Here is a 68,972-nt window from a genome sequence, read left to right as displayed (position 1 = left end):
CCCCACCAGGAGCCGGATGTGTCTGCAGAGGCTTAATAAACCCATTAGGGCTGTTTGCACCACCCGGACACACACCTGGGCACCCAGCCAGCGCCCTCTTCCCTGCCCGGTGCCCCGTAGCAAGGGGCGTCTCCTGGCCTCCTCGCTGTCCCTCACCCCACCCTCCAGCTGTCCCCACCCTGCCCACCCAGCAGTCACTGTGGCTTCCAGGCCTTTGTACGCTCGGTTGCTCCTGCCTGGGTCCCTTTCTTGGGGTCACCTGGCACAGTGTGGCCCCTTCTCCAGGAAGCCCTCTCCTCTGGCTCCCAGACCTCTGCGTTCCCTCCACCTCTTGTGCTGGCTGGTTGCCCTCTCCTGTTGAAGGAGGAAACAGACAGAACAGGCTCCATCTTGAAAGCAGGACTCCATCTTGGGCCGGACTGTGGACTTTGAGCTCTACGCCCAGTATCTATGGAAATGACATACCAACTGGAAAACCAGGCCCCCTGGATGGAAGAGCCCCAGGGCTTGTACCTAGACTCTCTGTTGCCTAAAAGAATACCCTAATTATCTGTGTAACTGAATAGAATCATAAATTCTATTATGCTTACTGGGGTATGCTGCTGCTGCTGCTGCTGCTAAGTCGAGTCAGTTGTGTCCGACTCTGTGCAACCCCATAGACAACAGCCCACCAGGCTCCCCCGTCCCTGGGATTCTCCAGGCAAGAACACTGGAGTAGGTTGCCATTTCCTTCTCCAATGCATGAAAGTGGAAAGTGAAAGTGAAGTTGCTCAGTTGTGTCCGACTCTTAGCGACCCCATGGACTGCAGCCTACCAGGCTCCTCCATCCATGGGATTTCCCAGGCAAGAGTACTGGAGTTGGGTGCCATTGCCTCTCCAACTGGGGTATGACCACAGGCCTATTGATAATTGTCCCCTGTTAACTACCTAGGCTTAAGGCATATGAATCAGGGTTAACTTTGATTGTATCTTTCTTTTCCTTTGTTCAGACTAGTTTCAGGGAATTTGGGGAGGTGGGTTTGGGCACGTACACTTAGGGTATATAAAGTTTTCACAAAAACTGGTTGGGGTCCTTGGCTAAGAGGAGACTTTGCCTTGGGCCCACCGGTGTAATAACCTGCACTCCACTATCTGCATTGTCCTTCTGAGTGAGTTTGTTTCCCAGAAAGCATGGCTACAGCATTTGGTGCATGGGCTGGGAAACTCCTCACTTTGAGAAGACAAGTCCCATTTGGGACTACTCCGAGGCCTTGCGGCTCGAATCTTCTAGAGGGGGGAAGGTGCCTCACCCTTCTGGAAGGATTCTGCTTCTCAACTCCTGGACCTTTCATGTTAGCAGGTAGTGGATGGCAGCAGGGGAACTGAGCGCTCAGGTGAGGAGGAACCCACTCGGTAGGGTGGAAGAGGGGGCCTGACCACCCCCCTGGGAGGGATTAGAAGGGGCACAGACCCACAGGAGCCTGGAATAGGCAGGTGGCAGCGATTGCTTGGTACACAGGTTGATGAGCGTGTTAGGGCTTAGGAAGGAAATTTGTGAAGGTCATTTAGGAGGTGGTGTCTGCGCCGTCTTGGGGAAAATTATTACCAAGCAATTGCCAGGGCATTTTTAGGAGAAGAAACTTGGTTTTTGTGTGCTCGTATTCTGCCCTCCCCAAGGAGGTGTCCCATCTGCTATGAAATTCTCGACCCCCTCGGAATTGTCAGGCTAGAAGGAGGGGGATATATAAGTGAGTACGAATTGGCTTTTCCAGAGACGGCCTCGGACATGGGATATTTAACCCATCTGTATTTTCATCCACACCTGATCAAGCCCACCAAGGCAGAATGGACTTTAAAAGTTAAGGGAGAAACAATCTTGGATCACGTGGTGCTCTGGTTTAGCTGTGCTGACCAGCAGGTGAAGACACGCCGATCCCCCTTCTCCCTCTGGAATCTGGCAGGTAAGGCTCTTCTCACCCCAGTTAGGAAGGAGGCAGAATGGCAATTTAAGTGTCACTGAGTGGAAATATCAGAAGTACATAGGGTACCGAGAACTTTGTAGACAGAACAAAAAGGAAAAGTAGAAGATCTGAGAAGGTAAGCAAGATGAGGGGAAGTGATTCTAAGGCAAGCGTATTGGAGTGCATGATTAAACATTTTAACAAGGGATTAGGAGGAGACTCTGGGGTGAAGATGAAGCCTAACTGCCTCCACATACTCTGTGAGGTCGAATGGCCCCCTATGGGAGTAGGATGGCCACCAGAGAACACCATGAACTCAAAAATAGTGGAAGCAGTCTATACAGTAGTCACAGGAGAGCCAGGACACCCGGATCAACATCCATATACTGACTCATGGCTAGGGTTAGCTCAACACCCTCCTATTTGGACAAGGTTCTGTATCCAGAAGGGAAAGGGAAAAATATTAATGGCACAAAAATTGACTGATGATAAAAAAGGAAATTCTACAGGATTTGGACGGGGATGACCTGACCCCTCCCCCATACTGGATAATGACGCGCCTGCCTCCCAGTGCTCTGCCAGGACCTGAGGCTGCCTTGATGCCCAATCCAGGACCAGGGGAAGTTCCTGCCCTGCTCTTCCACCAGCTCTCCCGGAGTTCGTAGAGCTGCCACCTTGGCAGGCTCCGATCCCATCGATGGAGACCTCTGGTCAGTGCCCCCAGAATTCTACCTCAGCTGGACCTCCTAGACTGTATCCACCTCTCCCAGTGAGTACTGATGGGAAGGGGGAAGAAAACACAGCCATTAGACAGAGGCTGCACTCCGCCAAGGAACAAGGGGAAAGAACCCCACTACAGATGCCCCTCAGAGAGTACAACAGCCTCCAGTTCAGGACGCATGGGGCACTACCGTCCACCCCCTGTAGCCTATTATTATCAACCATTTTCCTCTACGGATATATTAAACTGACAGAGACACGCTCCACCATACTCGGGGGAGCCACAAGCCACGATTAGGCTAATGGAGACTATTTTTCAAACCCACCGCCCTACATAGGATGACATAATCCAACTACTAGGCTCCCTTTTCAGCACTGAGGACAGACACAGGATCCTAACTGAGGCCAGAAAATGGTTAAGAGAAGTGGCACCTGAGGGTACTGCAAGCCCGCAGCGGTGGGCAGAACGAGCCACCCTGAGGAGAGGCCCGACTGGGACTGTAACACAGAGGAGGGAGGGCCACCTGGGAGATAGCAGGTGGCCATTTTACAAGGTCTCAAATCAGGGGCCCGAAAAGCTATGAGTATCACAAAACCCTCCGAAGTGATTCAAAGGGAAAGCAAATCACCCTCTGAGTTCTGCGAAGGACTGTGCGAGGCCTATAGACTTTATACGCCAATAGACCCAGCCCCCGGAGAAGGTAATGGCACCCCACTCCAGTACTCTTGCCTGGAAAATCCCATGGATGGAGGAGCCTGGTGGGCTGCAGTCCATGAGGTCACTAAGAGTTGGACACGACTGAGCGACTTCATTTTCACTTTTCACTTTCATGCATTGGAGAAGGAAATGGCAACCCACTCCAGTGTTCTTGCCTGGAGAATCCCAGGGATGGGGGGGCCTGGTGGGCTGCCGTCTATGGGGTCGCACAGAGTCAGACACGACTGAAGTGACCTAGCAGCAGCAGCAGCAGCAGACCCAGCCAGAGGCTGCTGGGTCTGCAGCCTTTGTGTCTCTAGCCTACCCTGAAAATGTCAGATGGGGGGACACCAAGTGACTCATGAGTTTTTATACATCCCCGAATGCCTAGTAGCTTTGTTAGGAAGAGACTTGCTGTCTAAATTGGGGGCACAAGCGGCCTTTCCCCCAACGAAAGACCCCACTGTTCGAGTGGGCTCAACCACCTCTTTACTCTTCCTCTCAATAACCCCTCAAGATGAATGGAGGTTGCCAGATCTCCGGGAAGGGAAACCAGACGGGCTAAACAGTCAAGAGAGAGAGTTAACTCAAATTCCCTGAGGTCTGGATGGAAAACAACCCCCCACCCCCACCCCGCCCAGGCTTGCAAAACAAGTCCCCCAGGTAATAGAACTCAGACCCGGAACAATTATGTCAGCATCCGCCTTGGGCCTGCAAGACCTTGCTAAGCCGTTGACCTTGCTAAGAGTAACCTTGTAGTCACTCTTTACGTGACTGAAAAGGGCAAGGTGGCTACGGGAGTGTTGTCCCAGACTATGGGGACATGGGACAGACCAGTGACTTATCTCTAATCAGCTGGACAGTGTTGCCACTGGGTGGCTGGGAGGCTTACGGGCAGTTGCTACAGTTGCCTTACTGGTCCGGGGGGCAGCCAAGCTGACTTTGGGCCAAGATTCCTTCGTAAAAGTCCCGCAAGAGGTCAACACTCTCCTGTGAGGGGACCCCCATAAATGGCTGTCGACATCCCGGATTACCCAATACCAGGGACTGTCATGTGAGAACCCCCGTGTTACTACTGAGCCTTGTCAGGCCCTGAATCCGGCCACTCACCTTCCTGTGGGAGAAGGTGGGCCCTCACACGATTGCAAGGAAATACGCCGGCAGGCCTGACTTGAGAGACCAGCCAATCCCGCACCCAGACTGGGTCCTGTACACCAAGGGCACCAGCCTGGTGAGACAAGGACTGACTGTCGGGATTTGCAGTCGTCATGGAAGAAACCATCGTTGAGGCTCGCTCTCTGCCATCACACTGGTCCGCTCAATGGGCCGAACTACATGCTCTAATCCAGGCCCTCCAGCTGTCAAAAGGTAAGAAGACAAACATTTACACAGACTCCAGGCATGCTTTTGCCACACTACAGGGCTCTGTATAAGGAGAGAGGCCTTTGACAGTGCATGAAAAAGATATTAAAAATAAGGAAGAAATTAAGACCCTATTAGATGCTGCCTGGGAACCAGAAAGGGTTGCAGTCATACACTGCTGAGGATGTCAAAAAGAGGATACCCCCCGGGCTCAGGGAACAGACTGGCAGATAAGACCGCTAAACGAGCAGCCGAGGGCTTGGGGGTGACGAGTGAAGCCCCTATTAAAGCTCTCATACGGCAGAGCTACCTGAGCTAACGCTAGACTCTCCAAATACACTGAAGCCCAAAACCAACTAGCCAAAGCAGAAGGGGCCATCCAGACTGAAAAGGGATGGTGGGAATTGCCAAGTGGCAAATTATGGGTACCGGAGGAGCTGGCACCCACTCTGGTAAGCCAAACACACCAAGCGACCCACCTAGGGAGGGTGGAAGAGCTAATTTGAAAATATTTCTCGGTTCCCCACCTCTCTTCCCTATGCAGGACAAAATCTCAGAACTGCACTGCCTGCTCACAGGTCAATGCTGCCTCTCGGCACAGACAGAAACCTCCAGGGATTCAGCTAAAAGGCATGCTGCCCTTTGAACACCTGGAAGTGGACTTCCCTGAAATGAAACCTCACCGACACCACCATTACCTGCTGGTCATATGTACGTTCTCAGGATGGGTAGAAGCTTTTCCTACCCCGACTGAAAGAGCATCAAAAGGAGCCCAGTGCCTGCTTAGGGAGATAGTTCCCAGATTTGGATTTCCTACCAGCATTGGATCAGACAATGGCCCGGCTTTCGTAGCTGATTTAGTATAACAAGTAAGCAAAACTTTAAACATCAAGTGGAAATTACATACAGCATATAGGCCCCAGAGTTCTGGGATGGTGGACGGAACCAGCCGGACACTTAAAGAGACACTCTCCAAGTGGATCTTAGAGACTGACGGTTCCTGGGTGGACTTGTTTCCAACGGCTCTGCTCAGACTCAGGATGACCCCACAGTCCCATGGCTCTTCTCCATACAAAATTGTGTATGGGAGGCCCCCTCCCATAATAAAACAGGTGTCAACAAATTTGCCTCAGGTAAGGGGAGATGAGATTTCACAGCAGATGGAACAACTGGGTAAGGTAATAAATCAGGTAACTAAGTTTGTACAAGTAAGGGTGCATTCCCCCTTGGGGAACAGATTCACGAATTTGTGCCTGGTGATCAGGTGTGGGTCAAGGACTGGAAACACGACTCCTTGGCCCTGCACTGGAAGGGTCCATATACTGTCGTTCTAAGCAGCCCTACTGCAGTTAAAGCTGCAGGCGTCACTCCCTGGATCCTCCACATGAGGGTGAAGAGAGCATACCACGAGACCCAGAGGACACCGAGCGGACTACACAACAGGACCCCACTGATCCCCGTGAAACCAAGATCATCTCAAAGAAGAAACAGAGGTGAACTCTACAATCAACTGCTGCTACAAGGATTTGCCAGTATCATCTTGAGACTATCTTGAGACTAACCCTTTCAGTACAGAGAGGGACCTGAGCTATAATTAACGTTGAATGTTGTGTATATATTCCTGATTTATCTGGCTATATGTCAGCCACCCTAGATGACATGAAAGGTCAGGTAAAAGTTATGTCTGATGACAATCTTCCTTTTTGGACTTCGGTCCTATCTTGGGTGAAGAGTGATGGGTGGAAAACTATATTTACCATTGTTATAGTTGCCTTGATAGTTCTGCTTTGTGGACCCTTTATTTTACAATGTATTATGAACTTTGTAACTCAAAGATTGATGTCGTTCTCCCAGATTGGAGGTCGGAGAGTCAGGGTGCAATATATCCCTATGAATGATGCTCATACTATGAGTTAAGAGCATCAAGAGAGGGGAATGAAGGAGGAAACAGACAGAACAGGCTCCACCTTGAAAGCAGGAGTCCATCTTGGGCCGGACTGTGGACTTTGAGCTCTATGCCCAGTATCTATGGAAACGACAAACCAACAGGAAAACCAGGCCCCCCGACCCCCGGATGAAAGAGCCCCAGGGCTCATACCTAGACTCTCTGTTGCCTAAAAGAACACCCTAATTATCTGTGTAACCAAATAGAATAAATTCTATCATGCTTATTGGGGTATGACCACAGGCCTATTGATAATTGTCCCCTGTTAACTACCTAGGCTTAAGGCATATGAATCAGGGTTAACTTTGATTATACTTTCTTTTCCTTTGTTCAGACTAGTTTCAGGGAATTTGGGGAGGTGGGTTTGGGCACATACACCTAGGGTATATAAGGTTTTCAGAAAAACTGGTCAGGGTCCTTGGCTAAGAGGAGACTCTGCCCTGGGCCCGCAGGTGTAATAAACTGCACTCCACTATCTGCATTGTCCTTCTGAGTGAGTTTGTTTCCCGGAACACGTGGCTACAGCACTGTCCCCCACGGCGCTGAGCGACGTGAGGACAGAGCCCCGCCTGGGTCATCTCGGCCCAGAGTGGAGTGGATGACGACAGACGCTCGGTGTCCTGCATGGGGTTTGGGCCCCCAGTCTGAACCCAGGCATCTCCAAGGAGTTACAGCTTCTCACACACTTCCGCGCCCCCACCCAGAGTGAGCACAGGAGTGGGGGTGAAGCCTAGAAGCTCTAAGTCCTCCAGCCAGGAGGAGAGGCCACAGAGAGGAGGCTGGTGGGGAGGGATGGCATGTGCCCACAGGGCAGGTGGGCCTCACTAGACCTAACGGGGTCACTGGATTCATCCTCGCTGCCCGGATGGCTCGGCTGGCCTAGAACCCCTGGGTTGCCCCCCTGATGCTGTGTCCTCCTGAGAGGGGCTGGGACAGGCACGCAGGGAGACCAACAGATGTTCATGACCCAGCCATTCAGGGAGCTGTTGGGGACATTTATTCCTCAAAGGGGCAGGCCCAAGCTTTGGGCTAAGGATACCCTCCCCTCCCCCTTAGTTAGAAACACTCTCTCCTCGGGCTCTGAAGCAGCAGAGTGGGCCCCCAGCCTGCACCAGGGGCCCCCTGGAGGCCCTCAGGAGCCCCCCACAGTTGAAGGCCTGGACATGTGGTGGGTGTCATATTTTCTCACGAACACCAGCTCCCCTGGGCCAGAGATGGGCGTGCTCCCGCAGGTGTCGTACCTGGGTGGGTGTGGAGGGGAGGGGAGAGACAGAGAGGATGGTGAATGGACAGCCCAATTGAAATCTGATGGCCATGGCTTAGAGCCTGGAGTGCTGTGTCCCTAAATCTGAGAAAACGCAGCTCTGTCTCCCCCCTCTTTGTCACGACCCCGCCCCCATGGTCTCCTCCACTCCCCACACCCAGGACGCCTCCACAACAGCATCTGCGTTTCCCCTGATCAAAACCGGCCACTGGCTCTCTCTGGCCTTCAGGATACAGCTCAGCCTTGAATCAAGGCCCAGGCCTTGGTGGCAACTCTTCTGCCCCCAGACCCTCCCCACTTGCTTCCCTCCCCCTCCTCTCCAAATTCTCTTTAGGGATCAGATGTCTCTTTCCTCTAGGAAGCCTTGTGGACATCGCTTTCCCCACCAGGCCCCCGCATCTGAGTTCTAAATGAAGCCTTGAGCACTCAAGTCAAAGCTCAGCGCTTAGAGGAAAAACAATTCACCTCCATCCGCCTGGACCGTCTGCTCTGTGCCCCCACGTGCAATTCTAGCTCTTGCCACCAGGGGGCAGATGGTGTCCGCTCAGAAAATGTGGCCCCACCCACCGGCTCCACCCATCAGCGGGTGTCAGGCAGGCAGAGGGACGAGGGAAACAGGGGTCAATGAGCCCACAAGCACACATACTGGCTCTAGAACGCTGGGGATCCCTTGATCAATAACTGTTACCCCTGTTTGGCCTTCAGGGAAAACCTCTCCTGCAGAGCTAGCAATGGGGAGCAGGGTTGGAGGCCTGGATCGAGGGGAAGGGAAGAGGCGGCCCAGGTCAGGGACCCCACCCTCCCAGGGGAGCCTCGACCCTGTCCACGTACCAGGTGAAGATGAGCAGGGCGAGGAGGGCAGCGAGGAGGACGGCCAGCAGGACGGACAGGATGGCAATGATGACCACAGTGCCTGCGGTCTGGGGCCCTGGGGCAGCCTGGAGCACCTCGGCTGAGGACGCCAGGGGGTGCCACAGGTGGGTAGGGCAGGAAGGGAGGAAAGAGATCCGACCTGAGAAGAGGGACCTGGAACAGCCCCCAGACCAACAGCCTCCCAGCCCAGCCGGGAAAGAATGGGGCGGGGGCACAGGCTGGGAGAGGGGCTCTGACGGACTAGGGGCTGGCCCGTTCCTCCCAGCCCACCCCCAGGCCTCCTGTTGGCCCTGCACACCTGGCCGCATACCTTGCTGCAGGCGGGTCTCACTGGACCACTCTGTCTCAGCCATGGGTCCCCTGTCACTCATCACCAGGAACTTCACTCTGAACAGGAGATCCAGCATTGGGGGTGCGAGTCCCGGGGACCTGAAACCCTCCCACCCTGGTGCCTGTCAGTCTGTCTCCCTGACTCCCAGGACCTGGGAGGAACAGCCTGGAGCTGAAAGCGCAGCCTTAGAGTCCACCGGAAGGGGCTCTGATCCCAGTCGTGACTGTCTCCGCTGTGCGGCCTTGGGTGCATGGCCTGCCCTTTCTGGGACCCTCAGTGTTCTCACCTGGGACAGTGAGTGGAATGGGCTAGGTCCCCCAGCACAGAACATCAGTGAATCAAGTCCTGAGTGAGATGAGATGGGGCCCACTCTGACTGGATGGGGAGACCCCGCCCATGTGGTCCAGGTGGCCCATGGGGTGGGGGCTCGAGCTGGGGGCGGGGCCTCTGCTCAAGAAGACTAGACAATTCACCGCGGCCTCCCTGGTCCCCTCCTGCCATTGGCAGAACTGGAGCCACGCTCCCAGGCACCCGGGCTCAGGCCTGGACACAGGCAGGAGCCTTCCACCCCCGCCCCAGCCCAGCGCTCACCGGTAGGGGCCGGGGCCCGGAAGTGGGCGGTTGCAGCCTCTTGTCCTCGGGGAGCAGCGGGTATCGTTGCCGACGCGCAGGACCCGGAGCTGGTTGCTGGGCGGGCCGCCGGGGTAGAGAGCCCGGCTGGCCCTCAGTGTGAGGTAGTAGCCCCGCTGGGGGAAGTCGGCAGGGACCGGGGTGTCCTCCACCTTCTGTGGGGCCGTGAACTTCTGCGTGGCTGAAGGTGGCACCGAGGGTCAGACGGTGGGGGTGGCCACATCCACCTACCGCCTGCTCCCCCCAGGCTCACTTCACAGAGGGAAAAGCAAGGCCCCGGCAGCACCCACCGTTGCTGTGGGCCACCACTAGCCAGATGGCGTCAGAGTCGGAGATGCTGGGGTGGCTGAACTGGCCCCGCGGCTGCTCCAGTGTGAAGGTGGACTGGGTGAGCCTCCCTGCCAGGGTGGCACTCGAGAGCTGGGGCACGTAGCTGATGCGCTCTGGGCCGGGTGGGGGCAGAGAAAAGAGACTCAACACGATGACCAACTCCTCATAGTCTAGTCTGGAGGCTCACAGTCCGGGAAGCCCCATTCTGAGGGGGGAGTTAGGGCTTTTCCTGGGGGTTCTAATCAGGCATTAATCAGGAGGGCTTCTTGGCATCCAGCCCCTGGCCCCTGCCTTGGGAGCCTATTAGGGGTGGGCACCATTGGCGGTCAGGGGGAAGCCTTGCCCCCTGGAGTCACCAGGGTCTCAGTGAAGTACAGGGCAGATGGAGGTTCCAGAGGCCCCTCCCCAAGCTGCATAGTCAGTTGTGAGAGAGGCATCTTAGGTCTTGCTGGGGTGAGACTCAGATTTGGGGAAGCCTAAAGAAGCACAAGCTGGAATCAAGATTGCCGGGAGAAATATCAATAACCTCAGATATGGAGAGGATACCACCCTTATGACAGAAAGTGAAGAGGAACTAAAAAGCCTCTTGATGAAAGTGAAAGAGGAGAGTGAAAAAGTTGGCTTAAAACTCAACATTCAGAAAACTAAGATCATGGCATCTGGTCCCATCACTTAATGGGAAATAGATGGGGAAACAGTGTCAGACTTTATTTTTTTGGGCTCCAAAATCTCTGCAGATGGTGACTGCAGCCATGAAATGAAAAGACACTCCTTGGAAGGAAAGTTATGACCACCCTAGATAGCATATTGAAAAGCAGAGACATTGCTTTGCCAAGAAAGGTCTGTCTAGTCAAGGCTATGGTTTTTCCAGTAGTCATGTATGGTTGTGAGAGTTGGATTGTGAAGAAAGCTGAGCGCCGAAGAATCGATGCTTTTGAACTGTGGTGTTGGAGAAGACTCTTGAGAGTCCCTTGGACTGCAAGGACATCCAACCAGTCCATTCTAAAGGAGATCAGTCCCTGGGTGTTCTTTGGAAGGAATGATGCTAAAGCTGAAACTCCAGTTCTTTGGCCACCTCATGCGAAGAGTTGACTCATTGGAAAAGACTGTGATGCTGGGAGGGATTGGGGGCAGGAGGAGAAGGGGACGACAGAGGATGAGATGGCTGGATGGCATCACTGACTTGATGGACGTGAGTTTGAGTGAACTCCGGGAGTTGGTGATGGACAGGGAGGCCTGGCGTGCATTCATGGAGTCGCAAAGAGTCAGACACGACTGAGCAACTGAACTGAACTGAGCCCAAGCCTGAACCCTAGGCTGGACTCTGGCAGAGCCCAGTGACCTTGAGCTCTGACACTCTCCGGGCCTCAGTTTACCCACCTCTCGAGTCTCCCCAGCTCCACACACATGGTCCAGGTTGGTTGGTTTGATGGGAGGCGTGAATGGCTTGGTGGGGGGGGGGGGTGGTGACACAGGAAGACCCCAGGCCCAGACGTGGGGATGGGTCCTGGCTCAGAGCGCGGGGTGACCTCTCCTCACCTAGAGCTCTGCACCTCCCGCCCACCTCAGACTCCCTCCCCTTTGGGAACCTGTCCCCTTCTCAGCCTCCCACAGCCCTGTCCAGCCTTCAGGCTCTGCTCAGAGAGCTCAGAACCCCTACTTCCTCTCCGGGCCCCCTGAGGTCAGAGCTCCCCCTCCCTCCAGCCCCAATTGCTGGAGAGCTGCAGAAAGATGAGATGGGCTAGGGAAGTTTCCAGAACCCTCTTCCTCTTTTGGTTCAGTTCAGTTCAATATGATTCATTTCTATTAAATTCAGCTAAGCGCCAAAGGTTCAGGGTTAGAACCTCCCCTCTCAGAGCTCCCGGCTCTGAGGCCCAGGGCACCCTGCATACAGCAGGTACTTAATGTTCGTGCTTAACAGAGGAGAAAGGCGCAGAGCAGCAGCAATGGGGGTTGGGGGGTGTGTGTCTAAGTTCTTCCAGTTGAAGAGCCTGACAGTGAACTATGCCTGTCGCTCCCTTGCAGAGCTTCCTTTTGGAGTGTTATCCTTAAAGACTTCTTTAATTTTTTTTAATTAAAAAAAAAATGTTGGGGGGCCACGCTTGCAGGATCTTAGTTCCCCACCCACCCCCTGCAGTGGAGGCACATATTCTTAACCACTGGACCGGCAGGGAAGTGCCCTGAAGTCCTCTTTAAACCTTTCCTGGGGACATGGAGGAGGGGAAGGAGGGAAGCCACTTGGTGACAACTGGGCTCGGGAGACAGGGGACGAGAAGCCCAGAGAGGCAGGAAGCGCTCCTTGCTCCCCTGTCTTGGGGGGCGGGGGCACAGGTGTCTGCCTTGTGCCCTCTTCTGGTGGGCTGTCTCCCCTGACCCATCTGGGACCCAGCCCCAGACTCAGGACTCAGACGCAGGAGGCAGCTGGGGAAGGTGGGCTCTGTCTTCCGGAAGCCTGAAGCGTGGTGGGCACCACCCCCTCCTCACCCCACCCACGCTGCCCCGACCCTCACTCACCCAGGCTCATCCCCATCTGGAGGCAGGCCAGCAGCAGCAACAGTGCCATCAGCAGCGGAGACTGTCCCCTGCCAAGCCCCATGGCCAGAACAAGCGTCCAACCGTCTGTCTGTCCAAGGGTCTGTCCGCAGCATCCAGAGCCCCAGAGGCTCCGCTCCCTGTGCTGGGATGGGGCAGCCGCTTCTGGCACCTCCTGCTGCCCCTCCCAGGTGCCCCCTTCTCTCAGACAACTGGTCGGACAGGTTTAGGGGCTGAATCTGTTGGCCCTAAGGATTTGGCATCGCGAGGGAGGGGTCTGAACAGAATAATTAGCTGTGCTGCCAGACCAGCCCGGGCACCCACCCCCAACTCCAAGAGGGCCTGGCCAGGGAGGGGCCCCGGGAGGGGTCGGCAGCCCTGGGTCCAGGCAGCCCCAGTGGCAGTTCTGCCAGGCCCTGTGGAATCTCCTCATCCAAACAGTTCTCCAACCTGGCACCCAGGGCTCCCCATGGGCACCCTGTGCGGAAGGGAGTAATCCTCATTTCCTGGATGAGGCACAGAAAGCGGAAAGGGGGGCTTGTCTAAGATCACCCAGCCAGCTGGGGCAGACCCCAGAATTGGAGGATCACCCCCAAGGCAAGCCTGGGGGCATTCAGGGCACTCCCTGCTGCCTGGCCCCGGGAGGGGGCTCCCCACGGCCCCCCTGTGCGGAAGGCAGTAATCTTCATTTCCTGGATGAGGTACAGAAAGAGGAAGGGGGCTTGTCTAAGATTGCTGGGGCAGACCCCAGAACTGGAAGATCTCCCCCGCAAGGCAAGCCTAGGGTGACTCCCTGCTGCCCTCCTGCAGCCTCACCCAGGGAGGGGCTCCCCCACATCACCCTCCCTCCTCTCCTTATCCAGGTGACCTCCTCTCTCCTTCCTCCATCTCTGGCCACTGCCAGAGCAGGACAATCCCCCCTCCAGACAGAAGGTTCTTGGCTGGGGCCCAGGGCTGGTGGGTGGAGCATGAACCGACCACCTCTCACCTGGACTGGAGTAGCCCCCCTCATGGGGTTCTCTGCTCCAAGCACAGGGACCCCACTCGGCCTAGCTCCACAGCTGACCAGAGCCACCCTCTTAAAACTCAAACTCCTTTGGGGGACACTTGAATTTTAAAAAAACAATTAATTATATTCCTTAGTCATTATAATGCATTTGATTTATATCTCTATATAATCAAATATATAATCTAGTTGATTGCCAGCCCACCTGAACTATCTTTCTTTCCCAAAATACTTAAAATGTGCAAATTGTTTATTGCAGTGAACTTGAAAAAAGGAAAATATTCCTACTGACACTATGTTATTACCTAGTAGACTTTTTTCGACCAACTGTTTACTTGGACTCGCTAGCAAATGGTCGCAGACTTTGCAGGATATGAACATTACTGCCTTTCACCAGTGACTGACTCAGCCTCAAGGGAGTGTTAGTTGCTCAGTCGTGTCTGACTCTTTGCGACTCCATGGACCGTAGCCCACCAGGTGCCTCTGTCCATGGGATTCTCCAGGCAAGAATACTGGAGTGGGTTGCCATTTCCTCCTCCAGGAATCTTCCTGGCCCAGGGATCGAACCTGGGTCTCCTGCATTAGCAGGCAGATTCTTTACCATCTCAACCACCAGGGAAGCCCAGCCCCCAGGGAACTGGGGGCCAAAACCAGAGGGGAAAACTCAGGGAACAGGATTTCCCGGGTGGTCCAGTGGCTAGGACTCTGTGCTCCCAATGCAGGGGCCTGGATTCTATCTCTGGTCAGGGAGCTAGGTCCCATAAGCGGCAACTAAAGATCCCGAATGCTACAAGTAAGACCTGGCACAGCCAAATAAATGAATAAATATATTTTTTTAAGTATCTAAAGGGGGAGAGGAGGCAGACAAAGTTGGGGTAGTCCAGGTGTTCATGGGGAGCCTCAACCAAAAGGCGCTGAGACACCCTCTCCCAAGGCCTCTCGCCTCTGTGTCTTGGCTCAGGCCAGGCTCTCCCTGGAGGGTCCTCACTGCCTTGCGTACCCAGCGAGCTCTTGTCCTTTGGCCCTACCTACCCCAGGGTCCGGTGTCACCAAATTGGCCTTGGTGCCTCCTCTTAAGGCCCTCCACAGCACCCGACGTGCACCTCCATCCTCTTATACACTTGTTGCAATAAAATGTATTGTTTCATCAAGTGCAGCTCTGGCCACACCTGGCCCTCCTCCTGCTGGAAGCTCCTGGAGGCAGGAATCCCCCTCCTTTCCCCACAGGATGGCCGGGTGGAGGGGGAGGGCCCCCGGGTCTGGCATGGGGTGTGGGGGAGGCCTCCACAAAGCAGCCACTTCGGCGTGCTGCCGGTTACACGGATGGGCTTCAGATGCAGGTCATCCTGTGCTTGACGTTTAGCCATGAGACACGGAGGTCGTGCTTAGACTTTGAAGCAGAGGTGTGGGCCTCTCAGAGGACATGACCTGCTGCTGGGCCTGGAGGCAGAAGAGAGGGGGACATGAGCCGGCAAGTCCCGGGCAGACCCAACCCCGGAAAAGCTTCTTTATCTCGCCAGCCTGTTATTACAGAAATGGTCACACCTGGGAAAGTTGGAAGTCTATAGAACAAAGAATGCCCTTATATACAGTCCCTACCCAGATTCAACAACTGTTAACATTTTGCTATACTTGCTCTCAAGCCTCTCCCGTGTGTGTGTGTATGTGTGTGTGTGTGTGTGTGTATGTATACACACTATGGGAGAGTATAGTATATACGTGTGTATAGTATACACAATATGCTTCCCCGGTGGCTCAGCGGTAAAGAATCCACCTGCAATGCAGGAGGTGCAGGAGATTTGGGTTTGATCCCTGGGTTGGGAAGATCCCCTGGAGGAGGAACTGGCAACCCACTCCAGCATTCTTGCCTGGAGAATCCCCGTAGATAGAGGATTGTATCTGTAGCCTGGCGGGCTACAGTCCATGGGGTCACAAAAGAGTCGGACACGACTAAAGCGACTAAGCACAGTATATACATATGTGTGTGTATAATATATACACACACACTAAGTTACTCTCTATACATCAATATATACCTGCTACTGCTGCTAAGTCGCTTTAGTCGTGTCTGACTCTGTGCAACCCCAGAGATGGCAGCCCACCAGGCTCCCCTGTCTCTGAGATTCTCCAGGCAAGAACACTGGAGTGGGTTGCCATTTCCTTCTCCAATGCATGAAAGTGAAAAGTGAAAGTGAAGTCGCTCAGTCGTGTCCGACTCTTAGTGACCTCATGGACTGGAGCCTACCAGGCTCCTCCATCCATGGGATTTTCCAGGCAAAAGTACTGGAGTGGGCTGCCGTACTTACATGTATATAAAACATATATATGTATACTTACAAAAAGTATGTATAAATATATATGTATACTGTATATATTACACTTACATATATTTTAATATAATGTACAGTAATAAAAGTATATAGATTTACTTTTTTCTTCTTTTTTTACTCTTCTGAAAGGCAGCTGAAAGCAGCCATCTGAACATGGGAGGAGCCGGCTTTAACCTTTCGAAAGTACATTCTTGCCCATCGACTCATCTCAGATCCCAGAAGCAGGCAGGCAGGCCTGACTATTAATCTCATCATACAGATGAGAACAACGGGCCCCCCAGGGAGAGGAGCTTTCTCGGCCCTGTGGACGGTCAGTGGTGGGGTTGGAAACCGGCCCCCTTTTCATCTGTTTAACCTAGGGGCCGTAGGAGCAAAGGACCATGCATCTCTCTCAGTCTGTGGGCCCCTCATTACTGCTCTGCACAAGGTCTTGCTTTTTTTTTTTTTCTAATCTCTTCCGGCCTTCTCTATCCTATTTCTGTGCTCCCCGAGGCATCGACTCTCCTCAGTTCGGTGTGTGTCTTTGCATCAGTTACCTATGGCTGCAGTGACGTGCATTAAGGTCTTTGTCTGTGGTCCCCAGCACGCAGCTCACAAAGGAACATCCTTGGTTCCCTGAAATAGCCCCGGAGTGATAAAGGTGAAATGGCTGTTTTGTTTTGTTTTCTGTAACAAGCCCCTTTCAACCACACCTGAGTTTATGTTGCTATGATTTTGGAAAGCCCCTAGATAATCACAGGAGGGGGGCTGGTTGCCAAGGGAACCAGCCACGTGATCAAGAATTTGCAGCTTCATCCCCCGACCTCTGGAGAGGGGGGAGGGGCTGGAGGTTAGATTTATCATCAGCTGCCGAAGGTTTAATCAATCATGCCTATGTAATGAAACCTAAAAAAAAAAAACCTCAAATATTGAAAAAAAAACTAAAATACTGAAAAATCAGCTCTATTTCTACTGATTTGAAATGCTATTTTCAAAAAATTTTCTCTGTTTAGTTGTGTCAGGTCTTCATTGACTCATGCGGGATCTTCCATTGCATCCCAGAGACTCTCTAGCTGCGGCTCGTGGGCTCAGTAGCTGAGACACACGGGCCTTAGTTGCAGCAAGCGGGCTTAGCTGCTCCACAGCATGTGGGACTTTAGTTTTCCAACCAGGGATCAAACCCACGGCTCCTGTATTGCAAGGCAGATTCTTCACCCCTGGCCCACCAGGGAAGTCCCTGAAATGTTCTATTTTTAATCACAAGTCACAGGCGGGGGCAACCCTCGATGCCCTTTTCACTTGATCCAGGTCAAGGTCCCATATGTCCGCAGGGCGATCCTCCCCACGGCCCACCCTGGGGCGCCAGCCGGCTCCGTCTCTCCCCCCAGGCCCAGTGCTCCTTCCCAGACCCACAGGGCCTGAGGAGTCCCCCTGGTCCTGCATTCAAACTGGGGCTTCTGCAGGGGAGCCAGTGTGAAGGGGCTAGAATGCCTGGGGGAGCCAGGGAGGGCTGCAGGGACAGGTGGGACACACCGAGCCCTGGGGAATAGTCTATTCCCAGGGACCTACCTGGCTCTGTACCTGGGGTCACTTATGGGACAGGGTAGGGCCTGACCCGAGCCCACTCTCAGCCCATTCCCCACCCCCTGCCCCGAGGGCTCTCCCACTGCCCTAGGCGCCTAGATTCAGGGCTCAGACAAGGCACAGGGACTGGAGGGCGAAGCTGAGCCTGACGGTTCCATGCAGCAACATCTCCACTGGGGAGCGGAGGAAGGGGGGCTGAGGACTTGGAGGGAGAGGCCAAGATGATTAATGGGGCATTCCTGTCTGTCCCTCAGCGGGGAGAGGTCGGAAGTCAGGGAGAAGAATAGTTGTCAAGGGCGACGCATTCTTCCTGGGAATAACTCCAGCCTGCGTCACCCCACAGGCAGTGGGGTTTCGGGGAGGTGGGGACTCGAGTGTCTGTGCTGAAGGAGCTTAGAGATGGTCACTCATCTGACGGGGGAGGGGAGACTGAGGCCAGCAGAAGGGGGCAGGGCTGCCTGCCGGGCTCACCTAGAGGAGGAGGAATCAAGGGTGACCCCTGGGCTCCTGGGGTCAGGCTGGGAGTAGTGGTGGTCGGTGGGGAGGGGGCCAGGACACGGCTGCAGTGGGCCCTGGGGAGGAGAGGAGGCAGGGAAAGCTGGGCCAAGGGGCCAGCGTGAGACCGGCCCTTCCTGCCTCCAAGCCTCTGCACACACTGTTCCGGCAGCTCTCACCATGGCCCCCTGCCCTGCGTACTCTACCCCATCCCTGCTCATGTCCCCAACACTGTGAGGGTGGGTGGATCAGTCTGCTCCACCCGCCAGGGCAGAACGCCCCAGACCAGACTGCTTAACAGCAGACCTTTACATTCTCCCAGTTCTGGAGGCTGGAAGGCCAAGATCACGTGGGCAGGAGTGGTGTCTTCTGGACCTGTCTCCTTGGATCGTCCCCTTCCTGCCTCTTCACCTGGTCTGTCCCCTGCAGCACCCCGGTGTCTCTGTGTCCTAATCTCTTCTTATAAGGGCACCAGTCTGATGGGGTCACATCCTCACCCTCAAGGACTTAATTACCTCTTAACTTCATTATCTCTTTAAAGACCCTCTCTCCAAATACGGCCACACTCTGGAAGGCCCCTGAAGGCCCAGCGCTGAGGACTGGGCACTTTCACTGCAGGGGGCACAGGTTCCATGCCAGTCGAGGGAACTAACTAAACAGTCATGCGCTGAGGCTTCAACATAGGAATTTGGAGGAACACGGTTCCGTCTGTAGCGGTCGGCTCCCCGGCCCCCTCCGTGAGTGGGACTGGATCTGACCCTCCCTCTGAGAGGCCTGCAGGGTCTCTGGGCTGGGTCCCTTGACCTGTTGTCCTGCCCAGCAGCTGCCCCTCCCCCTTCTGAGGGGACAGGTGGGGGTGGGTGGGGTGGCCAGGCTGCAGAGTGAGCAGCGGGGTGTGGCTCTGTCCATCTGCTCCTGTTTCACGTCGGCCCCTCCCGAGAAGGTAGTGCCCGCCCCACCCTCTGCCAGGGGCCTGGCAGCTCCCCAGGCTGCTGTGGGCAGGACGGGAGGGGCCCCAGGGAACCCAGGAAGCAGCGGGCTGGGGGGGCCAGGAGCTGGACTGGCCCTCCCTGCCTTCCAGCTTCCTGCTAAGGACAGCAGGGCGGGGCAGCGCTCTGCAGAAAGTGCTTGAGTCGCCATCCTGCGGAGGCACCAATGAACTGCCCCTCAGGCTGGGACACCGGCCCTGGGGCCCTTCCTAGGAGGCAGAGAGTCACAAACCCCAACAAGGCTCTGAGGAACTCCAACATGAAAGGAAATTCTTTCCGTGAGCACAAAGCCAAACAGGAACGGGCTTCCCCAGTGGCTCAGTGGTAAAGAATCCACCTGCAATGCAGGAGCTGCTGGAGACACGGGTTCGATCCCTGGGTTGGGAAGATCCCCTGGAGGAGGGCATGGTAACCGACTCCAGCATTCTTGCCTGGAGAATCCCCATGGACAGAGGAGCCTGGCGGGCTACAGTCCATGAGGTCACAAAGAGTCAGAGAGAAGTGAAGCGACTTAGCACACACGCACCACAAAGCCATCAGGAGCTCCTCGTGTTCCCCCAGCACCTGGGGCCTGGCCACCTTCCCGGGCATGACGGATGGTTGCTATTCTGACTGCCTCCTGCAACGCCCTTCTTATGTCCGGGACACAGCCCCCACCAGCCAGCACTACCCAAATGATGTCTCTGCTCGGACTGGGTCCCCTCACCCCCACCCAGGACCCCCCGACCATGGTGGGGGGTGCGGAGCCTGTATCTGCACCTCCCCCTGCATCACCCAGAGGGTGGAACGTGCCAGGCTCCTAGGGCACCCACATCAGCCCATTCTGGCCGGTGTGAGGGGGTTTTTTATAAAACAGGCAACAAATATGTATTAAACACCTACTGGGAGCTGGGCACTGTGCTAGCTCTAGGGGGCGCTCTGGTGAGCAAAGCACATGTGGTCCCTGCCCCGCTGGAGTTGAGAGTTTAGCAGAGGAGATGCAAAAGCTGGTTGTTTTAAATGTCTGATTACAACAAGGAAACAAAAGGTGCCGAGGAGGAAAACAACAGGGCTCTAGGAGAGCTGAGGGGTCAGGAAGGGCTTCTGAAGAAGCGTGAGTGGAGCTGAGGAACGACCTAGAGGAAGGGGCGTGGAATGGAGGCATGGTCTCTATCGAGGGAAAAGCAGGTGCAAAGGCCCAGTGGCGGGATGGGGTGGAGGGGCTAACAGAGGCACGAATTCAGGGAGCAAGGGATGGATCCTGGCGCCTCGCAAATGAGAAGACCTGCTCTCACGGGGAGGAAACCTCTGAGGGGGGGCAAAGGTGAGACACATTAGGTGTATCATCGAGTTCCTCTGGATGCCACGGGAAGAATGGGGGTGGGGAGCAGGGATGCAGACGTGCGGAGACCAGCAAAGGGGCGACTGCTGACACCCCATCGAGAAACCAGGGTGGCGGGCCTGGGGGACTGCAGGGAAGATGGAGAGAAACGGACGCTTCAGAGATGAGAGGAATAAAGTGAACCCCGAGGGTGAGAGAGAGGGAGGGGTGCTGGCCGGTTTCTACCTGCTGTCATTCTGCTGCCTTTGATTTTTGGCCCAATGAGTCATCTGTGAGTCATCGCCCCCACAATCACTGCTGTTTTTTCCTTCTTCACAGTGAACTTGTTTTTAAACACTGAGCCATGATGTGATGGGCCAATGGGTTTGGAGGTACTTCCCCAAGGACAGCCCTGGAGAACATGGAAAACATTTAATAAAGAGGTTCTCCGCAATGCAGTTCTCACTAGGCGCCCTGCTCCAGGCTGTCACGAGCTGGCCCTCGCGGAGCTTGGGTCTAGCTGGTGACCCTCTCGAGCGTGACTCTGAGGCGGAAGGCCCCAGCACAGCTCCCCAGGGCCCAGCGTGGCGGTGCCTGGGCTGGTGATGACCGGGCCTGCCACCCCAACTCCGTGTGGACTCTGTGGCGCCCGGGGAACGCCTGCTCTGGGGCAGCACGCCCGCAGCCCAGCAGGCTCACTGGGCAGCCTTCCGCTGACCAGGACTGGCTTCCATCTTTGTAAAATACTAACAATTTGTTAGCGTTCGTGTGGATTCACTCACCTACGATGACGTTCCCAGAACCCCCTTTTCCTGGGGATCGGCTCTAAGGCTGGGGTGATAGGACCACTTTCAGAACATAAGGGCCCCATTTTGCATTCATATCCATCCCCACATCAGAAACCTGGGCACAGGAGGGACCTCCCTGGTGGTCCAGTGGTTAAGAATCCACCTTCTTGTATAAATCTTAATAATGTCTAATTGGTTCACAGTGATTTTCAGGTCTACTGTATGCTTCTGCTTCTCTGTACATCCATTCTATTAATTTCTGAGAGTTTGATATTGAAATTCCAACTAAATATCTTATCTACCTAAAACAACTGTAATTAATTGGAACTACATGTAACTTTGTTCTGTACTTTCCATGCCTCCCGTAAAAGTGTTACTATGTTTTCATAATTTAAAAATTAAAAAAACGAATCTGCCTTCTAATGCAGGGGACATGGGTTTGAACCCTAGTTGAGGAACTAAGATTCCACATGCCATAGGGCAACTAAGCCCCAGCTAAGATCTGACACAGCCAAATAAATAAATAATTTTTTTTTTTAATGAAGGAAAGATACCCAAGCACAGCCTCTCCCTTTTGGCTTGTCTCCCATGTCTAAGAAGTGCCAGATTCCTCCAATCACCTCCCAAATATTTCTAGAATCCACCTCTTCCTCCCCAACCTGCCTCGTCTGCCCTGGCTCAGGGCTGATTCCACGTGCCTGGAAGACCAGGTCACCCTTGCTCTTACCTGGTTCCCGGCCCCCCATCCCTGCTGCTGTGGTCCCAGGAACCACCTGTGTCACCATAAGGCAAGACTATTTAAGTCTGATCTCCCCGAGTTCCACTCTTTCTCTGTCCCTCCTTCTTTCCTCTGACTTGACTTACATTTGCCGCCTGAGACACCTCTCACCCCTAGTTAGTCCCCTTGACCATCAGGTGGGGTCACTTGCCTCCCCTGCCCAGGCTTCACTCACCATGTTGCAATGTCTGTTTAGAGCTCGTCTCCACGGTCAAGCCTCAGGTGGCCACGATGAGAGCAGCTCCTCAGAGGGGCTTGAAGATGTTTGGGAGGGGCAGCCCCAGGACGCACATCACAGGACTCAGAATGCACAAAGATTCTGGCACTAACAAGCCACCAAAGGACCCCGGGACACGCCAGAGCCAGGGGCAATTCCTGCTCCTGGCTGATCCTCCATCTTTGGGCAGGTTTGTTCATCTTTTCACTCAGCAAACACCAGTAGATCCCTATTTCTCACTATCACTTCCTTCCTGGGCAGGCCCCAAGCCAGGCATCCTGGGTCTTAAGGGCCTTGTTGTCTGGTACTGGGGCCAGGCCTGGGAGGGACAGCATGGGCCAGGCTCCGCTGGTGGTAGCTGGCATAGCGCAGGGCCAACTTTTAACCCTCCTCCAATTCTAAGAATGAGACTCTCAGATGGCTCGGAGGTGAAGAATCGACTGCCAAAGCAGGAGACACAGGTTCAATTCCTGGATCAGGAAGATCCCCTGGAGAAGAAAATGGCAACCCACTCCAGTATTCTTGCCTGGAGAATCCCATGGACCGAGGAGCCTGGCGGGCTATAGTCCATAGAGTCGCAAAGAGTCAGACACAACTGAGCGACTAAACAACAACAATTCCAAGAATCCAAGAGGATCCTGGGCTCTACGGCAGCGGAATTCCAAAAGTGGCAGTCTGACAGGCCTGGTTCTCGTGGCCAGGTGTCACCCAGGACACCAGGGTGTGAGCTCCCAACTGCACCGAGAGCAGCTCTTGTGGCTGGTGAGGGTGCAGGCAGGGTGGGAGGGAGACCACGGAGGCCAGGGGTGCATGGGTTTTGAAAGCAGACTCCCGTGAAGCGTGTACCTGGAAGGAGCACTGCTAAATCCACCTGCATTAGTGGTGGGTTTCCTGGCCCTGCCTCCCACCCCATTGGGGGTGGGTTTCCCTGGGGCCATCAGGAGATGGGGATACCCCAATGCATAGCTAGGGCTAGCAATCTAGACGACAGGCTCGGGGCAGCGCCCGGGCTGGTGTCAGGGGCAGGCTGCACAGGGCGGAGCCAGGCTGGGCAACGCGTGTAACTGCCCCTCTTGCAGATCCAGCGCGGGCACCACGGGGATGGAGGAGCCAGATTGCATTTATTCATCTCCAAAGTCAGGGAAGGGGGGTAGATTTCCCCGCTTGGCGCCCTCCTCGGGGCGGCCTGTATGCTGGGAGCCGCAGTCAGGCTTAGAAGGGCCTGGGAGCGGCCGGGGGACACGGGGTTGGGGACAGTGGATCGTGGGCAGATCACTGAGCATGTTTTTCCATCCAGAAAACGGTGACAGCTGTGCAGTGGGACGACACACCGTTGATCCTCAAACGAGAGTGTGACTGCTCATCCTCTGGCTTGGCCGAGGTGGAAACTGGAGCCGTGACCTCCAGAGACCCAGCTGCGTGGCTGCCGCTGTGAGACATCAGGTCCAGCGGCGGGACGCTCGGCTGTGCACAGACGTGCGCATGCGCGGGACTCGGCAACCGCGGCGCCACGGCGCCCTCTTGTGTCCACGGTGGGAATCACCGGTCTTGCAGGGAGACGGACTCTGGAGAGTCAAGTGGCTCCTGCTGGGTGATGCGGGCGCTGGCTACTGGACAGCAGAGTCCATCGGGGGCAGATCGTCTCAGAAGTGTGAGCTCGAGGGTGCGTGACAGTCCGAGGGGGTGATAGCCCCCCCAACAGTAACAGGTCACATCAGGACACGTGGTCATCTGAGGCCCAGAGCAGTGAGTGAGCGCCCGAAGAACAGCAGCGAGCCCTGCGTGAGGCCATGCCTAACACTGTGTGTGTGGCATGCAGCAGGCGCTCAACAAATGCTTGTGGAATGGGAGTGAGTGCATGAGTGTGTGTGCCATCTGCATGTGCAAGGAGGTTAGATGTGGTAGCCGGATCGTCACAGAGATCTACACGGTCTGACCTTCCAGCCAGTGAGGGCCACCCTCAGAAAGGACCCACGTCCAGGGAAGATGGAGGCACCTTTGAAGGCCTCACTGCAGCTCCGGCCGCCAGTGAGGGACAGACGGAGGGACAGACAGGGGCCTCATGTACCCCAATATGGCCCAGCCCAGCCCAGCCCGCTGCAGGCCTCCTCCTGGGGCCTGGAAGCCTCCTTTCGGGCAGTGTGTCTACATGACCTCCAGCCTCGCTTGAAGCAGGCAGATCAGAGGCAGATGGCTTTGGGGGCTGGATGCCTGGTCTGACTGAGGCCCTCCCCCAACTGCCTGGAGACGGGGGAAATGAGAAAGCCCAAGGCAGGGCTGCTAGCAGTGGGATTTCACACAGGGCAGGAGGTGCGATGCGGGACACACACCCACACACACACACGTGCACTGTGCACTCACCCCCCAGGTCCCCACTGCCCCAGCCCCAGCCAGGTGGGCCAAGCTAGGGGCTGAGGCTGGGGAAGCGTTCCAGGCCAGGCTCGCAGCCCACCGGCAGGGTAGCTGCCTCGCTGGGCGGGATGTGGTGGGTCATGTAGCGCTTTCCCATGAAGGAGCCGATCCGCAGCTGCTCCGGGGCCTCCTCCGGCCACCACAGGCTGGAGCTGGATTGGGGACAGGGAGACGGGCTGTGGGTGGAGTGTCTCCCTGCTGGGTGGAGCGGGCTGCCGAGCTCCCATAGCCCTCCTCCTGCAGCCTCTGATGTCCCTTTCCTCCCTGGGAAGACCAGCTGGAGGCCTACCTCCTCCAGGTGGCCACCCTGGCTCCCTGGGTATCAGTTCATTGAAACAACTGAGGGCTCACTGTCAGGGAGAAGGGCCCAGGCAGAGCAAGGTGGCCCCGTCTATGAACCCATCATCAGAGGACCTGCTGGACTGCCTCCCTGAGCTCCTAGATGAGAGACACTCAGGGTGGAAATTCCCTGCACATTGCTGGAAGGGGAACCACCCAACTCAAAACTACAAGGCTTCCAGAAGGTGCTGGGCCAGAGAGAGAGCAGGGGCTATGGGGGGGCAAGGGGCCCTCCGGGGGTCGCCACTCACAAGCGCACGCTGGAGGCTGCCAGGAAGGCCAGGAGCAAGAGGCCGGCCAGAGAAGACAGGATGGAGGTGATGATGATCATGTCTCCACTCCGCCGCCCGGGCCACGTGTCGATGGAGCCTGGGGACTTCCCTGCACACACAGCGGCTTTCAGAGGCTGCCCTCGGACCGCAGGGCAGTCACCTCCCCGCCATGCTGACTGCCTCACGTCCCCAGCCGGCACCCTGAGCCCGCTCATCTGCCCCTCTCTGCCGCGGCACTTGCGCTCTGCCAGCCTCCGCCGTGGTCTCACCGGCCGGACTGTTCCCACCACCCGTGGCAGGCAGAGGGGCAGCGGAGCTCAGGGCCGACCGGGTGCTGCCCTGTTCCCTGGAGCCTGGCATTCAAGGCCTTCACGTAACGAGACCCACGCCCCCTCCCCTCCTGACCCGTCTCTGCAGCCTGTCTCCCAGGCCTTCCATGGGACACTCGGCCTTTGACGTGCAGTTTTCTTGGTCTGCTGAACCGCTGGTCCTTGGCGCTCTGCTGAGAGCAGAATTCCCAGGACCACGGCTCCAGCCTCTTTCTTGCCCTGGCCCCTCTTTTCTACCCAGCAGTGCCCAGCACAGGGCTGGCTCCCTGAAGGAAGGGCAGACTATTTCTGTCCAAGATGGGGCTTCAGCCTAGGGCACCCAAGGGTTGGCAAACATTTTGGGGTGGACAGAGCTGGTGTCTCTGCCCAGGGGGCTGACCCAGTATCTCACCCTCTAGTGGGAGGTTCTATTTAGGGGGTGGCCAGGACTTGGATTCTGACTCGGGGGCCCCAGTCCCATGGTAGCCAGGGGAGGGGCCGGCTGAGCACGACCAGGGTGCCAAAGTTGGCTGGCCCACAGGGCACACTGGAGTTGGAGCGCCCAGCCCTCCACGCTACCTTGGCGGAGAGCAATGAGGTCGGACCACCTCGTCTCGGCCTGGGGTGAGCCCCTGGAGTTCGTCAGCAGGAACTTCACCCTGGGGGAGAGGACCAGGGGTGAGGCTCTGAGCCTCGACTGCTCTGGGCAAGGCCCCCACCTCAGCCAGGCCCCAGGCAGCCCATGACGGCCAGGCTGTGGGCCTGTCATGTTCAGGGGAGGGGGGCGCCCTGTGCTAAGCACCCCGAGACCTCTCTGGCCACAGCAGCCTCTGCCACCAGCACTCAGCCATCTGAACCGTCACTCTTCAGACACCCTCTCTGGTTCAGGGGTCCCCGTGACTAAATGCCACATACGGGGGCTTCAGGGTGGCTCACAAGGGTGTGTGAGGCCCCAGCCCCTCTTCTCCGGAGGAAAACTGCTGGCTGTGTGGAGTCTGCAAGGCTTTGGAAGGCCCCCCAATAGGAGGGGGCACCCCTCCTGGCAAAGGCCAGGAGGGAGAGGTGTGCTCAGGGCGTGCTCAGAGACCAGGATCAGGGGAGTGGGCAGGCTGAGCTCCGAGGGCACCGCCCAGAACTTGAGTTGCATCTCTGTTCGGGGTGGGCGCTCTGGGATCCAGGCAGGCTGGCACCTGCTACTGACGGGAGCCGGCTCTCGTGGTCTCTAGGGACAGGGCGGGAGGCTGAGTCAGTGAGTGGCCACTGGGTCAGAGGGTGAGGGGCGTGGGCGTGGAAGGCGGCTACACTCTGCCCCGCCGTCCCTGTGGCACCTGCCGGTTCCCCCAGCCGCACTTGGTCACCCTGAGGATGTCTGGCCTTGTCCCCTTGCTCGCTGGACCCCTGCTCTCCCACCCGGGTTCCACCCTCAGCCCCAGGCTGACTTTCCTGCCAGACCCACCTGTGGTTGGGGGGGAGCGGTCTCCAGCATTCCCCTCCCCACATGCTGGGCCCATCCCCTACCGGCTCTGTGATGCCCACCTCCTCGTGGAGGCCACCTGCCCCTCCAGGAGATCCAACCGCACACAGGAAGATACCAAAGCTGGAGAAGGGGAGGGGCTGGCTCGGCCTGCAGCCGGGAAGGGGCGGGGCCAGGACAGAGGCCTGGGCGGAGACTGGGGCGGGGGTAGGGTGGGGGGCAGCCCTGGTCTCAGAACCCAACCCCCACCCTCCCTTTCCCAGTGCAGCTCCCTTCCAGGTTTCAGGTCAGGCGACTCACCTGTAAGGCCCCGGGCCCGGGAGGGGGGCATTGCAGTAGCGAGGCTGATGGAGGTCAGCAAGGCAGCCGGCGTCATTGCCCACCCTAAGCACGGGGGCGCGCCCACTGCCGTCCGCAGGGTCCTCACAGGGCAGCTGGTCCATGGTCAGGGGCAGTGTCATGTAGTGGCCATCGGTCAGCAGCCGTGGGGAGGCTGGGATTTCAGCCAGTGTCTGGGGGTTCTGGAAGACCCTAGAGGCTGCAGGAGGGAGGCACAGGCAGCTGGGGCCAGAGGGCAGAAGACAGGTGGTCCACTCCCATAGCCCTGCGCCCTCCATGCCTGAGAGCCCAGAGTGCCCCTCCAGACACAAATCAGACGCCACCACTCAGATCCACCACAGGATAAAGCCCGAACTCCCCATTCACACCGAGTTGAGCGGGGCTGCCAGGGCCCTGGAGCTGTCCTCAGACCCACCCGTCACCCCAGGCCCCAGACCTGCACCATGACCTACCGTTGCTGAAGGCCACCACCAGCCAGACAGTGTCGGCAGCGCTGGAGTGCCTGTCCAGGACACAGCGTGGCTGCTCCAGGGAGAACGTGGTGGCCGTGACCTTCCCTTCCAGGTCCCAGGAGGTTATCCGCGGCGTGTAGGGGATGAGGTCTGGGGCCGTGGAGATAGGTGTGAGGGTCCAGGGCCCACTGCCCTTGGGGCTGCCTCTCCTGGTTGGTGGGGGGTGGGGGGTCCCAGGGTCTAATCACTCCAACAGGTGCCCCAGCCCCTAGGGTCTGGCCAGGTGCACCCCTCCCGGGACCCCTACTTACCCAGGGTGAGGCAGGGCTGGGGCCAGCCCAGCACCACCAAGAGCAGCAGCCAGAGGCGAGGCTGCCTGGAGGGGAGCCCCATAATGGCCTGCAGCGCACCCACCAGCCTGCTTCCACACCCACAGCCTGGGGCTGGTCTGGCCAGCCCGGGCTGCGCCTCTCCCCCGCACACCGTGGGCCTGGAGGAGCTGGTTAGTCAGGCTGCCCTGCTGGCCAAGGGCTGGAAAGACCTGAAAATGTAAAAGCACCCCACTCCGCCTCCCAGCCCAGCCCACCCCAGGGAGGGGGCTGGGCAGGGCTCTGGGCAGGGGCAGGCCAGGGCTGAGAGAGGCCCCTGGACCCCCGGGTGCTGGCCAGGTCACCCCAGAGGCCCACGTCTGAGTTTGGGTCCCACCCAGACCCCCAGCCTTGGGGAGGAGGGCCACATGCCAGGGATTCCTGCACCCCGAGTACCAGGAGCCTCCCTCTGGCCTTCCATCCCCACCCAGAGGAGGAAGGGGCCAGCTCTAGCTCCCTCAGGGCCCAGTGGTCCTGCCCTCCCTTCACAAGGCCACATCCTCCCTTAGTTCCTGTGATCATAGAGCCCAGACAGCTGGCAAGTGCCCTGCTGACATCACTCCCTTGGGTTCTCACTATATATGTTTTTTTTTTTTTACTTTTTAGAATTCTTTTAAATTTTCATTAATTTTTTTGGCCACACTACTCAGCTTGAGGAATTTTAGTTCCCTGACCAGGGATTGAACCCAGGCCCTGGCAGTGAAAGCACCAAGTCCTAACCACTGGACCACCAGGGAATTCCCTATAGTGGGTTAGTCGCTCAGTCTTGTCCAACTCTTTGCGACCTCACGGACCACAGTCCACCAGGCTCCTCCATCCATGGAATTCTCTGGGCAAGAACACTGGAGTGGGTTGCCATTTCCTTCTCCAGGTAATTCCCTATATGTATTTTTAAAATTAAGATATTATTCACATAACCTAAGATGTCCCTTTAAAATGTACAGTTTAGAGGGTTTTGTTTTGGTGGGGTTGTTTTTTGGGGAGGCTGTTTTTGTTTTAAACAAGAAGGGATTTTTATTTACAGGAATTCTGGAGAAAGATGGCTGCTGGTATGGGTTTGGTCAAATGACATTAGGGTCCATGCCTCTAAGATTCTCTCGACCTTTTTTTTTGCCATACCTTACAGCTTGCAGGATTCTTGTTCCCAACCAGGGACTGAACCCAGGCCAGGTCAGTGAAAGCAGAGTCCTAACCACTAGACAACCAGGGAACTCCCTCTCTTGGCATTTTTTTCTCATTGCAGCAAGGTGGCTGCTGTGGCTTCAGGCATCGTGTTCTCACTCAAGGTAGGAAGAAGGGAGGAGCAGGGAGGTGTTGCTCAAACTCTTTTATCAGAAAACCTTACACTTTCCATATAACATAAGCCCTGTAGACTTACTTTTAAACTTCATTGCCATAAATCACCAGATTCTAGAACCTTATCACCCCAAAAAGAAACACTGTACCCATTAAAACGGTCACTTCCCATCCCCCTTCCCCCCTGACAACCACTGATGTACTTTCTGTCTCAGTGGACTTGCCTCTGCGGGATATTTCATATAGACAGAATCACACAATGTGTCATTTTCTGCCTGGCTTCTTTCATTTGATATAATGTTAAGGCTCATCCATGTTGTATGTGTTAGCATTTCGTTCTTTTTTCTAGCTGGATAGCATCCCATTGCACGGACAGATCGTATTTTGTTCATCCATTCATCGGCTGATGGCTCTTTGGGTCGTCCCACTTCTTGGCTATTATGAACGCTACCGTGGCCATGTTTCCAGTTCTTGGATATTTATCTAGCAGTTTACTGCTGAGTCATATGGTAACTGCTTCTTGTGGCACTGGTCGCCAGCTTTCCAAAGCAGCTGCATCTTACATTCCCACAAGCGCTGGACAACGGTTCCACTCTCTCCACATCCTCACCAGTATTTATTTCCTATATATTTTATAATAACCACCCTAGTGGGTATTGAGTGGCAGCACTTTGTGGTTTTGATCTGCACTCCCCTAATGATGTTGCTTGTCCACCATCTGTGTAGCTTTTTCAGAGAAATGTGTGTTCAAGTCCTTTGCCCGTTAAAATTGAAAATTTTTTTTATCATTGTGACAGTTCTTGATATACTGTGAATACAAGACTCTGATCAGGCAAAAGATGTGCAAACATTTTGTTCCTGCTCTCTGACTGCGCTGTGGGGGTGGGAGCCGAGGGTGAGGGTGTGGCACTCAGGTACCCATACCACCCCTCTGCCCTGTGAGCCCTGGAGCGAGTCTCGCTGTGGAACCTAACAGCGTTGGGCTCCAGCTTCTCTATCGGGGCCTCCTGGCCCTCCCCAAACCAACTTCTCCACAGGGCAGGGGGCACGATGCCAGGGGCTCACCAAGCTGCCTTACTTTCTTTTCACAATCAGAAGAGGAAAGAAAGTAACTTCTAGGTGAAAGTAAATACTCTAACATACGCTGATCTTTGTAACAACAAATCATAAAACAGAATTTAAGTTTCTTTCTTAGGGAGAAAAGGGCTTGTGAAGGCCACAAGCACACCCCCCCACCCCCACCCCCGCTCACCTTCAGGAGGCCTAGGAGTATTGGATCCTCTTTCTAAGAAGACTGGGAAGAACTGGAACCTTGAGGGCGGGGATCAGACCAGATTTGGCTGGGATTCAGTCCCAGCTCTACTACTGTGCCCTTAAACCTCCGTTTCCTCATCTGTAAAGTGGACACAGCAGTACACGCCCCCACATGAGCAGCACTTAGAAAGTCAGAACCCGCTTAGAAAGTCAGAACCCCTGAGGAAGTAAATGGGAGGAGCTGTGGGGTCTCCCTGGCAGAGCTGCTGAAGGCCCACTGCAAGGAGAGCTGGGTGGGGCCAGAGGAGCTGCTCGGGTCAGCGCCCGGCTCCTGGCCTCCCCGCAGCCTGTGTCTCATTTAGGAAGAAACAAAGGTTGGACAGGAAGCCTGGCAGGTCCATTCCTTCTCTGATGCAGCAAGACGTGTGTGGGCTGGCCTTCACACATACACACCCGTGTACACACGCAGTCTCTCCAACGGCAAACCCACAGGGCCCACGGTCTTTGGCTTTAGGGCATTTATTGCAAACAGAACATCTGAGGTATGAAAAGCTGACCCAGACTCAGGCCTGCCCCGGCGGCGCACACGGCAGGCAGCCTCTCCTCACCCCGGACACTGGGGGCCCCACGCAGCCTACGGAGGACGGAGGGGCCCACACACTGAGGTAGCGGCATCCGAAGCCTCCACATGTACGACTCCCAGCCGCTCGCCCGGTTTCCACATATAACCAGGCCTGGCAGGCACAGGGAAGGGGACGGGTGGGCATGGGGAGCCTGCACTCCACATGGAGCCTGCCGTTGTGGTGGACGAATGGGGCCAGCCAGGCCGCAGGTCACTGCTGCTCCAGGCAGTCCTCGGTCACCCCCTGGGCGGCCAGCTCAGCCAGCACATTCTGAAGGTAGTTGGGGTCGGGGTAGCCGTGGCCTGTCACGTTACGGTCCATCTCGGTCTTGTGGTGGATCTCGTTCCACACCACTGTGTCGGTCTCCCCGGTGGTGCTGGATGTCCCTACTGTGAAGATAAGGCGCCTCTTCCAGGCCACCTTCAGCAGCTCCAGGACCTGCCCGAGGGGAGGGGATGGGGCGGGGAGGGGAGGGGATGGAGGAGGGGAAAGGGATGATGTGTAGGGGGGGTTGGGGGTAGGGGGGAAGGGGCAGTGGGGAAGGAGCAGGAGAAGGCTGCTCAGAACAAACCCTGGCTGCAGGGGCTGGCCTGGAGGGCAGACACTCCTGACAACCCCCTCACCTCCCTCAGCCTCTCCGCGCCCTTGGGGCTGTCCCCACCCAAAGCCACCACCCTGGCTGTTCTGTCTGCCTGGAATGCTCTTCCCCAGCCTTCTCATAGCTGTTTAGTTGTGTCCAACTCTTTGCGAACTCATAGATTGTAGCCCCCAGGTTCCTCTGTCCATGAGATCTAGGCAAGAATACTGGAGTGGGACGCCACTTCCTTTTCCAGGAGATCTTCCTGACCCAGGGATCGAACTCACGTCTCCTGCCTTAGCAGGGAGGTTCTCTACTGCTGAGCCACCTGGGAAGCCCCTCCTCTGAGCTGGGAAGCCCCAAATCAGGACTCAGTGCAGAGGCGGCTCCACAGGCCACCCCCATCACCCAGGGTGAAGAGGCCCCGGTTCCGCCCCATCCCATCACACTAGGCCGCAGGAAGACCCCTGTCCTCCCCCCAGAGCACCTGTGGTCAGGTCGTCTCTGCCTGGATGCCCCATACCCGGACGCCTAACCTGCAGCAGGTCCCCAGGAAGGGGCAGCCCACACCCCAGCCAGCCCGCAGGCTTCATCCCCTCCTCCTGTTGCAGTAAGATGGGCAGAGGCAGAGCCGGTGCGGCCACCGAGCTAGCTCTCCCGACCCAATAGCCACCCGCTGCTCAGGGGCAGCCAGGCCGGACTTGCCAGCTGCGGGGCAGGGGCACGGAGGCTGCTCCCAGGGGTGGCAGCCGGGCCTTTACCTTGCGGCCCTGGGCGTTGTCGGGAAGGTAGCACTGGCGGGGAAACCCTCTGGCAGTGAAGGGCTTTCCAGGGTTGGGGTGTTCAGGGCCCTGCAGGAGGAACACAGATGGTGAGAGTGGGAGCTGAGGGGCTCGCGGGCTGCAGAGCTGCTGGGACAGGGCCCCCTCTCCCCAGCCACACCCCGACACCTTCCAGGCGGGGCTCCTCCTGCACGCAAGTGACCAAATCAACCGCTGTCTCCTGTCTCGCTCTAACGACCCACCGTGCACATGGCCTGCCCACACCTGCCCTCCCTGAACCCATGCTGCTCTGCTGGGCACCACACACCCTACGGCCTCCACGTCCCTGAGGAAACCAGACCTGTCAGAGGCCAGACCGGAAGCTCCTACTTCACTGGCAACCCTCTGGGCACAGGGCTCTCTGGACTGGACGGCAGGGCCTGCTTCACCATCCCTGGGGCGCACAGCACCTCCACTGCTCTCTCCGGATGGAGCAGGGCCCCGAGACCATGGCAGCAGGCTACCCAGAGGGCGAGGGCTGGAACCACGCTCAGCCCTTGCTCTGCCCTCAGCCCATGGAGACACACCATGCTGCTGCTGCTGCTGCTAAGTCGCTTCAGTCGTGTCCGACTCTGTGCGACCCCATAGACGGCAGCCCACCAGGCTCCCCTGTCCCTGGGACTCTCCAGGCAAGAACACTAGAGTGGGTCGCCATTTCCTTCTCCAATGCATGAAAGTGAAAAGTGAAAGTGAAGTCGCTCAGTCGTGTCCGACTCTTCGCGACCCCATGGACTTCAGCCTACCAGGCTCCTCCATCCATGGGGTTTCCCAGGCAAGAGTACTGGAGTGGAGTGCCATTGCCTTCTTCGGGAGACACACCATGTACAACTCCAAATCCCCCTCCTGCTTTGTGGCTCTACTGCTGTCTAGAATGTTTCTAATTTTTCCAGTTTCACTTTGAGCACAATGTCACTTTGGAGGACAACCAGGGGAAAGCACATAATTGGACAAAAGCAAGGGACAGCCTGTCCTCCTGTATCTTCCTAGCCAACGAGGCTCTGGGGGGATGCTGAGATCCCCCGGTCCAAGGCAGAAACCTGAGGAGCCCAGACTCTTGCTGGGTCTCCACTGGGACCTGCAGCTGAGGTTCCTGCTCCTCCACACCCCACACAGGTCTGGGTCAGCCCACTGAGCTGGTCCCTCAAGAGCGGTCAGGCCTCACTGCAGGCACCTCTCTGCCCTGCACTCTGCCCCTTGGGAAGGTTCCTGCTTGTGGGCTCCCCAGCCAGCCAGCTAGCCCAACAGAAGCTCTTGTTTTTCCTGGTTAGATTCCTGTGGGCCTTCTGCCCAGTACAAGTCCAGCTAAGATGCCTCCGCCTCCAGGAAGCCCTCCCTGGTTCAAGAAAAGGCAGGGGCCATCTCTTTGCTTCCACAACCCTAAGGGCTGGATGGAGCCCCCAGCACGAGTGCCTCCTGATTGCTGGGAGTCTGACTGGGCAGCCGGGCCCCCTCAGTGACCCCGGGGGACAGAGTGGGACAGGAAGAGCCCCAGAGAGGGGCCGATTCCAGAAAGATCCAAGGAGGCTCCTCTTGTGCCGTGCCCCTCACCTGAATGCCGTGGGGAATGTTGTAGACTATGAGGATCGTCCCACAGTCCTCGTGGCCAGGGAGGGACATCTGAAACGTGAACACCTCCATCTTCCCCCGGGGCTGGGTCCCAGTCTTCTCCCCGTAGATCGTTTTGCAGGAGGGACATTGCAAGCTTCCATCCTGGGACAGGGCAGAAGGTTGTGGACTGAGCTGGTGGCCCTGAGAGGGCACCCAGGCCAGCCACCCCGCTGACTAGATGGGAAAGAGACCTGCAGGGACACGGGTTTGGTTCCCTGGTCACCCAGCGGGTCCTAGGCCAGTCGCCCAGCTCCCTGGCAGACTCCTTGCAAAGAAATTCAATTTTGGCAATGTTCTTGGAAAGGTAAGTTTTACCCCAGAAACTCATTATGCAATTTTCATTAAAGAGTCAAAGTACCAAGAGACTGGCATCAATTAGAGAAATTAGGTTTATAAACCAAAGTCTACACAGTTGCTGCTGCTGCTAAGTCGCTTCAGTCGCGTCCGACTCTGTGGGACCCCAGAGGCGGCAGCCCACCAGGCTCCCCCGTCCCTGGGATTCTCCAGGCAAGAACACTGGAGTGGGCCGCCATTTCCTTCTCCAGTGCATGAAAGAGAAAAGTGAAGGTGAAGTCGCTCAGTCGTGTCCGACTCTTCGCGACCCCATGGACTGCAGCCCACCAGGCTCCTCCGTCCATGGGATTTTCCAGGCAAGAGTACTGGAGTGGGGTGCCATTGCCTTCTCTGCTACACAGCTGAGTCATGTTTAAAATGGAACAGAAAACCCGGTGACGGAAGGACTGCGAGGCTGGAGCCCTGGCCGGCACGCGTGGCAGAAGGATGCTGCACAGAGGACAGCCCAGGCAAAGCCCCACGGGCCTTGGCTCTCTCTGCTCCCCGACCTCTGTCCACTCTGGCTAAATTACACCAAAGGCAGGGCAGCCTGGCGTCACCCGCCACCCCCAGCCCCCTCCGCTCCAAGGCCAGGGCTGCGGACGTCTCAAGGCGGTCTCTGGGCAAGCCCCAGTCGCCTGCTCAGGTGCGGCACAACCGGGACGGGCAGGTGACCCCGATCCCCCCACCCCGGCCGGGGGCCATGGGTACCTTGTTCCCGTTGCAGTACATGGCCAGCAGGCAGAGCAGGTGGAAGGTGTGGCTGCACTTGGCCAAGCAGCCCACGGCCATGGGCCCGAAGGTCTTGCTGTCGGTCACGTCGCTGTACCCAGACGCCACGGACAGCTTCTCCATACAGATGATGCAGTCCTGGAGGGAGACCCCACACGGGGCAGGCTCACCCACTGCCCCTGCGCCACAAGGGCAAGTCCTGAGGACCAGCCGTCATCTGCGGAAATGCTGGACCCCAATCTAAGTCAACCCCACAGCTCTCCATTCTGGAGGCTGGGAGCACCAAGGGGTCACTGGTGTCTGCAGCCTGAGCAGTCACTGTCACCGTGGCAGAGGGGATGGCAGGTGGCACTGAGCCTGGGGGCTGCTGTGACGCCTGGAGCCCAGGCTGAGAAGGCGGCAGAAGAGCCAGGCAGAGAGGAAAGGACAGGAGGGGCCCACAGCACTGGGCTTTCCAAGGGAAAGGGAACCTGTCAGAAGCACAAGCACAGCAACAGGCAGGCAGGAGAGAGAAGAGAGCGTACTGAAGCAGGAGCCAGCATTGCTGTTAGGGGCCAGTGCACCTGCAGGGCAGGGGTGACCTGGGTGCAGGGGAACAAAGGGGAGGGGACCAGGTCCCGGGAGGCCCTGAAGGCCATGACTGGGGGTGGGGCTTTGTCTTACACATCAGGGTAAGCAGAAGCATTCCTCCTGCTTAGACTCCTGTGGGCATTCTGCCCAGTATAAGATGCCTCCGCCTCCAGGAAGCCCTCCCTGGTTCAAGAAAAGGCTGGGGCCATCTCTTTGCTTCTGTAAGCACAGCAACATGGCAACAGGCAGGTGGCATGAGCAGTGGGTACTAAACCATCACGGCCACACATTGGCTGTGTGATCAGCAGCAGCTGGCGGGGAGGCTGCCGGGGGCCAAACAACCCAGCTGTGTCAGGTGAGCACAAGGGCAGAGAGATGGACAGACTCCTGTGAAGGGGGTGGGCAGGAGGGGAAGCCCAAGGTGAGAAGGACTTCCAAGTTTCTGTCCAAACCTTTACCAACCAGATGCTTCCTATGTTCTCGACTTGCAGGAGAAGGCGGCCAGAGAGTCCCCAGCTCTGAACCGGCACACGTGACCTTGAACCCACCCCTCAGGATTCTCCAGGGCTCTCCATTCAAACTGGAGAACAGTGGCATCACAGCCCCAAAATGAGACTCAGCAGAGACGGGTCAGGTGAAGCCGTGACGGGGTTAAAAGCAGGAACCCCAGCTGGCCCTGCCCGAAGCCAGCGGGGCAGGACTGGTCTCTGGACGAGGCACCTTCCGGCAGAGGACAGGCTGGGGGCCTCGTCTGAGCCACCCCGTTACCAAACAAAAGCAAAAGCAGCACGGCCCCCACGACACACACCTCCTCCGGGGCCGTCTTCAGCTCTTCGGTGTAGTTTCTGATCACCTGCTCTGGCTCTGGCTTTGGGGACCCTCCTAGGAGAGAAGAACATAAATGGTATCCTGAGGAGAACAAACTGGAGATGCTGGGATGAGAGAGGAGGACAGGGAGCGGTCCAAGCTGCCGGGAGGGAGGTTAGGATGGCTCAGATGGGAAGGTTAGTGTGCAGGAGAGGAGAGAACAGGCCAGGCGCAGAACAGTCCAGAGCTCCACCGGGGGCCGGGGTGGGGGGTGGGGGGTGGCCCCAGGAGCACTGGAGGAAGAGAAGCAGAGATGGCAGCTGGCCACGGCCTTCAGGAGCCACAGGCGGGGCCTCAGCCACGGCCCCGCGCACCTTCACTCAGGAGCCCAGACCCAGGCTTCAGAGGACATGCAGGAGGGCTAAAGAGCAGCTTCTAAACAAATGCCCTGGAGTGTGTTCTGGCCAGGTGATTTTACTCAACTTTCATTACTCTCAGAAGAGAGTCTGGGTAAGAGAAGTAAGTGTTCTGAGTTGTGTGTACAGTGCACGCCCGCCCTGCGGGGACATCCGTGTGCACACGACCGCAGAGACGGCCACACAGCCACAGCCAACCACGGAGCTCTTGGGCTTGTCCCTGGACTGGGGTGCCAGTGACCCACCTCCTCGATTCCTCAGCTGCCCACAGCTCCATCGCCCCGCCTCTTCCTCTCGAAACCTCCCACGCCTCCGTGTGCACCTGGGCGTGAAGCTGGGAGGGGAGGCCCTGCACCGAACAAGCCCCACCCCAAGGACAAGCACCCCCTCCCCACCTCCCGCTGCAGCCAGAGAGTCAATCAGCAGAGTCACAGAGTGGCAGCAAAACAGGAGCAGAGGGAGGGATGGGGAGACCGGCCCAGTCTGGGAGGGAGGCGCGGGGAGGCCTGCCTGCCTCAAGTCCGGGGGAGCTCCTGGTCCCAGCCTCTGAGACCAGAGGGGCTCTGGCGTAAGCCCAAGCTCCCAGCCATCAGCCTGTGGCTACAGAGCCTTACAAGTCTGAGGGCTCAACAGCGGGAGCCCCCTCTAGACCAGAGGAGGCCCGGTGACAAGCAGGAGGGAGTGGAGGGGTCGGGGCTGGGTGAGGCCAGGATGGAGTCTGGCTCTGGGATCTGGGACCAGATCAGGAGTCTGGATCTGGGACCAGATCAGGTCACCTCTGAGTCTCAGGTCACTCATCTAAAAAGTGGATCTGACGCCAGCCCAAGAGGTGAGCACTGAAAAGACATTAGCTGCTATGACCTGAGAGGCAGCTAGAAGCCAATGCAGATCAGGCACCCCCATCCACACGCATACACATCCCCAGACACAGACCTCAAGGACCCTGACTCTGCTCACTGGAGAGAAAGCCAGACCAAAGCACGATCCCCACCAGCACCAGGTGGCCAGCCTAGTACCTGGGACTCTACTCAGGGGAGAGACCTTCTAGAAAAGGCTGGTCTAGAAGGCCACTTCGGTGACAGGCCAGTCTCCAGCTGAACCCCAGAACCCCTCCGGCAAGGCCTGTCTGAGCACCCCTTCCTCTCCCGCCTCCCCGCGTCCAGGCAGCCTTTCGAAACTGACAGTAACTCTCCATGATCCACTTTTCTCAAAAGAGGGCCAGCCAGGTGACCGCCTACCCCACGAAAGGACATCTGAGCCCAGGAAGGCCAGAGGGTCTGCTGAACGCCATGTTTTCAGAGCAAACCCCGAGTGTCGCAGGAAGCGGCCCTGCCCACAGATCCAGCCCTGAGGCAGAGTAAGAGGGAGCAAGGCTAGGGGTGGTGATGGCAGCTGGGCTCTCAGGGCCACCCGTCCCTGGCTTCCCTCCTCCCCTCCTCCCGACGGTCAGAGAGGCAGCGAACTCGATCACCATGTGCCAGGCACTGCCCCTGCGTGTGTACTTCCTCTTCTTCCCACACCGGTCTGCTGGGTAGGAGGCCCACTGCTCGTGAACGCGGAAGCTGGCATGAGATCACAAAGCTGGTGAGCGAGCACTGCAAACCCAGACTGGCAGGGCCAGAGCCCTGCTCACGCCATCCTGAAGGTCCCCGAAGCAGTCACTTCTCTGGCCCAGTGAGGGCAGCAGAGCCACGGTTTTAGAAATGACAGGCGTAGAACTTACTATGCAGCAGCCCCTCCTCTTGAATTTTCTTCAGACTCACACAGCACCTTCTAACAGTTCTGAAACCCCTTCTCCCCTAGCCATGTGACGGGAATGGCATGGTTGTTGGGGGCCCCTCTGAAGCAGCCCCACGTGGGCTGGCCCCTCCTGAGACACACGGTGGCCCCAGTGGAAGGGACAGAGCTGTCCCCCCTCCTAAGCCTCGTCTTGCCTCGAACTTCTGTTTACAGTCACTGAGTCTTCAAGCACAGGCCCCTCACGCTTCCACTGCAGCACTGAACTCTGGGTCTCACAGGGGAGTGGATTCCCAGGGGCCAGGCTTGCTGCCAAGGGCAGGATGGGCCACCGAGCCCATCACCACCCCCGCAGGTGAGGGGAGGGCGAAGGGCCGAGGTGGTCAGAGGAGAGAGGCCGGTGTGGGAGAGTCAGAGGCAGCGAGGCTCGGAGGAGGCTGAGCAGAGGCCAGAGAGTATTTGTGAGCAGGAACTACCTTTCATGGACATTTTCCTCAATCTCTTAACTGAGCTGTGACTTTTAGAGGCCAGACAGGAGGCGGGAGGGCTGGCGGGCTGGGGTGCGCGGCTAAGACACACAGGGAGTCCAATGGCTGACATCAGAATACTCGTCATGCCTACACGGGGTGCAAGATCAGACATGCAGAGAGGGGAGAAACGTTAGAAGGAGCTGTCCGGCTCGTGACCGCCACAAACCCCAGCTGCACCCAGGTGGCACTGTCGATGGCCATCAGGACTCGCCCATCTCCCCGGGGAATCTAGCTACTCGAGGCTGCCAGGGCCCACCCAGACCGGCAGGGCTGAGCTCGACAATCAGTGAAATGCCAGTTTGTGAGAGCCCTGGCCCCAAGTTCCAGGAGGGTCTGAACAAGCACCCCATCAGCCTGTGCCCGGAGCATGCAGATGGGGAGGCCGTGGCTTCAGGAGGGCAGAGGGCAGAACACCACCCCAAGACGCATCCAGAGCGGATCTGGGGGGGCCGCCTCTCCATGCCAGCGTGAGGAAGGAGAGCAGAGGGCAACACAGGAGGGTGCAGCCAAGCCATGGAAAGGCGGATGGTCCGGAGCTTGCGGGTCTCCCTCTGTGCCCCCGCAGCTGAGCCCCCGCGGCCCCCGGTCGCCTGGCCCCCAGTGGGGTGCTGCCTGTTCTCCGTGCACCACCCGGCCTGTCTAGGTGCCTTCAGAGCCATTACTGGGGGAAACAGGCAGGAATCCTGCCCCAGGGTCTGCCTCCTCACCGAGGTGTCCCTATGGCCCCCAGGACCACTCTTCGGGAGCAGCTAAGGTCCCAGCCCGGAGCTCCCTTCTCTGGTCCCTCAGCCGAGGCTCAGACAGCTCCTCTGGCCGTGGTGGGAACACGGGGCAGCCCACAGCGGGAGGGGCGGCAGCAGGCGGCCACCCCAAATGGACTGTCCAATCTTGTCACTCCTTCCCTGATGCCTGCAGAGCGGATGCCCCACTCCTCAGTCTGGTGCTCCGCCCGTGCCCTAGCTGACCCTGACCCATGCTCCCTAAGGACCTGGAACCGAGCACATCCTCCTGCTGGAGGCACCGCTCCTGCCATGCTCTCAGCTACTCTGTGGTCCACACCGGCCTCCACCCTCCCCTCCCCGTCCCTTAAGCACCTCCTGCCGTGAAGAGGGGCTCTGGGCTTCCTCTCTGCCACCCCCTTAGGGAGTTAACAGGTGTTCAGAATCTGGCCTGCAGTCTGGGCACCGTGGACAGGACAGGCGGACCTGCTGCCCTCTCCAGAGGTGATCCACAGCAGCCAGGGGGGAGCTGGCCCTGGGCTCCATCAGGCCCCACCGTGGCCCCCACTGGAGAACAGAGGTTCTCAGCACAGCCCACGTGCCCAGCGCAGGACAGCAGCAGAGTCTGGCGGCCCAGGCAGCGCTGGGTGCACTGTGCCAGAGTGCCCATCAGAACACCGAGGCTGGACGCTGGGCACTCGTCCAGCAGGCAGTGCGATGCCACAGCATCCCAAGGCTGTTCCTGGGCTCCAATGTGGCTCCCCTGGGAACTAAACATTGGGTGGACTGGATGACAAGCAGGCAGGGGGTGCAGACAGATGGAAAGAGAACAATTCCTGATGGGAACCCAGGAGTTGTGTGTGCTGACTGTGATTTATTCTCCCAGAAGCCACCGGACCCTGCCCATCAACCAGACCCATCTCCCAGCTGCCCCTCCTTGACCACCCATCTAGAACGGCCACGTTCCCCTCCAGCTCATCTCCTTCACTCCACTCCATTCTCAGCACCAGACGTAACATGGGCTTCTGTCTTTGTGACTGTCTTCACTTGATCCAACCACACAGGGCAGGGCCTGGTCACAGGGGAGACCCAGTCTCTGCCTGCTGGGGAGCGGACATCCCTGAGGCCACGCCATCAGCCCCGCAAGAGGCTGGAATGGACAGCGCTGCTGCTGCTTCTAACGAAGGACCCGCTCCTCCTCATTCCAGCCACAGACAGTAAGTCTCAGTTTACACGCCTGCGGAGAAGCAGCCCCTGGCTCTGCCGGTCTGCCTTCTCGTGAAAAAGTGTGAAGGTCATCCCGCAGCCAACACGTCACAAAAGCGGCATCCAGTGGAGAGGATGGGGGAGGGACACGAGGGGCCATCACAACTTCCCCAAGAGCAAGGGCTCAGGGATGTGCCCCCCCCACAAACTCCCAACATCCCCAAACAACTGTAACAGGGCGGACAAGCACAGCTTTTCCCACTCTCATCTTGGTCTGCCAGAGCCCCCGGCAGGTCCCACACCTGGTCACACGTGCGAACTCCCCCTTTCTGAAGCCCAGTGTTGGCCTTTCGTCTAGTGACTGGGCTCAGATGCCAGCCTACCCTCCTCCTGCCCTGGCCTTACTAACCTGGCTTTGAGGCTGTTACCCCTCCCCTGGGGCTGACCGGCCTTGGGCAGGTCCTGGCAGCGTAAAATGCAGACACTCCTCCTCCCTTGCTGGTTGGGAGCCTGGCCCCGGCCTGGGGGACCCACTCCTCCCCACACCCCTTAGGGAGGGGCCCTGGCCAGGCGGCAGGCAGTAAAGCCATCCCCCGAGGCGCCTGGCTGACGGAGAGGCGGCCCCTCCTCCAGCGCAGGGTGCACGCAGCCCTTCCGCAGCGCAGCTGCTGGCCAGGAGCCTGCCTGAGAACCCCTGGGCCCAGGTGCTCACCTCAGTGAGGCACGAGTACTCCCAGATCCATGACCAAATCCACAACCACTGCCCAGCTGAGACGTCTCTCCAGCCCCTGCTACCTGGGGGTGGGCCCAGGGTCCCTGGTTCCCTGGCGCCCCACACAGCCGCCCCAGCAACAGTACAAGCCAGAGCCCTGCGTTCAGGGGAGGCGGTGTTCGGCCACTGACTTGTCTACTCTTTCCTCGCCAGGACCCACTCCTGAGCTTCAGGGTCTGTCTCCTTGACAAGCATATGGGAGGTTAAAACGCCCCAGGATCGCTCTGAGAGCAAAGGTGGCAGGGGACACAGAGAACAAGGCCAGGAGAGGGTCCCGGCCCCGAGAGTGCCTCAGCACCCAGACCACTGCTGAGCTGCGGGTAGAGGGGACCATGCTGGTATTAGGCCCTCAGCGACTGCAGGGCTGAATGGAGCCAGGCACCTGCAGGCTGGGCTTGCTCCCGCAACCTCTCTCCAGCAGTACATGTACACACGCGCACACACACACACACATACCTCAGCAGTACATGTATGCACACGCGCGCACACACACACACCCCAGTACATGTACGCATGCGCGCGTGCACACGCACACACCCCAGCAGTACATGTATGCACGTGTGCGCACACACACACACACACCCCAGCAGTACATGTACGCATGTACACGCACACACACGCACACACCCCAGCAGTACACGTATGCACGTGCATGCGCGCATACACGCACACCCCAGCAGTACATGTACGCATGTGCACGCACACACACACACATACCTCAGCAGTACATGTATGCACACGCGCGCACACACACACACCCCAGTACATGTATGCACGTGCATGCACACACACACACACCCCAGCAGTACATGTACGCACGCGTGCGCACACACACACACACACACCCCAGCAGTACACGTATGCATGTGCACGCACACACACGCACACACCCCAGCAGTACATTTACGCACGTGCACGCGCGCATACACACACACACCAGCAGTACATGTATGCACGCGCACGCGCACACACCCCCAGAAGTACATGTACACACGTGCATGCACACACACACACCCCAGCAGTACATGTACACACGTGCACGCACACACACACACCCCAGCAGTACATGTATGCACGTGCATGCGTGCACACACGCACACCCCAGCAGTATGTGTACGCATACACGCACGCGCACACACGCACACCCCAGCAGTACATGTACACACGTGCGCGCACACGCACACCCACACACACACCCCAGCAGTACATGTACACACGTGCGCACATACACACACACACACACAATCCGAAGTACCTGGGCTATGTGATGCCACGAGAAGACCTAAACTGGGCAGGAACTATCTAGTCATCTTTGCTCACTGTTCTCTCTGCCGCAGCAGAGGGCTGATGGCTGAGCAGGTGAGTGTGTTCCGGAGGGCTTGCTGGTTAGCATGTCCCCTCCTGGGCCCTTCCTGGCCCCACTCTCTTGTCTCCACTACATCTCTGACTGGTCCTTCCATGTCTTTCAAGTGCTCTTCTTCCTGGTGGTCCACCCAGTCTCTGTAAGTTCACACACTCCTGGGCGGGCAGACGCCCCCCTACTCCACCCCACACTGCTCTTCTGAGCTGCCCATCCAAACTCCCCCGCCTCCAGGACAGCTCCACCGGCCACAGACATGGACCCACCAGACTCGGGAGCAGCACAGTGTCATAGTGAAGAGCCCAGATTCTGAGGCCAACAAGGCCTGGGGCTGAATCCCACTCTGTCCAGGACTGGCTGCCTGGCCTTGGGAGGTTTCTGGAATTCTTAGCGCATCAGTTTCCTCAAATGTAAAATGAGAATCAAAGTTCCTCCCGCACAGAGCTGCTATTGGGATGAAATGAGTCTCGTCCTTAGTCACGAGGACTTCGCTGTTGGCAGCACACACCAGGCCTCATTCTATTCCTTCCATCTCACAACCAGTCCAATCACTGAGTCAGAAGCCCTTACCTCCATCCACTGCCAAGGCCCTAGTCAGTGGTCAGCCAGCCTGGGGCACGAAGCCTGGGTCCACACGGCCTCTCTGCCTCCAGCCTGGGCCTCTCCAGCCCGCCCTGTGCTATCACAGTGACTCACCCAGCACACGGACTGGCCAGCTTCCTCCCCTGCCTCCACCTCTAAATGACGGCGGTTCACCAGACACCTCGGTGTACCTTCATGCCACAGTCTACATTCCCCCTAAGTTAAAAAACAACTCTCAGTGGCTTCCCAACACCCACAGAAGGAATTCTGAAAACCGTTCAAAGGGGCAGGGTTAACAAACGACCTAGTGAGACACAAAAGCCACTTGCTCAAAACGTGAACTCCAGCCAAAAAAGGTGGAGGAACTCCCCAAAGGGCCCCTGTAGGGAAATGCCTAAAGCATGTCAGAACAGAAAAGCGACTCCTGAACCATAATTCAAGGTGACGTGAAAACGTAAAAGATGGAGAAAGTTGGAACTGTGCACCCACATCATCAGGTACGATCCCCTCCACACTGAGACAAATGAGGGGGCACCCAGGCTCACTCACGGGGGGAGGGACAGGTCACCATCAATGAAAAAAGGCGCTGCCCCCCCAAGGAGCCCCTGTGGGTTTCCACAAGAACACAGAGGGTCAGAAGACCCCCTCCCCACAATCTCCTCCCCCTGCCCCAAACATTCCCCACCCGCAAGTCCCACCCCGGCGGACATGACTGGACCGGAGACCACCTGCCTACCTGCGAGGGCTTGCTGGACCCGGCTGGGCTTCGGCATCTTCACAGGCACCGTGGCGGGGACACTCCGGGGGCTGCTCACTGGACCGCTGGGCAGAGAGGCACTTGGGGAGAAGAAGGGGACAGAGCTCAATGTGAGGAGCTGACTTGGCAGAAAGTGAGGAAGACCCTGGTGCTGCCGAGGCCCCTTTGTGGTTTCACTTCCCCGCAGCAGCCTCTGCACTGAGGGCTTCTGGTTTTTCTTTTTAAGAGAAAAGATCCCCACGAAGAATATCTCAAAGGACGGGCGAAGAGGTCTGATGGTCACGACTCTCGAAAGCACTTCCTCCGTGAAAATCAACCAATAAAAGTCAGACTCCAGGTGGGGCACTGGGGAGGGGAGGGAACACTGGGCAGGGAAGAACACGGCTGGGGACAAGACTCATCTTTTTACATGGTATGGATAACGAAGCGTTGGCTGTCACAAAATGCTCTCCTGGACAATCCCAAGACTCTGAAGACAAATCCTAAAAGAACTATGAGCTCACCAGCTTCACCGAAATGAGGGCTCTGTGGTAACCAGAGAGCGGAAGTCCAATAGAAACCACTCCTAGTGGTCAAGCCCAGCACCACCAGTAACGGGCCAAACATCATCAGGAACTCCAAGAGAAGATGTTCTGAGAAGGAAATTAACACCCTTTTTGTCGTTTCTGCCAAAACAGCATAGCCTCAGTCCAATCATGAGAAAACATTTGATGAAACCAAATTAAGACCATTTGACAAAAGTAACTCTTCCAAAGTGTCAAGGTTATGGAAGATGAAGAAAGACTGAGGAGCGGTTTTATCCAGAGGAGGAGGAGAGGAGGAATGACAACTGGATGCAGAGTGGGTTCATGGATCGAGAAGAGAACACCACAGAAAAAACTGATGAAAATCAGAAAAGTCCTTAGCTAATAGTCCCACACCAATGGTGAGTCTTTGGTTCTGGCAACTGCACTACGGTTATCATGAAAGATGTTAACACAAGAAGTCCAAGTAAGAGAGATGGAAACTCCACTATTTTTGTAACTTTCCTGTAAATCTATTTAAAATAAAGGAAAAAAAATTTTTTTTAATGAAGGTCTTGCTTCCCACAGTGACTAATTCCAACTCTCTCACTTGGCTTTAAGCCATTATATATGTGTGTGTGTGATTGTATTTTTACTTTTTCACTTTTTAAATATCTGTTGATTGATCTGACTGTACTAGGTCTTAGTTGCAGCATGTGGGATCTAGTTCCCTGACCAGGGACTGAACCAGGGACCCTTGCACTGGGGGCTCAGGGTCTTAGCCACTAGACCATCAGGGAAGCCATCATATTTTTAAATGGTAATAAATCCATGCCAGTATAGGTTGTGGGGAGCCCCATACTGGAGACGTCTGATGCAGATGGCCCGAGGTGCCTGCTACTCCCTCCTCATCCCAGTGACTGTGTCCTCCAGCCCTGCTCATGTTCAAGATGATACAAGACGAAGGGTCCGCAGCCCCTAACTGGAGCTCCCCGAGGACAGGGCCTGGGTTCACTGGGCTCAGGCCACAGCCAGGAGCTGGAAAGGTGCTCAGGAAACGATGGACGCCTCCAGCCTGCTGTCCTACCCTCGCAACGGCCAACAGCCCAGCAGCCACCTGCTGGTGGCAGATGCTTCTGGGAGCTCCTCCAGCCCCCTGCCTACCGCCAGCCTCAGGTCACACATGCCGCTGCTGGACGCAACGGGGAGCTGGCCGGTTCTGGTCCACAAAATCTCACACTGGCTGGTACTGGTTTTCACTTCTGGACTTTACGCTTCCTGCTGCCCATGTCTACTGTCAGCCCCAAGGGGACAATGGAACCAGGCCTGGATGCTCTGCTAAGGCAGTGGGGGAAGGGCTGGGCATGCACGACACCCGGGCTAAGGCTTTGGCCCCACTAAGCTGTTTAATTTGAAGCCACACCCACCCCCTTCCTGAGTGTGTTTCTTCAATTCTCAGGTTCTAGAAGTGAACGACTTGGAGAAGATACAGTCCTTGGAGGCGTCCTTCACCTCCTAAGCCAACTCAACAGGGAGCAATGAGCCAGAAAGTGGGAAAGCCAAAGCCTGGCTCTGCTGCTCCAAGGGGTGACCCAGCGGGCTGGGCACCACGGGCCCAGCAGGGCCAGGGCAGCGGGGTCTCCCCTTGCTGGCAAGAGGCCCATATCTGAGAGAGAAGGCCAAGGCTCAGGTTCTACCACAAGAATGAGAGCAGAAAGCAGACAGGCAGTAAGGCTTCCAACAGGCAGCTCACGGAGGAAGTGGGACCAGGAAGCGTCAAAGTTCCATCTGCCTAGGGATCTCCCGGTGTCACTTCCCCTGTGACTTTCCCCAGCTCCTCCCCCATACGTTTCTCTGCTGTGATCAGAAGGGACAGAGAAAGGATCCAGCGGTTTCCACGACGGGGACTCTGAAGAGCAGACAGAGCCTCGGAGGTCACGGATCCCCCTGCGCTGTCCGCTAAGAGCTCAGACTGGCAGAATGTTCTCTGCTGTGGGCACCATTTGCCCATGAAGTGCCCTTCTGAGAATTCCTTCCTATCAGCCCCCTGCCTGCCTGTTGGGTTCCTAGGTCTCCTACTAGGCCCTCCCTGCCTTTCCCATCTAAGAAACCATCTCCAGGAGCTTCCAAGTGGAGGTGAGAACACAAGACAGAGATTTCTCATCGTCTATTTGGACAGGATTGGACAGTCCTGGACAAGGGGCAGAGCTAGGAGGCAGGAGAGCACGGCATGCAAAGCTTCCCTCCAGTTCCCCACAGGGGACCCTCTGAGCATGTGCAGTACAAGACACTTAAGATGCAGACAGAGCCTGGGGACCCCACTGCCAGCACCCACTGAGGGGCACGTCGAGTCCCCTTTCCGAGCTTTACTTTCTCTCTCTGTAAGATGAGAATAATCCCCCAAGCCCCCCTGGGTGGCTGCCAGGCTGTGTGCAGTACGATCCAAATGCCCGCTGTGTCCCAGGTCCCAGTGGAACAAGGCGGTTCTGGAGAGTCGTGGGGCCCTCACCAAATCCTGACCAACACAGCCCTGTCAGAGCAAAGGGAAACTTCTGCAACTGCCCTAGCCAACTTGGTAATCTTACAAGGGGAAAAGAGAGACGTAGAGAGAGAACAGAGGTGAGCCGAGGGCTCACAGTGAGCGAGTCAGGAGTCAGGTCCCACTGGAGTCCAGGACCCCAATCCTACAAGTTTAAAGAGCCTGACTGATAGCAGGAGGGAGCAGGGTGCAACTTTCAGAGGCTGGGAGAACAGCGGGACAAGAACAGAGTAGATGGACGAAAATGAGAGCCATTTTCCTAGGCCAGGTGAGTGCAGGGGCAAAGACCCCCGAGACCTTGCTACAGCGAAGCTGCAACAGAGGGCTGCTCGTAATCACCACCCCGAGTCAGCAGAGAGCTAACACCTCTATTAAACAATGGCACACCCACTATTAAACAACGTGTGCATGACACATTTTGGAAAGTCTTCCATCCAACATCATTGAAACACAAGTCTTGGTGCTTAAAGGGATAAACTTCAGCTACCAGGAAATTTACTTAAACCCGGCGGCTCAGTGACAAGCACGTGTCTTCCCGATAGATTACTCACTCAGAGAAAGGCTCCTGGGGCAAGAGGCGGGTCCATCAGCTGAGGTTTTACCCGGATTGAGCAGGAAGGGATTTGAAACTACATGGGTTCCAAAAAAAGAACCCACAGGGGCTCCACAAACTTTCATTTCGCTCACTCACAGGTCCTTCCCAGGGGCTACCAGTAAACGCTGCTGGTTCCCGGTTTCCCCAGTCTGTGGCGCTGGTAACTTTCACCTGATGCTGCTGATGTTCGCTTGGCCTGGAGAAACTACACCACAGCCGCTGGAGAACTGAGGTGCCAAGTGTTTTCAAATCCTCCCAGCCCAGCTGGGTGAAGAGGTCAGGGATTAATTAGACCCCCTCTGGCTCTACAACAGCCGTTCGAGATGGCTGACTATAGAAGGCCGCACAATGAGTTAGACGCGGGAAGACTGACCCCTGCCAGTGAAAGACGCCCCTCCCCGCTCCTGAAGAGATGGTCCAAGAGGTCAAGGTGAACCCCCCGTCAGGAGGCAGGCCCCTCTGACCCTGCTTCACCTACCAGAGCTGGCTGGCGCAGTTCCCACCTGGTGTACAAGGCAGGGTGGCAAGGCAAGCAGCAACACGCACGGCCAAGCAGCAGAGTGAGGCTACCTGGCCCCGCAGCCTTCCCTTCTGGAACCTGCCTGGACGGGGCCCTCAAGCTGGGGAGGGGAGACTCCAGAGAAATCTCAGGGGAGACCAATGGGAGCCCCGTGCCAGAAGAAAGCAACAAAGCCCAAGTGGTCGCCTGGCTCCTCCCAGAATCCCAGCTCTAGAACCTTTGAGAAACCTGCCTCAGTTAACACGTCAGCACAGAAGCCCCAGGAGGCTGGGCAAAGCTGACCGAGTCGTAAAAGCGGCTTCACCCTTACTGATAACCCTTCTGGGCTGGCAGACGTGACGTGTTTTTCTCTAAAATAGACTGACCCACGTACTGGAAGAGGCCTCGCAGGGCACTGGGAGGGACTGGGTTGGCACTGAGCCCAGCATGCTTATGTCTCTGAGGAAGGCCCAAGCCTTACCCATGCTTCCAATTTCCAGAAAGACCTCAGAGCCACGAGCCCCAGCTTCAGAAAGGAAGAGACATACAGGAAGACACCAGGACCCAGTAGGCCCGCCTTCTTCTCCGCAGCGCCAGCCTCTGCACGCACCCGTCAGGACGTCCTGTCTTTCTCTCAGTCCGACTTTCAGATGGCTTCCAGAGCTCCACGTGCCCCACGCGGCCCACAAGGGGCCTGGGTTTGAGCCCAGTTCTGCCACGTCCTGGCTGTGCTGCCAACCCCGCCAGCCTCCACATGCTCCCCTGGAATCTGGGGACACCACCTACCACAGGCCGTTGGGAGGATCTGGGAAAACCGAGCCTGGCTATAACGGGTGCTTGGTGAGTGAAGCTGTCATTGTCTTACCGAAGCCGGACGGGTCCTCTGGAGAAAACACTAGAGGCCCCAGAAGCTGCCAAGGAGGTCTCACACTGGGAAGTTTCAGCCCTCCTTGTGGTCAGGAGGGCTGGGCTGGGTGAGCGAGGTGGCACCAAGATGCTGACTCTCCGGGGAACAGGGCAGCCACAGGCCCCCACGTCCACTCACCGCCTGCTGAGGTCACCCTCTCTCAGAAATCTGCCCCCATCCCGGCCACCACTGTGAATCCTCAAAACGTTCTGCAGGCCCCAGACTCTCAATAATGATCAACGCCAAGGCCCCTGGTCAGGGACAGGTGTCTGAGCACCCCAGAAGCATCCACCACTGGCCACTCCAGGGTTTCCCCACTTTGAAGTGTCACCTAGCTTAGATGGGGCCCATTTCCTCACTTTGTCGGGGTGCCCTAGGGACCCGACTGTACCCCAGGGACCCGCACAGCAGCCAGCCTACATCACCTGCTGCCGCCCCCACACGCTCAGCGTTGTGCTCTTTCCTCGACACTGTTAAACTCCAAAACTGGGCTCCAGCCTTCCCCTGGACGAGACCGTGGGCTCGGGGAGAGGACTGGACCTTCCGTGTTTGTGATTTCAGGGCTGGGCACACAGCAGGCGTCAGTGAAATGTCCTCATGTACCCAGCAGTGGGCACACACACACAGCCAAATAATCTAACTGCTCAGAGAGCCCGATTCTCCTGAGCCGATGAACGGATCACTGGGTTTTTAACCCACGTGGCAACTACCAGCACTCACATGCCAGAGGTCGTGGAGGTCGGTGGGACGCAAGGCTGTGGATGGCCGTGGTCCCTTGGCACCACGTGATGCATGCAAAGGACATGACGAAGTGGTGGGGCAGGAGGAGGCAGGTGCCAGGTCTTCACGGCACAGGGGGAGCCTTCCCAGCTAAATAAGGGCGGAAACCCAAGGCCCTGACAAGGCGCACGGCTGGACACAACAGCTGTCAGGAACACAAGATACCTGGCTGCGCCGGTGGCGGACGGTCCTGAGGGCTGGTGCTGCGACGCCAGGTGGGAGAGGCTGGAGCGGCAGAGGGGCGCGCTCCCCAGGGAGGGCGGCGCCCCGGCCCAGGGGTTGGTGGTGTTCAGCCTGGGCGCAGACCTGGCCCCCGAGAGGGAGGGCTTGTTGTACGGAGCAAAGGCCTGGTGGGTCCCCCAAACAATGGCAGTCCTGTGGGGGGGCTGGGGGACGGGGTAGGCGGGGAGGTTGGTCATGGAGTGGCGGTAGCGGCCTGACACGGGGCCAGTGGTACCACCGCTGAGGCACTGATGGCAAGAGCAGGCCACCCCCGTGTGGCCCGGTGGGGCGATGACGGTGGTCACTGGGTATGGGGGCCCCGCCTGGCGCCGCACGCTCCGGCAGAAGCTGGAAGTCTTGTTGGTCTGCGTGTGGGTGGCATAGTTGACAGTGTAGTTGTACCCCAGGGGCGCCAAGTCCACGAGCTGGTTGCCCTGGGCCACCTGCTGCTCCAGGTAGTCGCAGACGCTGGCCTCGTAGGCCGTCCAGGAGTTGTCGTCACCCAGCCACTCCCAGACGATGCCCCGGCCGGGGGCCGAGTGCTGCGCGAACAGGTGCCTCCGCACGGCCCTCATGGTGCCTGTTAAACGGAGGGACGCACGTCAACAGCTCATCTGCCGCCCTCACCACCCTCAAACCAGGCGCTTTAAAGTCCTCTTTGTTCCCTACAACCAACATAAGATAATGTGGTCACAGTATACACACATGGGTCATGCTGCTGTCTGACCTAAAGGCTGACACTGATGACTCTCTCCAAATCTGGGATGAAAGGCAGAGTGCACTCTCTATGCAAAGAAACTGCGGACCAAAGGGGTGAAGTGGCAGAGGGGGACCGGCCTTTCTCAGCTGGACTAGGGGACGCTGGACGCTGGGGTCAAAGACCAGCTGTGGCTCAGACCCGACGAGGCCTCTCAAGACACCCCTAATGACGAAACCTGTGTGGGCTGACCGAAGACACCAAAACAAAATGTCTGAAGAAGACAAAGCCATCTGTAATCCAAGCACCGAGAGGAAAGCACGCTTCGTAGACTGAGATATATTCCTGCCCGTCCAGTCTTCTAAGCACGTACGCTTAGGTGCAGCTGAGAATCACAGCGAAAACCTTTCCTGTTTCCATGTGCTATGCTGTAGGTAATTCTTAGGTCTCTAAGACTCTGTGAAACTCATTAACTTTTTTTGTTTTGTTTTTTTGGCCCCACGGCATGTGGGATCTTAGTTCTCCCACCAGGGATGAAACCTGTGACCCCTTGCAAAGTGGAAGTGCAGAGTCTTAACCACTGGACAGCCAGAGAAGTCCCAGAAACTCATTAACTTTTACAGACTTTTCTTACACGGATGTACATGGATTCCCTTGGACTTCTCAGGTAGCAACTATTAGGAAACACCTGTGGTTACCTTATATGAATAAACCAAATTGCATGATTATGGAAAGGAGAAAGGAAAAAATCGATTTGGGCCATGCTTCCAACAGTACTTGCCAAAAGATGATCACTGCGATTACCCTCTACCTACTCTCCTGACCTCAGCAGTCAGAGCAATACATTTAACCCCCAAATCAGATGACGTCACTCTTCTGCCCAAATCCTCCTGGGCCTCCTCCTTTTAGAAGAAAAGCTGAAGTCCCTTCAAGGGTCAGAAAAGCCCTGCATGAGCTGCCCCTCCCCCTGGCCTGTGCCTGGCCCTTCCTGGTGACCAGGCCACGCAAGCTCTAACTTCAGAATAACCTCTCCCTACACTTTACACACCCTCATAAACACTCACTGACCCAACCATACATGGGTCACGAATTATTTATCTTGCTCGCTGTCTTTCTTGGTGACTGCAAATGTCATGAGGGCCGGGACTTTTATCTGCATCTGCTGCCTGGAAGCCTGAGTCCTCACACCCCCAAGGAGGCTGCTATGGGATCAGAGCTGGATTCTTCAGGCTGGGCACCAGTGCGTTTGGGGCCAACAGTTCCTTGTCGTGGGGCCAGTCCTGTATGCTGTAGGATGTTTATTTTGTAGCATCCCAGGCCTCTACCCACTAGATGCCAGTAGCACCCACCCCACAGTCCTGACTGTCAAAAATGTCCCCACACGTTGCCCAGTGTACCAGGAGACAAAGTCACCCTCGGCTGAGAACCACTGATTTAGAGGGACAGGCACAGCTCTGGGAAGAAGCTGGCGGCCCCATTCTCGGTAACACTGATCACTGCTGCTGCAGCTGGTCAGTCGCCTCAGTCGTGTCCAACTCTTTGCAACCCCATGCACTGTAGCCCACTAGGCTCCTCTGTTCATAGAATTCTCCACGCAAGGACACTGGAGTGGGTTGCCATGCCCTCCTCCCGGGAATCTTCCTGACCCAGGGATTGAACCCAGGTCTCCTGCATTGCAGGTGGATTCTTTACCACTGAGCCACTGGGGAAGCCCATACTATTAATATAAACGTAGGAAAGAAAGAAACATGAGTGCACAGCAACGTGAAGTGACCCGCCCAGGTGACACGACTGTCCTTCAGGAGCCAGAACTCATCACCAGGCCCTCTCCCTAGCACGGTGTGCCACGCCCACGCTGGCTGGCCTGCTGGCCTGCTGCTTGCTAGACCTTCCAATCTCTACAGGCAGTTCTGCTTTGGGAGACAAGGGGAAGGGGCCGGGACGGCCTCTGCGCTGTGTTTCAAGGCACCCTGCACCATGAAGCGGCACCTCACACGCCGTGTGGTGCCCGCTACCACTCAGCGTCCGCCTCCCAGCCCTGTGCGTTTCAGAGGCAGGATGGCGCTGAGAGTCAACTCTGTGACCCGAACACAGAGCACAATGTCCGGCCCGAAGGAGGCACCTAGACACACGCTAGAGGCAGGAAGGGTCTTACCAGTGTCCTGGCGGAACTGCGTCCAGCTGGGGAGGTCAATGATGTAAGGAGCCAGTGAGGGGTCGGCTTGACCTAAGGGGATGCTGTGGGCCAGGCTCCCCAGTCCGAAGCGCTGGCCCTTCTGCTGCACAAACTGCTGCTCGATGTAGCTGCAGACGGCGGCGCTGTAGGGGTGCCAGGTGCCCAGCCCGTCCTGCCATTCCCACACGGCCACTGCCACCGGGCTGGTGTACACCTGAGCCAGGGAAGGGCTTGGGGCCATGGCCATCTTCCCCAGGACTCCCTGACTTCCTCAACGGCTTCAGACCACGCTGGGCTGGAGTCTCGGGTTCATTGCCCAGTGCTGCCAGGAGACCTGTAAACAAGACAGACAAGTGGTTACCCACACACACGGTGGCACTGCCCGAGTCGGTCTGGGTGCAGGGAAAAGCTCATGCTTTTCCAGTCACTTTTTCCCCTAATACCTTAAAAGCTTCATGAACCAAATACCTTACCCTGTCTCTCTGCTCAGGCAGGCAGTCAGAATCCAGCGTCAGTCAGGCAGTGCTCTTACCTCTACACGTCCGGGAAGACAGTGACTGAATTCCCGGTGCTAACTATCAGCCCTGCTTCTGTCCCTTTACCAAAACTTTCCCTCTGGCCCAGCTACTAAGTGTATCTTTTGATACACTTAGCATATTTTCATGAGTCACCTCAAATCCTTCGTGGACGGGGGCCATGAGGACGCTTTATACCTGTGTGGGGATGACATAGTTCCCCAAGTTGGTTTGTTAAGACACAAAACAATACCTGCTGTGTTACAGATTAGAAAAAAACCAAAACAGAGTCTCAGAAAGGACCAGGGGCTCAAGGGCAGCCCGGGGTCAATGGCAGAGCAGGGACTCAAAGTTGGGGTGGGTACCAGCCCCACCCAGGTCTCCAGGCCCCCCGGGCTCCCACATCATTAACTGTGGAGCCCGAGACGGACATCCAAATCCCTGGGCGCTGAGCTCCTCCCTCTCCGGCCTCTCTGAGCCCCGCTCTCGGGTCCCGGGCCTCGATGACCAGCAGCCAGGTCCAGAGACTTTACATGCATCTCCCGAGGCCTCCTCCCAGTCACCCCCGCCTAGTTGCATCATTCGGGGTTTGCCCAGGCCACCCGTCGCATAAACTTCGCCCCCACGGCACCACGGAACATATGCAGGGGTGACGGCGGTCCCGGTCTTTCTGTCCTCCTCAGACGGCAGACGCCCCGCAGGTCGGCCTTGTCAACAGCCCCATCACCAGCCCCAGCACAGGCCATGGAACGCAGCATGAGTGTGACAGGGATTAGCTCTGAGCACGGCTGAACTCAGGAGAAGATGACGATTCCAGTGCCTGCAAGTGTCTGAAGGAGAAGGGGGCTGTGGACTCACACGGTGGCAGTGCCCAGAGCGCCAGCTCCGGGGGTGTGAGGGGAACGGGGCCGATGTTCAGTGACAACACCAGAGGGACTCGTCTCAGTTAAGTGGAACAGACTGTCAAGGCGGTATTTCTCCCACTTTATGGACAGGAAACTAAAGCTCCAAGAAGTCAAGGCGCTACTGAAGGCCACACATATGGTGCTGAGAGACAGCACAGAGTGCACACCCAGGTCACCCGAGCTGATGCCCTTCCCTCAGCGGGGAAGGCTCAGTAATGGGCTCTACCTCGAGCTCCACTTTCAGGCCCCGCTTAGGGAGGAGAGAAGGGGGCAAGGGGAGGGGGGGGAAGAGGAGCCTGCATCTCATGCCGTGAGCACCCTCAGCTGTGACGTCCACGGAGGGCCCTGGTGCCAAGAGGGTCCCAGTTATGGCATCTGCTCCGGTTCCCACCCAACCCCCTTAAGCACAGGCATCGAATTTTGTTCCCACTTTGCAGATGAGGAAACTGAGGCCCTGGAAGTTTCAGAAACTTGCTTACATGGCCACTAATGAGGCCGGGACCCTGGGCTTTCGCTGCTGTCCCCGAGACTGCACTCCAGCAGGGTTTCCGTGAGAAGGCTGAGACCATCTGCCCCACGAGAAAGGCAGACCTGGAGCAGCACGTGAAAAGGAAGGGGCATGGGCTCTGGCGTCCACACACCGCTTACTGTGCTCCATTCGCTGTGTCTTCTGATGAAGGTGACCAGGCCCTGCCAGCCTGACTTCAGGTGGACACAGCCACATCCCCTCTACTCTAAGTGCACTCCTCAGGGACTCAGACGGACAGGTGTGCTAAGGCACCCAGCAGATATCAGCAGGCCTGGGCCTCCCTCCCTTTCCCTGCCCCCTCCACCCCACCCCTGCCTACCCCTCGAGTCTGGGGCAGGAGCGGTGGCCCAGGGCGGCTCTGTGCTACCTGAGAGCACAGGCGGTGAGTCAGGCCAGAGATAACTCTGAGCACACCTCGGGGAGCCAGGCCCGCCCCTGAGCTGCAACCACTTCAACAAATCCACACCTCCCACCCTGGAGAACCAGACCCGGGATGCCCTTGAGATGGCTGGAGGGTTTATTAGCTCAGCGCCTGCAATTAGAGGTCCCTGGAACAACACCCAGGTACAAATCACAGGACTGGTTTCGGGGCCAATTACTCCTGAGCCCAGACTTTCCCCCGGCACCTCCTGACAGGCATCACTCATTTCTCAGCCGGAGGGGGAGCCTCCCAGTTACCAGCACACGCGGTACGCTCCAGCATGTCCACACATCCCCAGGTGAACCGACTTGGAGAAGTCTGCCAAACAGCCTGAGAACTCCGCTCGAGAACATCAGCGAGAGCTGCAGACTGCAGGCACACCACAGTCCAGGCTGGCAGGGTCCTGGAGACCCAGAGATGAGAAAGACCCAGCACACGGCCCCTCCATGACCGGCCACTGTCCCCACTAATACAAGGCCTGCACTTTTTGTCCAGCTGCATCAAATCCCAGCAAGTGCCAAAACATCTGGAGCCGTTTCCCGCCTCCCAGCCATGGACCCTGCTGCCCATGTCCCGAGTCCCATCCTCTCCGCATCTGAGCCCCTAGCAAACTTGCCCATCTTTCCAGACTCAGCCGGAGCCCCCTTCTGAGCCCTCTGACCAGGTGCTTGCCAGAAAATGCTGACTGCACCCTCCTGTGCGTCCTCACCGCATATCCCGCTTATCCGAACCGGATCACATTGATTGGTTTCAGCGTCTGTCCTCCCTCCCACAGCCTCCTAAAGGGAACTCCCTGAGGGCAGAGCCGAGGCTGACCTAAAGCTGGAGCTGCAGTTCGTCAAACACCCCAAATCCCAGAGGGGCTGAAACACTCACAAGGGAGGAGCACCTTTCACTCCAGGGGCCTGGGGCAGGGCCCAGGATGCCCACTGCTGCTCCCCTCAAAGGCAGCAATTACGCACACGCAGCAGCCAGTCAAGGCACCCATTCTCTGCTACAGCCTCAACCACCCCCAAGCTGCAGTTCAGAAACCTAATTTGTTTTGGCTCTTAATGATGGGGCTATTTAGGGTGCTCTTAATTATGAAAACTATTATTCTAATTGGCCATGGGAAAAAAGCCTCAGTCTGGGGGCCACCTAAATACTTTACAATAATGGAATAAGGGAATTCTGAAATAAATTATGGTACATCCCAATGATGGAATGTGAGTCTTTAAAAGGCTTTCAGACCTAGGATAATTCTCCTGCCAAATTAAAAACACAGGGTATGTAACCACACACACTATGATCTCAGATAGGCAGGTGCACCATTTACTGAACGTCTACTACGAGGCAGGCACTCTGCCCAGTGCTCCTGTCATCCCACTCTCTCAACCCTCAATCGCCCCTGAAGGTAGAAATTATCCCCATTTTACAGACGCAGGAACTGAGGCCAAAAGAAATAAAAAATTTATTCAAGGTCAGGTGGCCGGTCTGTGACACCATGAAGCCCATGTTCTTTCTACCTTATATAAACCAATTATTAAAAGGCTGGAAGGAACAACTCTTGACATGTTACTAGGGGCGATGGAGTTAAGTATGGGATATATGTTCTTTACTTTTCTCTATACTGGCAGATGTTCTACAACGATCATATTACTTATGATGATCGGACCAAAATTATCTTTAAAAAATGTATTAACAACTTGACCACAAGAAAAACCATCCTGCCTTCCCTTGCATTCTTCCCTCAGATTTAGCCACAACCAACAAAAAAAAGCAAAATGGCTGTCTGGGGAGGCCTTACAAATAGCTGTGAAAAGAAGAGAAGCAAAAAGCAAAGGAGAAAAGGAAAGATATAAACATCTGAATGCAGAGTTCCAAAGAATAGCAAGAAGAAATAAGAAAGCCTTTTTCAGTGATCAATGCAAAGAAACAGAGGAAAACAACAGAATGGGAAAGACTAGGGATCTCTTCAAGAAAATCAGAGATACCAAAGGAACATTTCATGCAAAGATGAGCTCAATAAAGGACAGAAATGGTATGGACCTAACAGAAGCAGAAGATATTAAGAAGAGATGGCAAGAATACACAGGAGAACTATACAAAAAAGATCTTCACAACCCAGATAATCACGATGGTGTGATCACTGACCTAGAGCCAGACATCCTGGAATGTGAAGTCAAGTGGGCCTTAGAAAGCATCACTACGAACAAAGCTAGTGGAGGTGATGGAATTCCAGTGGAGCTATTTCGAATCCTGAAAGATGATGCTGTGAAAGTGCTGCACTCAATATGCCATCGAATTTGGAAAACTCTGCAGTGGCCACAGGACTGGAAAAGGTCAGTTTTCATTCCAATCCCAAAGAAAGGCAATGCCAAAGAATGCTCAAACTACCGCACAATTGTACTCATCTCACACGCTAGTAAAGTAATGCTCAAAATTCTCCAAGCCAGGCTTCAGCAATATGTGAACCGTGAACTTCCTGATGTGCAAGCTGGTTTTAGAAAAGGCAGAGGAACCAGAGATCAAATCGCCAACATCCGCTGGATCATGGAAAAAGCAAGAGAGTTCCAGAAAAACATCTCTTTCTGCTTTATTGACTATGCCAAAGCCTTTGACTGTGTGGATCACAATAAACTGTGGAAAATTCTGAAAGAGATGGGAATACCAGACCACCTGATCTGCCTCTTGAGAAATTTGTATGCAGGTCAGGAAGCAACAGTTACAACTGGACATGGAACAACAGACTGGTTCCAAATAGGAAAAGGAGTTCGTCAAGGCTGTATATTGTCACCCCGCTTATTTAACTTATATGCAGAGTACATCATGAGAAATGCTGGACTGGAAGAAACACAAGCTGGAATCAAGACTGCTGGCAGAAATATCAATAACCTCAGATATGCAGATGACACCACCCTTATGGCAGAAAGTGAAGAGGAACTCAAAAGCCTCTTGATGAAAGTGAAAGTGGAGAGTGAAAAAGTTGGCTTAAAGCTCAACATTCAGAAAACGAAGATCATGGCATCCGGTCCCATCACTTCATGGGAAATAGATGGGGAAACAGTGGAAACAGTGTCAGACTTTATTTTTTTGGGCTCCAAAATCACTACAGATGGTGACTGCAGCCATGAAATTAAAAGACGCTTACTCATTGGAAGGAAAGTTATGACCAACCTAGACAGCATATTGAAAAACAGAGACATTACTTTGCCAACAAAGGTTCGTCTAGTCAAGGCTATGGTTTTTCCTGTGGTCATGTATGGATGTGAGAGTTGGACTGTGAAGAAGGCTGAGAGCCGAAGAATTGATGCTTTTGAACTGTGGTGTTGGAGAAGACTCTTGAGAGTCCCTTGGACTGCAAGGAGATCCCACCAGTCCATTCTGAAGGAGATCAGCCCTGGGATTTCTTTGGAAGGAATGATGCTGAAGCTGAAACTCCAGTACTTTGGCCACCTCATGCGAAGAGTTGACTCATTGGAAAAGACTGTGATGCTGGGAGGGATTGGGGGCAGGAGAAGGGGACGACAGAGGATGAGATGGCTGGACGGCATCACTGACTCAATGGACGTGAGGCTGGGTGAACTCCGGGAGTTGGTGATGGACAGGGAGGCCTGGCGTGCTGCGATTCATGGGGTCGCAAAGAGTCGGACACGACTGAGCGACTGATCTGATCTGATCTCTGAACCCCTTCCTGGCCCCTGGTCCCAAGGCACAGCAGGACCCTGCTGTTCTACCAGAGATGTGTTTGACACAAAAGAGTTACGTGTGTCTGAGAGTCTTTCTATTCCTAGGGGATTTAGGAAAACTTTAGAACAAGATCTGAGCTGACACAGGAATCTGAGTGAGACGCATCCCACCTAATTGTGGGCCTCCAAGTCGGGGAGCCACACAAGCGGATCCCCTTACAGTTGAGGCCTCCAGGAAGAAGGCCCTGAACGTGGTTTTAAACTGGTGCCCAGACTGAGGGATTGTCAATGTGCCAACATGTGAGGACCCATTTTCTCCCCCTTGAGTCCCACTGAAATACGAAGTGGCCTGGCCCAAGCCTGGCAGTTCACCCCAGGGTCCACACGCAATGATCCTGGGACAGTCACAGCCCCTCTCCTGGGCTCAACTGCTCAGGGGGTTGGATGGGTTTTCGAGCTTCTTATAAACAGCAGAACCCTTTCCCAAATGTGACCGTACGCCTCCCATCAATAACACAAGATGTAAAAACGTGGGGTGCTCTGCCACAGAGGGTGCCCTCTACTTCCGACTCCGAGAGGCCCAGGAAGCCGCTGTGCAGGACAGAGGCGTCTGAGGTGCACGGGCTGGAGACCAGTGAGGCTGGGTGACCTTAAGCCCTATTTTCTAAGCTGCCTCTCTTTCGGGTGCTTTCCCAGAAGCACGGGCCTGCAACTCCACACCCCACCAGCTGACATGGTAAGCATGACCAGTAACTAGAGCATGACCTTGAAAGACCTGTTATGGGCAGCTGGCCACCCGGGCACTGTCAGAAAGCATTCCTGTGGACCTGGGAAAGTCGAATCCTGTGCAAAGACATATCAAAGAAATGTTCTACTTTGCTAGATGTGTTGTTTTTAACACAATGGAGTATTATTTTTCTGTCTCTCAAAGTCATAAAAATAACTTAATTTCAATACACAGTCCCACAAACACTGAGAAGTCACATTGCTGGGAGGGATAAACTCCTTCCAGAAAACAGTCTGGTAATATGTATCAAGAGGTTTAAAAATGTTCACTCAGGGGACTTCCCTGGCAATCCAGCGGTTAAGACTCCTTGCTTCCACTGCAGAGGGCGCAAGTTCAATCCCTGGTCAGGAAACTAAGATCCTGCATGCCCCATGGTGAGGCCATCACTTGCTTTGACCCAATCATTAAGAAATCTATCTAAGGAGATTAGAGGAAAACGTCAACATAAAGCTATTCCCCACAGCACTACTTTAACTTGGTAAAGAGAAGCAGAGAGAAAACTCAGTAGAAATGTACCCAAATGCTAACAACAGCTGCCTTTGAGTGGAGAAACTGCAGGAGACCTTTTGTTTAACTTCTGAACTTTTCCCATTTTTTAAAGTGGGAAAGTTTTACTTCTGTTATCAGAAACAAACCTCAACAATGCCCACAACTTTCAAAAGATCGTAAATAGGAACCAAACCCCCACCTCTGTTAACCTACCATCCTGACTTTAGACAGCCACTCCCGTCGCAATGGGGTTTCATTAACAGGCCTGTCAAAGCACCACGGTGCCTCCTTGCCAAGAGACACACGCCCCACCCGAGTTCCCAGAAAGTGCAAAAAACACACCACCCAAGGACCTGGATTATTACAACAGGAGCGCTGCAAGGTAGGGCTTTGGTTTAGACAAGGGATGGCTCCATCAAGCGCCACTCAGACCTTACTAGGCTTCTGAAGGATGGAAGGACTAACACTTGAGTTGTCCCTTGCACGCTGCGGCTGCAAGATGAGAAATGACAACTCCTCTCCTGGCTGGTGCCTGTCTGGGGCCTCCAAAGGCAGGTCTGAGCAGAAAGCCACACAGTATCCAGGGGGTGGGCCCCCGTGACCGACAGTTGCTCCATGGACAACCTCCTTCACCAGCACCAAGAACCTGCTGCCCCTTCTTTGGCCAGGAGCAAACTGACCACCCACAGGTCATCAGAGGGCTGAGCCCTGGTTCCCAGGCCTACCCTGAGGCCAGAATGTGGGAGCCGAGGAAGCAATGGCAGGCACAGTGGCCAGCAACAAGAGCTTACTATGTATTACCAGGCCAGTGCTGGCTAAGTATCTTCTGAGTGTTCTCACTTAATCTTTACAATACAGGGCAGGGTATTATCTCTGTTTTATAAAAGAGAAAACTGAGGCAAAAGATAAGCAAGTTGCCTGAGAAGTCACAGGTATGTGCTGTGCTGTGTTCAGGAGCTCAGTCGCGTCCGACTCTCTGTGACCCCACGGACTGTAGCCCACAAGGCTCCTCCATCCATGGGGATTCTCCAGGCAAGAATACCGGACTGGGTTGCCATGCCCTCCTCCAGGGGATCTTCCCAACCCAGTGATCGATCCCAGGTCTCCCGCACTGCAGGTGGATTCTTTACCATCTGAGCCAAAAGGGAAGCCCAAGATACTGGAGTGGGCAGCTGATCCCTTCGCCAGGGGAACTTCCCAACTCAGGAATTGAACCAGGGTCTCCTGCAATGCAGGAGGATTCTTTACCAGCTGAGCTATGGGGGAAACCCAGTCACAGGTTTCCCAAATCAGTTTGCAGAGGGAGAAGTTGATGTGGGTACATCAGCCTGCCAGATGTGTCTGCTCAGCCTACTACAGTTTGTAAATCTTACAGATTGAGCTAATGTTTTAAAATTAGGATAAATCAGTCAATCAATCCAGATTTCCAGCTTCTCTTGAAAACCAGAAAACCTGGCAACGTTTGCAGACCTGACCCAGATTCATTATCTAGCTAGCGACAACGAGCTGCGCCACTGTGGTGGCTGGTTCTGCTCTCGAGGTTACCACAGTTACCATGACTCCCCAGCGCGAGGCCAGCAAACCTTTTCTGTAAAGGGCCAGAAGGTACCTATTGTAGGCTCGGCAGAACATAGGGTGTCTGCTGCAACTACTCAACTCTGCAGTGTGAAAACAGTAATGGGCCACGTGTAAACTAACTCGTGTGGCTGTGTCCCAATAAAACTTTATTTACAAAAACAGGCTGTGGGCTGACTTGGCCCATGAGCTACGGTTTGCCAGCCAAGCTGTGCTCTCACCGTCCGGATAGTTGAGAAGGACTTCTTGGAACCCGTTTCTCTTTTAAACGCTGCGAGAGTGCTTATGGCTCTGGCGAGCCTCCCGTGTGGCATGCCTGTGCTCTGCAGACACGTTGGGCTTCGCCCAACACCTGAGGGTAAAACACAGCACCCGAGAGCACGACAGGCGGTGTGCGGCCCGGGTCCCCTGGGAAAGCCCAACTGCTCCCCAGAGCCACGCCTTTCCTGCGTCGGGCAATCAGGCCCTGTCTGCCTCTCCTCTCTGCACTCCCCGTGACTCTCTTATCTGTTCCCACGGCTTCAATAATCCCACGCACGTTGATCGTCCAGATCTTTCTTCAGATACCCTGCCCACATCCCTGGTCCAGCCATCAGCAACCCCAGGGACAGCCCAGGACTGATCAGGCTGTTTCATGCCCACCCCTCTCCCACCCACAGTGTCCACTCTACCTGTCCATTCACTCATCTCTTAATTCCCTGTGAAATCTTTCCTATACCCACTCCTGCCCTGCAGTGAAAAGTGGCCACATCTAACCACCAATGTCCATATGACACCTGAGTGCGATTATCTACTTGTCCCCTCCAGTGGGGCATGGGCTCCTTACAGGCAAGGATTACGGTTAGGAAAAGATTTTTCAAAGGAGACACAGAATGCTGACTATAAATGAAAAGATACATTTCACAGTGTTAGAATCAAGAATGGTTGTTCAACAAAACGTGCCTTAAAGAAAACAGAAAGTTACAAGCTGGAAAAAGATATGTGCAATAAACACAAAGGATTAAAATCAAGCATACATAAAAAAACTCTTACAAATCAATTTTTTTTTTAATGCCAAGAACCCCACAGAAAAATTGGCAGAAGATATAATTTACAGAAACACACATGCCAATAAACTCATGTAGAGATGCTTGACATTAGGGTTTGGTGACATAGAAACCATGATCCCAAAGATCCCATTTTATATCCATTCCATTGGCAAAAAAAAAAACAAAAAACAAAAAACCAGCCTATATCAAGTGTTGGCAAGAGTGTGGAGCAAGTGTGGAAGTGTACGAGGGCAAACTCTACAACCACTTCAGAAAAGAGTCTGGCAACAGCTATGGAAGTTGAATATTTATTTACCTTACGATCCAGCAAAACACCAGCCCTCAGTTCACACCCAAGAAAACCTCTTGAGTAGGTGCAACAGGGAACATGTACAGAAGTGTTCAGAACAGCTCTCTCTCAGTAGCAAAAACCTGGAAACGACCAGGCGCCCATCAATGGAAGATCAGATGCAGAAACTGGTTTCTTCACACCATGGACTATTATTCAATATTCAAGACAAATGAACCAAGTGATAGCAATACTACGGACAAATTGTAGCAATATTTTTTTAGGTTCCTTAGGAATACCCAGGTACCATAAAACTAGATAAAAATGAAAGCAAAGGGATAATGGATATCTCAGGATGGGAACAGGAAGAAAGATCAAAAACTGGATATGTATTCTGTCTCAAGATCCTGGCTTTTGTTGTGGATGGATGAAACGCAGGAACTTACAACACTCATTAAAAAAAACTTAGGAAATAAATAAAAGTAGGCCATGTGTGAACAGGTGATCAGTGTGGAGCAACCCAGTTCTCTGTTTATCTGAGGTGAATATTAAAACAAACCCACAGAGGTGACTCTTTAATTCATCTCCGGGTGCTGAGCACAAACCCTGGCACACAACTTCCTGGGTACATGTGGAATGAACGAGGGACGCTTTGTCCGTAGCCCCATTCCTGCTGTCTCTTAGGTACCTCCAACATGTCTGAAGTCAAACTCACCTTCCTTGCTTCTCTCTCTTTCCTCCTGGATTCCTTGGCTCCGGGCTGCCCCTCCTCCAGCTTCTCCCCACAGCCCAGCAGCTGCCCTGGCTTGCTCTCGCCTCCTCAGCCCCCACTGTGAGCACCCGGCTGGGACCTGTCAGCCTCTCACCTTGATGAGCACACTCTCTCACCTGGCTTCTTCCACCGTTTCTCCTTCTCACCCACCTCAGAGACAGGGATGAGGCGGAGCTTCCTGGAGTACAGTCCTGCCCCTCTCTCTCCACACCTCCCTTCGAGGTCTAGAAACAATGTTCACATTCCGTGGCTCACGGTGAAAGTCCACCAGCCTGGTCCCTCCCTAACACTACCTGCTGGCACACTCCCTTCAGTACCCCTCTCTCGTCTACTCTTCCCCCTCCCCAGCTCCTTCCACAGAGTTTAAGTGATGACCCGATACCCCATATATATCCGGTTTCCCCAACTCTGTGCTTCAACTTTACCTGGAACCCCACCCACTTGGCCAACCAGTTAAACACCTCCAGGATGCCGTGATGTGCCCTCTTGCAAGAAAATCCCCTCTCATCAACTTCTACAGCATTGCATCTGTCCTCTACAGTTCTCTCCGGCCATTCTATCTCTTTGACAAGCCCAGGAACAGCCAGAGCACAAGCTTCCCTGTCTACCTCCCTGTACTAGAAGCTGGCGTGATGTAAGGAAACAGTCACGAGGAGAATGATCCAATCCAACCCATTCCATGCTTTCTAGCCAGGGTGCTCATTTAGCAAGGCCCTTCCTGGAATTCTCCGCTAAAATCCCCCAAGTCTTGACATGACACGCAAAAGCCCCCACACTCAGCCCTGTACCCATCCCGATGCCCCAGCCACACTGGAGTCACACTTACAGTGACCCAGACACACCGGGTCTCTTCACAACTTTGCATTTACTGACTCCTCTGCCTGGCTTCGTCCCATACTTCCTGGGTCCTACTCCTTCTTCACAATTCACTTTGGCTCTCACGTTCTCAAAGCCTTCTGGACCTTCCCTTCTGGGCAAGGGTGGGGGTGGGGTGGGCTCTGCCTGTGATTACCCACTCCTCTATATGTATCACACCGACAATGCTTTGTTGCAATCTATGGTTTCTTTACCTTTCCCACTGAATGATGAGCTCCTGGAAGACAGAGTTTTTATGGCTGGTCACTGCACGCTCAGCACCAAGCAAAAGGGGCTGACCAAAAGGAAGCACCCAGTAAAGGTTCAAGTGACCAAGGAAATTAAAATTTTCGATGCAGAAATCCTGACTCGTGTCCTTCGTCTCATAACGCATGTGTGAAAACAGAAAGTAGCTTCTAAGACTGGTTAAACAGGAGAAGCTGTTGGCAAGAAGCCACCTGAATTTATCTGAGACAGGAGGCAATCAACAATCCACTTCCAGGGCTCACTTTCATCCTGGGGACCTCAAATTTCCCCCTTCCCAGTCTGCACTTTCTCTACTGAAAACCAGATTGGAAAGGCAGCGACGTGAAATCCCTGTGGCTCTCACCTTTTCTCTGTGGAGAGCTGGCACAAACCGTGCCTTATTGATGAAGATACCAGATCCTTAGGAGGAATGACTTGTGTGGATTCCCATCTTGATAGAAAACGCAAACAACAAAAACCGGGCAAATCTGAAAGGCTTGCTGACTCAGCGACACAAATTCCAAGGCACCTTTGCCAACAAGGAAGAAGACGATCGGGTTTTAAATTGGGAAACAGCAGTTAGTGAAAACGAATGCACAGATGTTGGGTCTGTGTGCTGTGGCTGGGGACTGGAAACCACCAGATTTATTTTCCAACAGCCTGGGCACAGCAGAAGGTACAGTAGTCTCCCTCTGCCCACTCAATAATCAAGGGGCTAGTTAGGGGAAGGAAAAAAAAAAAAAAAAAAGCCCTTCCACAGAAAGGCCTGAAAGGATTTTGTAAGCCAGTTTGCTCTGTGAGCATCCAAGAAATCAACAAACCACAGAACATAAAAGTTTGCCAAGGTCACGCAGTGAATGAACAAGAAGCCTAGCTATAGTTACCCAGATGGTTTAAGTAAAGCCTGATTACCAGAAAGACCACCTTCTAGAACTCTAGACGAGCTACGATGGCACACAGAAATATTTTGAGTTTCTTAAGCGGCCAAGCGTCTATCACACAGTATTTCCACTGCTACTGGCACTTAGGGAAGAGGAACCAGTGTGGAGGACAGTAGCTGACTTGAGAAAGGGTAGTTTCGGGGGCAAAGGGGGAGGGAAGTCTTCTAAGTCCTCTTCACAGCGTAAGCTACTGGCACCCCGCAAAAGTGAGCCAGGGTCCCAGAAAAGAGGCACTTCCTGGAAGGCGGACCTTACTTGAGAAGAAGAAAGCGGAGTTAGTTAAGCGAACTCCTCAGAAGTACAGCCCCCGGCTCCAGGGACCCGTCCACCGGGAGGCAGATCCCAGCAGGACCCACACCCTCACTAGGGCAGCCCGGTGTCCCCGCCGCCGCCGCCTCCGGATCCTGTACGAAAGGGTACTCTCCTCCCGACGGGCCAAACTCTCAGGGTCTGCGCCCCTCCCCTTGCCAGCACTTCGGCGTTCCCGCTCCCCACCCCGTCCGGTCTCTCAATGCCCTCAACTCCCGCCCCCGGGGACCTCCACCCGGAGCCCGGTCCCCGCAATCCCCCTGGGACCTCACCCCGGAGCGCCTCTCCGGCCCGGCCCAACCCTCCCTCACGCCCACGCCCGCCCCCTTCCGGTCCCAGCTCGGCTAGGTCTCCCCCGCGTCCCCGGGACCCCAGCCCTAGGCGAGGAGCAGGTGGCCCGGGCCGGCCCTCTCACCGAGACTGAAGAGAGCGAGGCAGGCGAGCGGAGGACACCGCCGCGCTCAGACTGCAGCTCCGCTTCGGCCTGGGCACTGCTCCGGCTGTAGCTCCTACTCTAACGAGGAGGCAGCTTGAGTGAAACTCGGCGTCGCAGCTTCCTCGGGTTCCAGTGCGCATGCCCAAGACGCTGGGCCTTCTGGGAAACGTAGTTCCGGCGGGGCAGCAGGGGGGCGGGGCCGAGCCCGACGTGCACCTGTTCGGTTCAGTTCAGTTCAGTTGCTCAGTCGTGTCCGACTCTTGGCGATCCCATGGACTGCAGCACGCCAGGCTTCCCTGTCCATCACCAACTCCCGGAGTTTACTCAAACTCATGTCCACTGAGCCAGTGATGCCATCCAACCATCTCATCCTCTGTCCCCTGCTCCCGCCTTCAATTTTTCCCAGCATCAGGGTCTTTTCAATGAGTCAGCTCTTCGCATCAGGTGGCCAAAGTATTGAAGCTTCAGCTTCAGCATCAGTCCCTCCAATGAATACTCAGGACTGATTTCCTTTAGGATTGACTGGTTTGATCTCCTTGCTGCCCAAGGGACTCTCAAGAGTCTTCTCCAACACCACAGCTCAAAAGCATCAATTCTTCAGCGCTCAGCTTTGTTTATGGTCCAATTCTCACATCCATACGTGACTACTGGAAAAACCATAGCTTTGACTAGACCGACCTTTGTCAGCAAAGTAATGTCTTTCCTTTTTAATATGCTGCCTAGGTTGGTCATAGGTTTTCCTTCCAAGAAAAAAGAGCTTTGTACCTACTTGGGCGCATCCCAGGAGACCTTCATACCTACTTGGATGACAGACACTTAAACATGCAACTGCAATCTAGTGTGATAAATGTGATAAAGGAGTAAGAGCATAGAAGGGGTGCCTAATTGCAGGAAGAGGGGATGTCAGGAAGACATTTCACGGGAGGTGACACTAGAATTTGAAGCCTGAGTAGGGGTTTGTCAAATGGAATACAGAGAAACATTTGCAAAGGATGAGAGATGAGAAAGTGCCTGATGCATTCAGGAAGCAATGAAATGTTCTGTGTAGCCAAGGCAGAGAATAGGTACATGGACAGGGTGAGGACAGAGAAAATGGATTAGGGTGTGGCAAGATATGGTTAAATGGCTGGGTGAGATTATGAAGGACTCTAAATATCACGCAAGAAATTTAGTCCACTGGAGTCAATGGAAGGATTTAAGCAGAGGAAAGAGAGGCAGCATTGCACTTTAGAAGGATACCCTTGTGGTGGGTGGAGGATTGAGAAAGGAGTGGGGAGACCAGTTTGGAGGCTTAGGCTGTAGTCCAGGTCAAAAGTGATGAGGCTTAAACCAGGCTAATGACTAATATTTTGGATCACAGACTTCCTTTACAAAGCTAAAGAAAGTGGTTCCCAGAAAAATGCTCGGATACATTCACACGTATACACACATACATTTTACATACAGTTTCAGGGGGTTCAGCGTCCTCTGAATCTTGGACTCTAATTGAAATATCTTTACATAATCTAATCAAAAGCTAGTGAAGGAAGAGAAGG

The 68,972-nt window shown here is 55.6% G+C and overlaps 3 protein-coding genes and 1 non-coding gene across 10 annotated transcripts; all 4 read right to left on the bottom strand.

Moving 5' to 3' along the window:
• Positions 1-7,619: 7,619 nt before the first annotated feature.
• UPK3BL2 (uroplakin 3B like 2) lies at positions 7,620-12,781 on the bottom strand. Its single transcript, NM_001168011.2, has 6 exons — positions 12,607-12,781; positions 10,053-10,205; positions 9,724-9,943; positions 9,112-9,188; positions 8,760-8,880; positions 7,620-7,905 (listed from the first exon to the last, which is right to left on the bottom strand). The coding sequence occupies exons 1-6, from the start codon at positions 12,686-12,688 to the stop codon at positions 7,797-7,799; spliced, it is 762 nt and encodes a 253-aa protein (NP_001161483.2). The 5' UTR covers positions 12,689-12,781; the 3' UTR covers positions 7,620-7,796.
• Positions 12,782-19,997: 7,216 nt separating this feature from the next.
• Positions 19,998-31,010, bottom strand: UPK3B (uroplakin 3B). Of its 3 annotated transcripts, XM_024984654.2 has the most exons (7): positions 27,998-31,010; positions 27,687-27,836; positions 27,196-27,433; positions 26,878-27,018; positions 26,001-26,080; positions 25,093-25,222; positions 19,998-24,654 (listed from the first exon to the last, which is right to left on the bottom strand). In XM_024984654.2, exons 1-7 carry the CDS (start codon positions 28,077-28,079, stop codon positions 24,495-24,497), a joined length of 981 nt encoding a protein of 326 aa, XP_024840422.1. In that variant the 5' UTR covers positions 28,080-31,010; the 3' UTR covers positions 19,998-24,494.
• On the bottom strand, positions 28,720-28,791 carry TRNAE-UUC (transfer RNA glutamic acid (anticodon UUC)). The gene has a single exon. It is a non-coding gene; the product is annotated as a tRNA-Glu (tRNA).
• Positions 31,011-31,107: 97 nt separating the features above from the next.
• Positions 31,108-67,544, bottom strand: DTX2 (deltex E3 ubiquitin ligase 2). 5 transcript variants are annotated; one of them, XM_010819579.4, is made up of 12 exons: positions 67,417-67,544; positions 66,116-66,280; positions 63,906-64,021; positions 53,652-54,006; positions 50,743-51,379; positions 44,734-44,834; positions 39,305-39,445; positions 36,677-36,750; positions 35,278-35,436; positions 34,174-34,335; positions 32,566-32,655; positions 31,108-31,665 (listed from the first exon to the last, which is right to left on the bottom strand). In XM_010819579.4, exons 4-12 carry the CDS (start codon positions 53,917-53,919, stop codon positions 31,438-31,440), a joined length of 1,860 nt encoding a protein of 619 aa, XP_010817881.1. In that variant the 5' UTR covers positions 53,920-54,006; positions 63,906-64,021; positions 66,116-66,280; positions 67,417-67,544; the 3' UTR covers positions 31,108-31,437.
• Between the last annotated feature and the right edge of the window lie 1,428 nt (positions 67,545-68,972).

Source organism: Bos taurus, chromosome 25 (genome assembly GCF_002263795.3).
Source record: "Bos taurus isolate L1 Dominette 01449 registration number 42190680 breed Hereford chromosome 25, ARS-UCD2.0, whole genome shotgun sequence".
Lineage (NCBI taxonomy): Eukaryota > Metazoa > Chordata > Mammalia > Artiodactyla > Bovidae > Bos > Bos taurus.
This window is presented reverse-complemented; position numbering and strand designations above follow the sequence as displayed.

What these genes read in the sequence shown, in the direction of transcription:
- UPK3BL2 (NM_001168011.2), bottom strand. Translation starts at nt 12,688, where the DNA reads ATGGGGCTTGGCAGGGGACAGTCTCCGCTGCTGATGGCACTGTTGCTG. An exon ending in CCAGATGGGGATGAGCCTGG is followed by an intron (nt 10,206 to 12,606) that starts GTGAGTGAGGGT and finishes CACCCGGCCCAG; the next exon opens with AGCGCATCAGCTACGTGCCC. An exon ending in GCCCTGCTCATCTTCACCTG is followed by an intron (nt 7,906 to 8,759) that starts GTACGTGGACAG and finishes ACACCCACCCAG; the next exon opens with GTACGACACCTGCGGGAGCA.
- UPK3B (XM_024984654.2), bottom strand. Translation starts at nt 28,079, where the DNA reads ATGGGGCTCCCCTCCAGGCAGCCTCGCCTCTGGCTGCTGCTCTTGGTG. An exon ending in GGTGGTGGCCTTCAGCAACG is followed by an intron (nt 27,434 to 27,686) that starts GTAGGTCATGGT and finishes TCCCTCCTGCAG; the next exon opens with CCTCTAGGGTCTTCCAGAAC. An exon ending in GCAGCCTCCAGCGTGCGCTT is followed by an intron (nt 24,655 to 25,092) that starts GTGAGTGGCGAC and finishes TCCCCAATCCAG; the next exon opens with CTCCAGCCTGTGGTGGCCGG.
- DTX2 (XM_010819579.4), bottom strand. Translation starts at nt 53,919, where the DNA reads ATGGCCATGGCCCCAAGCCCTTCCCTGGCTCAGGTGTACACCAGCCCG. An exon ending in GAGGAAAATGTCCATGAAAG is followed by an intron (nt 36,751 to 39,304) that starts GTAGTTCCTGCT and finishes CTTCTCTCCTAG; the next exon opens with GAGGGTCCCCAAAGCCAGAG. An exon ending in ACAACGCCCAGGGCCGCAAG is followed by an intron (nt 31,666 to 32,565) that starts GTAAAGGCCCGG and finishes CCCCTCGGGCAG; the next exon opens with GTCCTGGAGCTGCTGAAGGT.